Here is a 65,961-nt window from a genome sequence, read left to right on the forward strand (position 1 = left end):
AAAGACAATTATTAAAATATGAAAATGATGTTCCTATGAGATTTGTTGTCTCTAACACTTTATCAGGTCATGTAAAGACACTGTTAAGACAAACCTTAAATGAAACCACATGTAAGGAAAAAATAATTCCACTGAAAATGTAAAGGTGTGTCAGATATTATGTGCCCCACTTTGAGTTACTAATCAAGTATGTATGTCACACCAGTCTTTCTTGAACCTAGCTAATGCCTCTGTAGGTTACTCCACAGTTAATCACAAAACGAAAACTAGTTTTTGACACTCATCTGCTCTTACATCATAACATATTGCCTAAAACTTCTACTGGATTTCACAAGTACACTTCCGGTCAAAACGCCTCAGTTTTTCCAGCTGTTATTTAATTACGTAATTAAATCTCAGTCTCAGTGTTCTGAAATTAAAGTACAGAACAAATTAGCAGTTAGAGATTTCATCAACAAGGATGAAATTATCTTGTTGAGCTACATTTAAATTACACTTGTTTTGAATGTTTTCTACAATTGAAATCAAGTATTTGACAGAAGGTTTGCCCCCACTACTGGCTGCTTTGCTTTTCACTTCATTCCAGTTAATCTGGCTTATAGCATGTGAACTACTGACCAAGCAATCTGTCTTTATTTGTTACTTGCCTTTTTTATCATTATTCTGGCAGCACTACAGCTGTACTTCCTGCACCAGTGACTTAGTGTGGAAAGATTTACACACAGGGTTCGTAAATAACCTACAAAAGTTGGGCCGCCTGTTTTCTCCATAAATCTTATGTCTTTGTATAGTTTGATTCCAGTAGAAAGATGTTGTCTTCATTGCCAAAAAGGGCCTGCTTTCGGTTAAATTTACACAATTTCTCAGTTTTTGTTGACCCCTTTTTTCTTAACCAAGAGTTGATCAGCTTGAATTTTTGACATGTCTACTACAACCATTTTTCTGAAAAACCTGGATATAGCCCAGGGGGGTTGCTGTAAAACCAAGATTCTTCAGGTTAGGTTGCAAGCTTGAACAAATCAGAAGCCCATTTTGTAGTAGTTGGGTGGAAAGGTCAGTGTGTGTGTGTGTGTGTGTGTGTGTGTGTGTGTGTGTGTGTGTGTGTGTGTGTGTGTGTGTGTGTGTGTGTGTGTGTGTGTTTCGCAACCTCAGATTCTGGTTCTCTACTGTTACTTATTAATCAGCTGGTCAGACCACTACTTTGGCCTAAAATGAAATATTTAACTAACAATTGAATGAACTGCTGATGAACGTCTCGTAATGAATACAGCTTTTTTGTTGGCTCCATGTTACTTCCTCGAGAGACACTATAAAAAATGACAATGAGTTTATTCAAAAATGTTGACAGGCTAACACACTAAACTAGCAAATGTTAACATGCTAATCTAAACACTATAGCCTATCTGCTAAACTAAATGTGCTAGTGTAGTGATCCCCGGTCAATTGATGTTTTTTTGCTTTACAAGTATTGAGGCATCATTAGTTTTCAGCTCTTTTAATACGTCGTAACCGTCTATCAACACTCTAAGAGCTGTTCCGTGAACATAACATTACACACAAATTAATAAATGTAGCTATATACAAATTCATAAACACAATAACTATCACAAAAACATCAGAAGACACAACAAACGATACCTTGTTGCCATTTTGACGAGGGGCTCAAGATATTGAAATTTATGTAGCAAAGCACACTCCTTGCTTCATTTTCAGTGTACTCTCTATGACCGTTAACTCTTTTACACTCCCACCAAATTATAAGTGTGTTATATAATATACAAAACATAAAACACCATTAATTTTTACGTGGAATTACTTTGTATAGAATAAATAGTAAATACATTAACCCAACAGCTCTTTTCGTCCTTGTTTAGTCGGGAGAGGGCCAAAACAATCCATCTCGCAGTGAATGGGGGAGAGGATTCTATCCGTTCTGTGGGGAGATCACTCATTTTTTTGCCCTACTACATGTCCTCTTAGTCTCCGACATATTACACAGCGACGAATGTAGGATCTAACTGCTTGACTTAAACCTGGGATCCAATAGCCACTGGCCCAGATTTCATTGATGGTAAAGCCTTTGCCCGGGTGTTTAACTCTTTCATGGCATTGTGCAATCATCAGTTTTGTGATATGGTGCTGCCTGGGAATGACTGTGGGGTGCTTTACTGAGCTAGGAAGGGATGCACAGTGCAGTCTTCCTCCCACCTTGAGCACAGCTGTCCAGGAAGAGATCAAGATGATGTAACTTGTTATTCCCTGGTAATAGATTTCCATTGCTTAATGTCTTTATTTATTCTGCAGTAGTCTTTGTTAATAATGTTTGAACCTTTTTAACTTCTGGATCTCCTTTTGGGTCCTGTTGTCTACATGCCAAGACAGGTCATCAACTATCTGTACTCCAAGAAACTTGACGCCCTCCAATCTCTCCACTACACTGCTGCTGATGTTGAGGGTTGGGTGTTCCAAACGTGACATTCAGAAGTCAATAGTCCTCTCCTTAGTTTTGTTCAGGTTGAGCACTAGGGTGTTGTCCATGCACCAGCTCTCTAGCATTTTGACCTCCTCTCTGTAGCTGTGTTCATCCTTTCCGTGGATGAGTCCCACTACTGTGGTGTCATCCACAAAGCTGACTATCAGGGATTTTAGTCCAGTTGAAGTTTTCCATCAGTCACTGGGGAGTTATTGTATTGAATGCTGAGCTAAAGTCAATGTAAAGGTTCCTGGCGTAGGTGTTTCTCTGTTTCAGGTGAGTGAGCATGTGTGCAGGGTTGTGGATATTGCATCCTTTGGTGCGGTAGGCATAGGCTGGTATGGATCCAATGTTGTAGGGAGGCAGGCCGTGATATGTGGTTTGATTAACCTTTCAAAACACTTCATCACTATTGGGGGTCAGGGCAACGGGGCGATTTAGACAGGTCATTTAGTCATTTAGACAGGGCACAACTGGCTTCTTTGCAGCTGGTATGATGGTGAAAATTTTAAAGCATGTGGGGACAGTGGCTTGACATAGAGAAATCTTGAAATGTCAGTCAGCACATCTGTCAGTTCATCAGCACGGGCCTTCAACACTGAGCCAGCTGCTTTCCTTGGGTTGGCCCTTGCCAGGTTTCTCTGGTGTCACTCTTACTTTAACAGAGAAGGAAGCAACACATCTGCAACTTATCCAAAATGAATGTTGGACTGAAGTGAAACTGATAAACAGCAGCTCACCCCACATCTTTGACACTCTTGTCCCATGTTGTGTTAGCCTATGTCTCTTTAGATGTCTAAGATATCACCCAACATGTTCATCAGTTGTTGTCTACAGTAAGTTAGATGTCTTAAGACCCTGTCGTTCTCTGGCTGTTGCTTTTCTATTTGACTATTTCAAAAATGTCAAATATGCACACATGATATCCAGCAGGAGCCACAGCAGTAGGTGTAACCGAGACAAACATTACCAGAAAGAGTAGAGAATTAGAACTGACTGAAAGTAAATAATGCTGTGTGTATGTTTGTAAAAGAAAAACAGAAGCAATTTAGTGTAATCTTTAAGTTTCCCACGAATGTATACAGTAACGGATCACCTCTACCATATTTCCTCCACTTGTCAAGAAATACGGGGCTACGGGACTTTTTCACATTAATTTATTTGCATGTTGATGTTGTGCAATTGCTCATTATTTGACTACATTATCATGTAGTCAAATTTTTAAGTGTCAAGGCAAAACAGACTGTAATGTGCTACTGTATGTTTGACAAGATGTGCTCAGAGTTATGTGAAATTCCCTTTTGGCTAATATTTGAGTGTCACTTGGACCAAGGAATAAAATGTTTTTGTTCACATGTTTTTAAGGCAAACAGTTCTTGCCCCTTAGGTCAATTTTCTCCAGCTTGAACTTGAAATTCTGAATTTTTCTGGTGGGCTTAAAACCTTTCTACTTGTTGTGGGGACAGACTTGCATTTTAATTTGCTCGGAGAAAGAACAGCAATTAGCCTACACTCTGTACTGCAACTGTTAACATTACTGTACCGAGGCTTCACACAGTGCTTTTTGGGGTATGTTCATTGAAATAAGTTTTTTATTGTGAATATCAATTAAATTGATTCACACACAAGACACATGTATGCATATGATACAAAAATGTACTTCATTATAACAAGGTATCAGATCCATTACAGTGACTGTTCTTGTTTCAGTTGGTCCTCTTTTACATGGGCAGCTTGGCATGATACATGTATTTTTTTTGTCATTCCCACGCCATCAGGAGTTTGTGGAATGGTACAAAGGCGCCATGTCCAGGTTTGCTGCAAAGGATAGAATCAAAAGAATTGAAACTTAATAAACTCTGAAAAATCAAACACAACATTTGCATTCACACTTCATATATGTAAATGTAACCTTTTGATGTGTAGGAAAATTATGTAATTTCACTACTTGGGTTTGTGAAGAAAAGATTCCATCAAAGCACGGTTTCTGCCACAGAAAGTTCTGTAGGCAAATTAGTTCACAATTCAGCTCTGAACATCACACCTCATGCTCAAGTTGAGCGCAGCCTTATTTGCATATCCAGCTCTGTCATTCAAGTACACAAGATTTGCTCAAGTATGTCTAGAGGCGTTGTTTGACTGTTTGACTTAGAACTAGTGTTGTGTCTATACTCACAGCTACCATCGCACATAATTTTATATTTATGTATTTGTTCATTTTTATATTTTACTCATCTTTAGGAATCATTATGTGATAAGAGATGAATTTCACGGACCAAAAGTTAAATGTATTATTTAACTGTATGATTCTGCTTTGATTTACAATAAGACAACAGCAACTTCCCAAGCACATTTGTAACTTTTCTATGCATTTGAATTTAAATTATCTCAGTAAACCACAGTGAGTGGAATCATAGTTGTCAGGTTGCTTAACCTGAGACACACTGAGAAACCACATGTGTGTGATCCTTACAGCGAAGGCATGAAAGGAACTTACCATTCAAAGTAGCTGTATCCCCTGTGGCTTCCGTCATGCAATCCATGATCAGGTGTCTGCAGCTCCACCCCAAGGTGGAGATCTGCCTCCCCCTGCAGGTGGCCCAGGAAACGAATTGTTCCTGTACTGATCCGTCCAGATGGCAGCATGATCCTGACCCGGTGACCTAGCTGCAGGTCCATGGGAGAGTGTGGGACAAAAACCCGATGAGGCCCATGGGATGTCCTCCATGATCTCACACTAAAGGGGCACATGGATCGGTTAGTAGCACAATAAAGACTGAAATGGAAAAGGCAATTCTGGAGAATGTGATGTAATTGGCTTTAGTAACATACAGTATACATATATATATATATATTACATATATATATATATATATTGCCCGTCACACACTCTAATATTACGTTGGACCGCCTTTAGTTTTGAGTATGGCATGCATTCGCTGTGGCATTGTTTCAATAAGATTCTGCAATTCCACAACATTTATTTGCATTATTTTTTTTTTGCCAAGATCTTATATTGATGATGGGAGAGTCGGACCTCTACGCAAAGTCTTCTCCAGCACATCAATGGGGTTAAAGTGTGGACTCTTTGCTGGCCAATCCACTATTCTTCCAGTTTTTAATATTGCATTGGACAGTTCTTAGCCCAATTTTATTAGATTCAGCAATCTCCTTAGGTATTTTATTTGCTTGATGCATAGCAATATTTGACCCTTTTGAAACAGATTAACATCTTTTCCACAACCACAGGATGTGTCCTCCAACATGGTTGTTTAGGAAATGAGAAGCTACTGACTGGTTAAATAACTTCTTCTTCATCTGAAACATAATCATCCATGCAGTAATTATCCAATGGGAGGCTCTCACCTATTAGCTTGTTTATATTATTTTTATATTATTATGTATAGGGATATAGGGATATAGGGAGGGAGATTTTTATTTTAATAAATGTGTAAACCAGTGCATATAGGTTTCTTTTGGACATAGCCAGTCTGGTGTGTGTGTCCCATTTCCTGTCTCTCTGCTAAGTTGTCTTAACCAGCTGCTTGTTGTAGTTTCATGTTTGCTGTATACCTAGTAGTTGAAGATGGAGATGAAGATGAGACAGTTCTTGAGCTCAGTGCTGAAGATGAGGAGAACTGACTGCTTGACAAACTGCTTGCAGAAGTATCATGTCTTGAGGACACCTCAGACCCTCTCTGTTGGAACATCTGTCTTGAGAGACCACCTGTACATTAGAGAATAGCACTCAGTATTATGACTGAATTCAAAGCCTTGCATGAATTAAAAAATCTGAATATTATTGTCCTTTACTTGAGCATTCCTCAAACACATCTCCATTGTCCACTCCTGACTCTCCTTGGTCATAGCAACTGCCCACTCTCACCAAGACCCCAGCTTCAGTGGCCATCTGGGGAGAAGGAAATGATGATTAATGAAGTTATAAACACAACCTCGATTATACACACACACACACACTGCACTCACAAACACACCTGTTGACGTAGCTCTTCCTGTTTTCTTTGGAGCTCTGCAAACCTCCTCTCCCATGACGCTCTCTCACATACAATCCTCGTCTTGAGTGACAGGATCTCTCTCTCAGTTTTGGTCAGTCTTTTATGAAGGGCAGCTGTCCGGTCAGGGCTTCCTGGTATGGCTGCAACCGCTTTACTATCATAAACTAATTAGACAGAGTCATATAAAGTCATCACATCATATCTCTATTTACATGTCTACTGGGGACATGTAAATTAGGTTTACAGTAGGATGTGGACAGACCTTATCAAAGCACTTCACCCATTAGGTAACACTTTACTTGACGCCTATCTCTATAACACATTATAACCATACTTATAATGAGTTATAATGCAGTTATAGCACTGTATAACTATAATTATAAACACTCATAAATTATCATAATGCTTAATACAACACAACAATAAGCATAACACACTATAAAGAATTTTATCATGACTCATAAGGTCAGGTATTATAATAGGTGATAATTGTTAGTAACTCACTGACAATGACCACATCGATAATGCATTAATATAGTTATAATATGTTATAATTGGCTTATACATTTTTATAACTATCATTATAAACACTCATTAATTATCATAAGACTTTATAACAATAAGCATAAGACATCATAGAGCATTTTATAATGGCTTATAAGGTCTTAGTATTATAATAGAGTGCTCTATAATGTGTTATGATTATTGTTATAAAGTCTTATGTGATTTATGAGTGTTTATAATGATAGTTATACATGTTTATAAGACAATTATAACACACATTATAACTATATTTATAATGCATTATAAATGTGGGCATTGTCAGCCAGTTACTAACAATTATAACGTATTATAATATTTGACCTTATAAGTCAAGATAAAATGCTTCAAAGTGTGTTATGATTATTGTTATAAAGCATTATGATCATTTATGAGTGTTTATAACTATACTCATACAGTGTTATAACTACATTACCTATACCTCATTATAAGTATGGTTATAATGTATAGGCATCAAGTAAAGTGTTACCTTCATTTGCAAAATGAAATAGATTAAACCCAGTTGAAATTGAAATTGAAATTGAAAGCAAAGATTTTTTCAGCCAATTTTTAAGACAGATGTTTTTTTCTGATCATTACCTGCAAGTTGTTTCAGCTGTCGGCCTGTCCCTTCTGTAATGTGTTTTTCCCTCGGCAAGAATTTGATTGCATTGTATGGGCATATCTGTAAGGTTAATTAACATGACGTATTCACCATAGGTATCAACCCTTGCCAAAGCTCACTGCAAATGAGATATCCAAATTTCTGAGAACATGTGCTTACCCAGAGGAACCTGCAGGTGCACAGTATCCCCTTGACTGTCCATGTAAACACAGTCCACAAGATGTACGTTGTCATGTTGAATCATGTTCACCCCACATTGTATTCTGACTGTAGAATGAAATACATATAGAAGTTGAAATGGTATTAGATCTCTACATTTGCACTCATGATTGTGTTTTGATTGAACTGTGGTTGAATGAGTCATGAGGATCAGGACTCGGCTTCTACAGTAAATAAGCTATGCCATCCGTGGGCGGATGCAGCCATGCTGTGACCTCATCCACTGAACACACAACAATAATGAAAGATTACCACTTGAAAATGTACCGACCAAGATGGACACTGACCTGTGCCAGAAGCTGAAGTGTAGATTAGGAGGAAACAAATCCATGTGAGGTCATAAGAAAATGATGACTCCCATTTCTGCTTAACAGGCCATGACAAATGCTAGGGTGTTGCACAGAGCACACCAACCTGTTGCTGCTCACGAAGTCTGTGTGAACAGTGCTGCTGACGACTGCTGGGTAGGTAAATCTTCTCTAATCTTCTTACTTATGCAGCGACACAGTGCAGTTGCATCCAGGCTGCTTAATTTGGCCCACTGAGCTGTAACTATAAACAATGTGAATAAGACTCCACATGCAGTGCAAGTGTTAAACTTGGTGCAGGAAGGAGGGTTCAGTGTCAGCAGCCATTTGCTGTGTCTGTCTTTTGACACATTCAGTTGTAAGAGCTCAGATGGTTGTTAAACAGGTGATTTTTGTGTTTATTTTTTAATGGAGAGCAACAAAAACTACATAAACCTTTAACCTTCAGGTTAAGTCACCATTCATGTTAAAAAGTCAAAATGGGGTGATCTGAGTGACTGTGACCTTGGTGTGATTTCTTGGGCCCAGACTGGTTCATCTGGGCATTTCTGAAGCTTTTCACACACAACAGTCCCCAGAATTTCTACTGAGAATGGTGCAAAAGGGGGGGGGTTCAGAGAGCGGCAGTTCTGTGGACAGAAGCACTTTGTTGATTAGAGAGGTCAGAGGAGAATGGCCAGACTGCTTTCATGAGCATGACAGTGAGCCCTGTGTAGTTCAGTGCCCCCCCACCCCGTCACTAGATCTGAATCCAACAGAGAACCTTGGGGATGTGCTTCAACAGGGGATTTGCCGCTGGACTGGGGCAGTTTCCTTTCGCTCATTGGTAATTCTGCTAAGGAGGGTGTGTTTTTGGTTTTTGGGTTGTTGTTGTAATCAGCAGAAAATAAGGGCAACTTTGAGAATCTGACTGTCTGTGAACTGTCTTCTGATGTCAGATACTTTTAACAAATTGACTATTAATTGGCTACAAAGTCCAAAATCAAAGTTAAAAATCTGAGTTTTCTTTAAAATTCTGATTACATTTGCCATCATGCTACATTTTGCAAAAGGAATTAAAATGTGTTCACTGTCAAACCTAAAAAAAAAAAAAATTATGTGTCACTGTCCTATTGGATATGGACTGCACTGTAATAACAAGGGCCCTTATTACCTAATGTTTATCCTTGCTATTTATGGACACTGTGGCTTGTCCTGGAAATGCAAATCATTCCTTCTTTCCATATTATTATTATTTTTTTTTTTACATATCAACAACCTTAGTGTTAGAAAGCTGTAAGGAACTTTTAGAATTGTTTTAATAACAAAAACACCCTTTTGGCTCTGTTTGTCCAATTTCATAATGTTCTTTGGAGGGAGCATGGTCAGAAACAGCATTGAGGAGCTGTTTGTTCCGTTGTTTGTTCATGTCACTTATAGGATATTAAGCGTGAAAAGTGGCAGCATGTTTATCCAGTTGATCATCCTGCTATTTATACAATGCAAGAGTGTTTGGTTTCAGAGTAAAGCTGGGCACTTAAGTGAAACGGGAGCCTATTATTTCTGTGTGAAAAGGGTATAAATTCAGTCCTTACACGGTAAGCCCCTTTGTAGTGTGTTGCGTATGTAGTTTGCAAACACACATACAGTACACAATGTGCATGGACATGCAAACAAACAACCAAATAGTGAAGGACACCAACCTCCTTTAGGCAATAAAAGCACTGCCTTTGTTATCCAATTTTCTTTAAGTCTCATTTGACTATTTCTCGCATTGTGCTTTCAGATAATATTGTCATGTCTGTTTTCCAATGCAAACGATCAGGAGATCCACTGTATGTCGTAGTAAAATTAGGTAAAGAAATAGATGCCATATTCAAAGATGCTGGGCTGGGATCCTATTCCAAACCACAAGCAATTAAAGAAACAAATAATGTGGGAGATTGTGTTATGAGCACATCTCATGTGTAACACTTTTCATGAGAAAAGATATCCATATTTTGAGACAATGTCAAAATGTTTTACATAAGACTTTCCTCAAAGACAGTATTGTATTTTGGATTGATTCGAACAACTCATCAAGAAGTGGCTTGTCTGTAAAATTCTACTGTTGGTCAGAAAAAAAGCAATAATTATACATATGAATAACAAAAAATAAAAATAGCAATGGATGCATGTTGATGTTTTCCAGCTTCCAGTTCATGTCTGCATTGTCCTTCCTCTCTATTCGTAGTTGGCCTATAAACTGTAATGTTCAATGAACAGTCAGAGTTGTGAACTTTAATGAGAGTCGAGTCGGGAACACACAGAGATTCAAAAATTGCCACTGCTTCCGTAAACACTATACTGCACATGCTTACACTGCAGTCCAACTGTACTACAATCTCTGATAACTACGCAGCCTTAACTAGTCCCATTTATTACTGGACATTACATAAACCACTGGGATGATATCACAAAGATAAAAGTCTCTTATCTGGCTGTGGAGAAGCATCACAATTGAAAAAGCTTCATGGATTAAAAATCATAGAAACAGTGAGACTTTCATTACCATGACTGGCCAATAGGAAAAAGAGTTGGAAAGATATACACTCATCAGACTTCTGTAGCCAACTCCTCATTTCTGTTCAACAGCTGAGTGGCAAATCTGTGTAGAAAATCAGGCAACAGGTTTAGCAAGGAAGAAGAATGTGCAGACTAAAAACTCAACAATATCTCTGGTTCTGTGTCACCAGTTGACCTTGCTTCAGTTTCCGCACCCATTGAGGTTTGGAGGTTTGGTTGGTATTTTTGTGGAGATGTATTTTAATTAAGCAGGTCCTCACAGTTAGTGTGGACAACTTCAGCTCTGTATTCAATGTAGCAATACAGATCATATACTGCCTTTAGAAATCCAATAATGATACACATACAATTCAAAGCCAGACTTGATGTTGTGTGAACGCAATCCTTTGAATCACCTTTTCACTGGAAACAAATGTCATCTGTTTAATGCAGCACCATTGAGTACCCAAGAATTCTACGTTCTTTTGGCCACAAAGAGGTAATTGTAGTCTGAGGGCTTTATGGCCAGCAGAGAGCGGGGGTCTGATTTCACATTGTGTTGAACAGAAACCAGGAGGTTTCCTATACAATCAGCCCACAGGGCATTGAAATCTCACCTGTACTCTTATAGGCTAGGCTAAATCCACTGAGTTATTTTAGTGAGTCTTTAACTGCTGGGTATACTTTCAGTTAACCTTCATGAAAGCAACCTAACACTGCAACACGTTGTAATTTAACTTTTTTTTTTTTTTTTTTTTTTTTACATCCAATTGACACACTGAAATAATAAGACATTTTATTTTGATAGCTTGGTGTAGAAAGGGTAATTAAAGTATTTGTTTACCTGTTAATGTAGCACAGTTTTGCTAAATATCACATTCTTCGCATGTTTAAATTCAGCAGATAATTATCCCCTGGGTTAATCAGATTCAGGTCAAAATTCAAAACGAGCCACAATGGGATAATTATTCTGTTTTTATATACATTTCTCCTATCTAGCCTGACCGGTATCAATAAAAGAGAAAGAAATACCCCACTCATTATTACCATTCATTTCCAGGAATCGTAACCTCGTCACTTTAGGGGCATCTTTAGACCCAACAGCCATTAGTCTCCTCCTCTCACACTAGTATAGCTGTGCAGGTGAGAGTTTCCATTTATTACACTGCCGCTACAGCGCTGCCAGCAGGAAGCGAAGGGGGGAGGTCACAGAGAGCCACAGAGAAAGGGAATACCAGAAAGAGAGTGAGAGAAGAGAGCTCATTCACTTCAACCACAGCTGACAACCCTGCAGAGTACTCCACAGGTGAGTGGACTTTCATAGAAACAGCATTTATTTTAAATAATGAATTTTGTGAGCACAATTTAAATTCAGAGCAGCAATGGGCCTCGATATTTGTGTACATGGATTGACAGAGTGATGCAGGCCTACACCTGTATTAGTGCAAATCAATGATACAACAGGGCAATGTTGTGGTGTCTGCTACATTTTGACATTTCTGTTACAAAGGTTATTTTATCTGTGCATTCTTAATATGTTGTTTAATGAACAGGTTATTATATATATATATATATATATATATATATATATATATATATATATATATATATATATATATATATATATATATATATATATATATATATATATATATATATATATGAATGAATTGTCAAAAGTAAAATATTATCTATTTGAGATTCAGCCCAAAAGGATGTTTTTCCCCAAATATAATTTACCCTCATTTTCCTATTCTGACAACTTGTAATTCTTTGTTTTCAATCTCAGAAACAATGAATGAAAAATATTTTATTGATTTTATTTTAAAAATTACATATAAGACATTGTTAGGTTTTCTGTTTGAGCATCTCCTCCTCACACTCAAGTCAGAAAAACATTATCTCTGAAATTGGAATAGTCACAGCTCCGTTTTATTATTTTGAATAGACTCAGGAGTCGATCTTAGATGCTTCTCTCATACAATACCATGAAAATGTAAATTGTGATTGTATATGTCAGGGGAACCACTCAGTGGTGTGCAACATTAGGATCCAGCACCTGAAGACTCACTACACATCACATGTAAGATCGTTGAGAAATCTGAACTTTAACTTTTCCAATTAAAGTCAGTATTTTGGCCTGGAAGCCGAAATGGCTTGTGTTGTCACTCAGTTTCCAGGGCACAGGGCCCTGAGGAGGCTGTGCTGGGATCCAAGGGAGCAGGGAAAAAACAAGCCGTGCCGCTTAGCAGTTGTCCCAAAGGGACTGAGCCAGGAACAAACACATTTTAATTGAGTTCACTGATAGGCCATTGCAAAGAGCGATACTTATGATATAATTGAGTGTCACTACACAAAACTAACCATAGCAGCAGTGACCTCATGTGGGGGTGACATTACTAGAAATTGCTTTTCATGCTTGAATTCAAAATGTTTTCTTCTTGGCGCCACTGATAAGAGTCTGTGTGTAAAATATGGGGGGGGGTGAAGTGCAGCTTTCAATCTCACATTTATCAGTTTCTTGTATTGTGACTCAGCCAAACAATTACGAGATCAGTTTCACCAGAACAAATAAAGGATTGTTAAGAGAGGAGACCACATGATGACTTAGCTCTCACAGATCAAAAGAACTGCCCAGGTGGGTTATAAGGAATGAGCGCAGCTGTAATGCAGAGTCTTATGAACATGGGTAAACAGTTTGAATTGTGCCCACATTACTATTCATCCTAAAGCTCTCTTGTCAGCACACAAATTAAGTTTGCTATTACTCTGCTTTTGCTGTGATTTGTCACTAAGTATGCACAACAAACCTCGTAGAGCTGCAGATGTCGATTCATGTTCGTTGTGTGTTTAACCTTCCCTTTACCAGCAATATGACAAACATGATTCAATTACAGGCTGGACAAAGAGCTCACTCCCTTTCTGCCGATGTGATAATGGCTTCCAAAACTCTATCAAAAGACACAGGTATGAGTGTGTTTGTTTATTCAAAATCACTGACAGTGTTCACATACATGTTCATTGTCAGAGGTACTTTGTAGAAATGTATCTGTCATTTCAACCATCCTTGTCTGTCAATTAAGACTGTTTTATGTAAATGGATCAAAAACGTTTTTTCAAAGGGATTTATAGTCTGTACAGGATATAAGAGCCTGTAACCCTTGATCCAAAATTTGGAGAGGAAAAAATAGAAGAACAAAATTGAAAGTAAGAAATGGAAAAGGACCATCAATAGAGCAACAGTGGAGTTATCCCTTGTTCAAGAAGAACTGACTGTACTTTGCAGAGTACACACTAGAGTAGACAGAATTAACAATAGTAAAATTTGTGGTTATGTGGTTATAACCTGAAACCCCTCCGCCAAGTCACATGTCTTGTCGTGTGTGTTTTCTATCCAAATCATCTTATATTAAGGCAATACAATGTATTGTATTGAAATGTTTTTTGTGTACTATATAATGTAACATAGTCCTTGTTACAAAACAAATTTATGTCAGGAAATACAAGCAGACAAGGCTATGGAAACTCTGGGACTCCAATGCCACTGTCCCCAAAGAAAAGATGTCATACTGTAGCCCTCTAGTGAATAAAAAGACGACAGGAGTACATTGCATGGTGGCTTTGCATGTGGCCATACACCAGTAGAAGTTTGCATGTTGTGGTATTTTAGTTGTTTGAATTTAAAGTAACTCTAACCATAACCTTAACCCATCAGCAGGCTATAATGCTCACAGACTGTAACCTGTTCTAACTTATCACTTTGAAGCAATTTGTACTTTATACGGTAGCCTAGTGTTGCTGAAATTGTGACCTCAACCGACTTCTTTCCAGTCTTCCAGGCCATTTAGCGGTAGTTTAAGTTGCGCTAGAAATTTCTGTTCTGGTGCTAGTGGCATCATATCACCAAAGTCAATGTGATGCATGAATATGTGAGAAAAATATGTGTACAAAATGTCATGGCAACGTTGTTGAGCTAGTTGGACCTAGTTTGGCCTGGACAAAAGTGACAAGCTGATAGACATTCTCATCTTATTTCAAAGGTTTCAATTGACCTTCTACTTGCAACCAACACATGGGGAATATCTTTGTACCAAATTGGTGGGATTGCTTGTTTGTTTTTATTGTTTTCAACTGAGCTAAATAACTGCAAACCATTTCACATACTTGAGTTTCCATACAGTAAAATGTATATTTTCCTACAATATTTCCCCAAATGCCAGGCTTTGCAGCTATCCTGTGCCTCCTCCTATTTGGACTACTTCTGCCAGCAGTATTAGTGTCAGGTGAAAGCACCACAGCCACGACTGCTGGATCCACAACAACCTCTGCCACTACTCAGCCGCCTTCCTCTACACCTACAACCATGGCACCCACTACCAGCCAATCCACACCTACCATGACCACCCAGTCCTCTACAACCCTCACACCAACAACAAGCTCCACTGCTGTCACCTCTACCAACCCTGGAACCACAACAACAACTGCCATCCCAATGACGACCACTGGAAACACAGCATCCACCCAGTCTTCATCGTCTACCACCTCAACAACCTCAGCCACTCAGTCCTCTACGACAACCGCCACCCAGTCCACCACCACTACTGGAGGTACAGGAAGCACCACCACTCAGTCACTCTCCACTACCACCTCTGGGGGATCAGTATCCACTACCACAATGTCCCCCACAACCACAATGTCCCCCACATCCGCAATCACCCCTGGAGGCACAGCAAGCAGCACCACCACAGAGTCACCCTCCACCACCACATCTGGAGGCTCACCATCCACTACCACAATGCCCCCTACAACCACAATCACCTCTGGAGGTACAGATAGCAGCACCACCACCCAGTCATCCTCCACGACCACCTCTGGAGGCTCACCATCCACTACCACAATGCTCCCCATTACCACAATGTCCCCCACAACCACAATGTACCCCACATCAGCAATCACCCCTGGAGGCACAGCTAGCAGCGCGACCACCCAGTCATCCTCTGCTACCACCTCTGGGGGGGCAGTATCCACTACCACAATGTCCCCCACTACTACAATGTCCCCCACAACTACCCCTGGAGGCACAGGTGGTACCACCCAGTCATCCTCCACCACCACCTCTGGAGGCCCAGCATCCACTACCACAATGTCCCCAACAACCATAATCACCTCTGGAGGCACAGCAAGCACCACCACAACCCAGTCTTCCTCCACGACCACCTCTGGAGGCTCACCATCCACTACCACAATGCTCCCTACAACTACAATCACCTCCGGAGGCACATCAAGCACTACCACCCAGTCATCCTCCACTATGACCTCTGGGGGCCCAGTATTCACTACCACAATGTCCCCCACTACTACAATGTCCCCCACACCTGCAATCACCCCTGGAGGCACAGGTACCACCCAGTCATCATCCACTATGACCTCTGGGGGGCCAGTGTCCACTACCACAATGTCCCCCACTACTACAATGTCCCCCACACATGCAATCACCCCTGGAGGCACAGGTACCACCCAGTCATCCTCCACCACCACCTCTGGAGGCTCATCATTTACTACCACAATGTCCCCCACAACCACAATCACCTCTGGAGGCACAGCAAGCACCACCACCCATTCACCCTCCACCACCACCTCTGGAGGCTCATCATCTACTACCACAATGTCTCCCACAACCACATTTACCTCCGGAGGGACAGCAAGCACCACCACCCATTCACCCTCCACCACCACCTCTGGAGGCTCATCATCTATTACCACAATGTCCCCCACAACCACAACCACCTCTGGAGGCACAGCAAGCACCACCACCCATTCACCCTCCACCACCACCTCTGGAGGCTCATCATCTATTACCACAATGTCCCCCACAACCACAACCACCTCTGGAGGCACAGCAAGCACCGCCACCCATTCACCCCCCACCACCACCTCTGGAGGCTCACCATCCACTGCCACAATGTCTCCCACAACCACATTTACCTCCGGAGGGACAGCAAGCACCACCACCCATTCACCCTCCACCACCACCTCTGGAGGCTCATCATCTATTACCACAATGTCCCCCACAACCATAATCACCTCCGGAGGCACAGCAAGCACCACCACAATGTCCCCTTCAACCACGACCATAACTGGAGGCACAGCTAGTGCCACCACCAGTCAGTCACCCTCCACCACCACTTCTGGAGGCTTACCATCCACTACCACAATGTCCCCCACACCCACAATCACCCCCGGAGGCACAGCAAGCACCACCACCGCTACCCAGTCATCCTCCATGCCGACCTCTGCAGGCTCAGCATCCACTACCACCCAGACACCCACAACCATCAGCAATACTGCTTCAACTTCTATGATGTCCTCTAACTCAGTGAGTGCTACTAATTCAGGAACCACCTCTGCCTCCTCTACAGCTGGTGTAACAGCCACAACCCCATCCAGCACCTCAATGATGGCTTCAGGTGGGACCAGTTCATCTTCCTCCATGACTTCTACAAGTTCTGTAACCTCAATGATGGCCACCAACCAGTCATCCAACTCCACTGGTATGTTTTTTTGGAAGATGTTTCCATGAGCTTTTAATTCTGTTTTCCCATGTAAGCAAAATAAGTTTTTGCTAATCCTATGATTTTTCCTTAACCTTAATTTTGACAACCATCTTTTTGTCACAGGTGGCATGTCTGGTATGAATGGAACCACAACATCAAATCAAGCCTCATGGAATATGGCAAGTCCACCTTTAGAGAGAAGTTTATTGCTGTATTTGCATATTTCACTTTAGTCACTTATCTTCATCATGTACCTCTCTTCTCTCTCAAACACAGATATACTGCCCCTCATTCATCTGTAATTACTCAGACTGCTACACAATGTATGCCAATCAGAATGCCACCTTGTGTGCTGCTAGTGCCAATTGTCAGGTAATGAAGCAAATTACATTGCCAAAAAAAAAAAAAATCTTAATAAAACCATTTGATGTGCTAGCTACGACATTGACAAATTCTAATTAAGTGTCTTAAAGGTAGGATATATTAACATTATTATTTAGTCATCTGTAGAAGCAACTGAACATTCAAAATATGGAGTGGTAAGTGTAATTACAGGGTAATAATCCTCTTTTATGTGCTTAGATGTTGTTATGATGGCCAGTGGCATTTGAAATGTAAATCAAATTGAAACCTATCTATTAATGTTTCATTCTATATGGTAACAGCTGATGAGACAGATGGACATGTCATATAGTGCTAGCTGCAGTGCCTCTTGTGCTGATCGCTGTATGAACACCAGTCAGACCAACTGCTCTATGGAGTGCTGCAATTCTACTGGCTGCCTCAATGCCACTTTCACATCCATGATGATGACAACAACCACAGGTTAAACACACTTATCTTTCAAATCATTTAATCTTCCCTTTACATGACTGTATTCATCATCCTCATTGTCCTTACAAATGTTTTATTTATTGTCATGAGTTGTGACTGCATGTTTACAGACTAGCTAATTTAGTCTGATGTTTGCAATTTGTTTAATATTTTCAGTCTTATTTTTTCATGATTTTAGCAAGGACAACCACCACAACAACAACAACAACAACTGCACCAGGGATAACCACAACCCCAGCAGCCAGCACAATGGCTCCCACCACAAACAATGTAAGGATGAGAGGCTGCTTGTGTCAGCATGTACTGCCATGTTGCTGAATATTTATATATAATTTTGACCTATAAGGAATTTCTAGAGTATAAATAGTATATATATATATAGTAGAGTATAAAACAAGATAACTAGTGAGATTGGTAACATCCTCTTTACTATATTGTTTTGTTTTTTTCTTTAATTAAGGGAAACAAATGTCATCAAGGTCAATGCAGTGGTGCAACTTGCTACACTGCATTTACTGCTCCACACCAAATGTGCGCCTCTTCAGAGCCACACTGTCAGGTAAAAACTGCAACAACAAAAAAAAAACAAAAAAACATTGTTTTATTATTGATATGCACAAAATCAAAAGAAAGAAAACTACTACAGTACAATCACCTGTAAATAGAATGTATACAAAGTGGTATTTGTGACATTGTCACTGAAATTCTATAAATGCTGCAGTGTTATAGTGTTATCATAGTATTATTGGTATGACAGACATACAATAGGTGCAAAAGCCCCACCGTATCACTTCCCACTGGATTTCTCATCTTGTAATATATTAAGTAATGTCACTCTAAATAAAAGTTCTCAGTGTTATCACAGATGAATAGGCAGACTATTCAGGGTTTTAAGCACAATTTTAACTGAACTCCACTGTTCTCTGTTACTCAACTGTTCTCTTTGCAGCTTAAAAAAGAGACGGTAGAATCCGCTGTACAGTGGACAGCAGGTTGCACTGGCAACTGTTCGGGCGAAACCTGGTGCAAGGCCAATACAAATCCTCCATGTCATCTGGAGTGCTGCAACGCCACTATGACTTCCTGTCTGATGCTGAACGGTACACTGAATGTCCCCTCTTTTGCCACAAGAGGTCCTCATGTCCACACAGAGTTGATTGCTAGCTTACTGTGCCTGCTTGCCATCGCTTTAATGCTGCCGAGTATGAGCTAGCTCAGCTGCTGTGTGGGTCATTAGGTAACCAGTGCTTCATGGAACTTCCACTCACTCCAAATAACAAATAAAGCTTAGCTGTGCATAGGTTAACACTATGTAATTTACACCCATGTATCTCAGTGATATTCGTATTGTATATATGTATGGAATAATGTAAAGCATCAGCTATTATGTTGATATCATTTCTTGTTTCAGTAAAGCTTCTCAAATGTTTTATCTCTGTTTCAAGACCAATTAAAAGTGGCTTTGAACAGTATTTCTAAATGAAAGAACACATCAGCTCCTCTCTTGTCTTCATAAGCAACAAAATAATCCAAACCAAACTTCCTTCTAAGTGATGTTTTAAGAAATTATATCTGATTTGTTAAACACTTGTTTTAGCCATGACCTCGTCCAGAACTGTGATTGAATTCGGGTGCTGTCATCTTTTTAAAGTCAATGTTTATGCCTTCCCACTTTCAACAGAGTGTAGACTAAAATTTGATTCTGAATGGGCGGGTGAGCCTAAACAACATCTGTTAGTGTAGATAAATGTTTTATGACCAAAAACTCTCTGAGATTATCATCATTTTAAGCCATTGTAAGAGTAACGCAGCTATGACTCTACATGCACTTTATGAAACACAAAGGTTCCATAAACCTTCTGTGATGTGAAGGTTTGCTGAAGCATCTCTTTGAAATGTGTGATTTGGTACTTTTGGCTTCTTTTTTGTCTGATATTTTTGTGAATTGTGAATTGAATGTATGTGGTTTACAAAGTATATTTTTTGGTAAAAAGGTGTCATGTAAATGTTATAATGAAATCAGAGCTGTGTCAGTTTAATCTAGTTTTGTGTCCTGTGAAATGAGATTATAGTGCATAAAGCAACAAATATAATAAAATATGCTTAATGACTCCTAATTTGATTGAGTCTAATCTTTGCTATAGTGTGAGAGGTGGTATTTTGGTCTCACATTCAAAGAGCCTGCAACAATTCCAGTAGGATTATTTTTATTATATTATATTGATGTATATCCCTTTACCTTTTCAGAATGGCACATTTACTAGTTGAACATGAGGTAACCTAAGCAAAGGATATTGTCTTGATGTCCATATGAGCATCAGTCACATGGGGCATGATCTATTAGCTAGTAGCTACTTTTACTTTTTCGTTTAACTTTTGAATACAGGAGTTGTATAGGAGTATGCCTAAATTTAAGGTTATTGTATGAGTAAGCCTACTTATAAACAATCTGAATTTTCCACCACCAGACAGCTAATGTGAACAGATCTCATGCAGATATATTATTCCTTGTCTTAAACAGTTTCAAGAATGCAGAAACATATTTTATGCTTATTTATGGGGTTCGTTTTAGATTTTATTTTATTTTTTAATATGCACACAGTTTTTATGGCTGGTTATCTGGTATATGCTATCAGATTTTTGAAACTCCTACACTGTAAAAAAAAAAGAGCTGCTCCAATGTAAAATCTTTCAGTAACTAATTCCCTAGCTATTGTTAATTTACTCAATTTCTCTGTTCAAGTAATTCTCTCAATTAAAAAATCTTAGTTGGCTCAATTTGATTTGTTTGCTTGCCCAACCATCAGAAGAATTCACTCAATTAAAGTTTATCCATTATCCCAACCATTAAAGAATTCACTCAATTAAAGTTTATCCATTATCTTATCATGCTTTCAATTAGAAATTATTCATTGGACATCCCAATGAAAAATAGCTAGGGAATTAGTTTCTATACAATTGTTCATTAAAGCAATCAACATAAAATTCCTAACTGGATGTAAAACTAGAAATACTGAATCAACAGAATGAAAGCAGCAATGTTTTTTTTAACACAACTTTATTAAAAATGCAAATAGTGCAACTTTGCAGGAACTGGCACCAACTCCAGGATGTCGACCTTAAAGGGATAGTTCAACATTTTGGCAAATTGGCCCATTGCCATAATCCCTATAGTCATAGCAGTAGGTTCGTTACCTTTATTTGTCGGTGTAAGCTATTTTTAGAACGGAGGAGCGGAGCGGCAGGCTGTTCAGAGCTACACTATGGAGGCTAATGGAATTTCTTGGTTTCCCTCATCACACTCATCAAATACAAAATCCCAAAACTCCAAAACCCTTTCGTGGACAAGTTGTGAGCTGCACAATCACCACGCTATGAGATAATAATAGAACGTTACGAGACAGAGTTGTTTTAGAGGTAAATTCATGCAAAACTGCTGATGCGCGTTGCGTTCAGGGACAGTTTTTCAGCAAGCAGACTCTGTATTTACCTCGAAAACGGCTCCGTTTCGTAACGTTCCATTATTATCTCATAGCGTGGTGATTGTGCAGCTCACAACTTGTCCACGAAAGCGTTTTGGAGTTTTGGGATTTTGTATTTGATGAGTTTGATGAGGGAAACCAAGAAATTCCATTAGCCTCCATAGTGTAGCTCTGAACAGCCTGCCGCTCCGCTCCTCCGTTCTAAAAATAGCTTACACCGACAAATAAAGGTAACGAACCTACTGCTATGACTATAGCGATTATGGCAATGGGCCAATTTGCCAAAATGTTGAACTATCCCTTTAACTCCGTCAGTCGCAGTCTCCACATCAGCTGTCTAAATTGAAGTACATAGACAAGACTCGTTAAAATCTTTCAAGATATTTATAGCAGAAGCATTTCCCCCTGATGCCTGAAATGTTGATTTACCTGACATGTCTTCATGATAGTGTAGGTTCTTTGAGAAAGTACTGCAGGCCTTGGATTGCAACCGATCTTCGATTTAATGTTGTGTTCTGTATAGAAAGAACAATTAGGAAATTGCATCACACAGTGTTCAACACTGCATTATTACTTGCACCAATAGGCCACACGTGGGAGATAATATTTACTAACATTAAAATTGTTTCACATTAATAAATCATAAAACAATATACAGTGGGTCCTGCATATATCATATGAAAAAAAATATCGCTTAAGTTACAGCAGGCGAAAACAGTGAAAACACAAGCGCATCACAAAGAATTTCCCTCTGTTGTATGTATTAAATTGAATGTAGACCAATCAGTTAGGCTAATTGTGAAACATGAATTTATTGATATGAATGTGGGCGCGGGCAGCGCAGCTCTTCTGACCTGCAGCCTTACTTTTCATTTAACAAACCATTCAATGAGATCATGAATTAACCAGCTGCTGACTCCTTGACGACCCTCTACTCTCTGTGGCTGCTTCCCAGGCGGAGCTTCACTTCTCCAAAAACGTGGGAGCAAATTTCCAAACAGGCGTCATTTGGATTAACTGTCCGCAGATTGGGACTCTAAACGATTTCTTTCTCGCATGAAAAAATATTAAAACTAAGCGTTAGTTTAGCTGATCTATAAGCAGAATGGCCGGGGCTATCCTCCAGCCAACATTAACATTAGTCAGTCTGTCAGCTAGCTAATGTTAGCTAACTAGCTAGAATATCAAAGGCAAAGAAATATTAAGACGGTTATTTAACTTGTTCGCTAGGAACATGTCGACCATGATGAGTTAAGATACAACTACCAACAAAGTAGAGTTTATTATTTAGCAACTTGATGTGAATCAACTCACCGTGTCTGGTCTCTGAAGATGCTGCTCCTCGAATGGCACATTTGCACTATCCTTGTGAACAAGTTTCGACTTCATTCACTTAATGAATCATTTGTCATTGATTGAACGAGTCACTCATATGAAATGTCACATGACAGCCAGCATCTCTTTGACTGGATTTATGTCTTTTAATTGAGCCAACAGCTAACTGTGGGTGTTCACTGTATTTGAATATGTTAGTTCTTTCAACAATTTCCAAAGAATGATCGTTCCAACATAGATTAACAGGTTCAGTCAATTGATACCACACCAAGAAATTGATTCAGCAATATATTTTTGGTTAGCCCAAAATGTCATTCATTGGGTTTTTTACAGTGTACATCAATGTCAGCCTCAGATATAGATTAAAAACTGATAAATTATCAAATGAAATGAAATAGTACATAGTAATGAAAATAAAAGATAGACTACTAACTGTGAACTACTGAACGACAAAACTAACCTATGGATGCTTATTAGCCTATTAAACGATAATGTTTGGTTTCCTCTGTAACAACAAAACACCGCTTTAGGTCCATTTAGCTAATGGTTCGTCAGAACTTGTGAAAAGCGTTGATATAACTTTGTAAACGTGGGGATTCGGGCCTATTGTGGGACATAATCCTCTTTGGATCATTGACCTGAGGCCTAATCCAAACCAAACGGAGCTGATGACAGCCCAGATGTGACGTCACCCCGGGGGCACGGAGCGATTCTGAATCAGTGCGTGGCAAACCGGGCCGGGCTGGGCCAGCAGCGGAGGACCGCGAGTGAAACATCTGGATCGAAAGGGAATAATGTCTGATTACACGGGGCTCCTGGAGCGTCTCTACTCCTGCTGCACACTTGGCTTTCGCTTGAGAGAGAAATAAATAGGCTGTTCGAAATTCCTGCGGGTGTCCTGGATCGAGAACAGCGTGGGGGCATAAAAGTGTCAAGCAGGAATCTGCCTTCACCATGGATCAGTCCGTCGCAATCCAAGAAACTTTGGAGAGGGGGGAAAACTGCAGCATAGTATCCTTTTACGACTCGCATGGGCTTGTTTTTGATTATCACTGTTGAACGTGTAAGGTCACTACACTCCAACTAAGTTTGACTAACTCCTCTCCGTTGAAGAATCCACATAGAGGCCTGTAAGATTAAAGCTGTGCCACTCGGTCGACATCGCGCTGTGGATAAAAACAACAGTGTTGCTCAGACTGTAGGAAATGGAAACAACGCATTTTAGACGTGTATTTTTCAGCAGTAGAAGCCGAGCAGGTTTTAGTCGGGTGTGACTTCTCAAGGATATGGTCCAAGTTTTGTAGTTAGATCTTTCCACCACAAGATGGCAACTTTGTTTCACCTGCAGCACCAGACAAAAAAAGTCCATGATAAGTGTCCAGTAATTATTATGTTGGTAAAGTCAAAGTTTAGGAAAACCTTCTTTTTTCACGCAGCAGAGTTGCACCCTTTATTTTTTGTTTTATATAATGTTGTATGTTGTAGCCACAAATAGTTGAAATGAGTGTAAGGTGATTTCCAGGTGAAGTCTTCAGGAAATACATGAACATATTCCCATAATGCCCTTAACTAAGGTGTTAACATGCTGTCCAATGTGATGTCCTCTCTAATAATTTCACTGAAAGCAGGCTGCTGGGATTGGTGGAGTCTACTAAAGAACATGCGTAAGTTTGAACACAAAGTTTATTGCTGAATAATAGGCTACTTCAATCTCAATGTGTTTTTTTGTTGTTGTTTTTTAGGGTGTCCATGCATAGACTGATGTATTAACCTATATATAGCAGTAGGCTATTATACAGTAAACATCTAGTCCCCTTATCCTTTGATGAAATATACAGTTGATTTTTAGATGATTAATTTATTAAATGTCACTGTCAATTCTGATCATTAAAACATCTGTTTTGTAGAATCTTTATTTATACTCATCGAAGGATGGCCATTACTGCTGATGATGTGACACTGGAGGATATCATACCCATTTCCATTGACTTTGCAGTTGTGGAGGGTGAGCAGCTTTAATATAGTATGTTTAACATATCGAAAGTAGACCGGCAGCAAGCTGCAGACGGGCTCTCCAAAGTAACTGTTGTTTTATGTGAATAACTGCATGACAGTGACTTGTCTGAATGTCCTGACATGCTTCTCATGCTGCACTCTTTGCAGTTTCCTCACCAGAGGAACTTGCAGTTGTGGGTGAGTTGCCCTTATTTCCTTTGTAGCTCAAATGTAACATGTTTTAAGATCCACCACAGTAAACTGAACATTGCATTTCTTTCTTTCTCCTTTCCTTTCCTTTTTTTTTATTTTTTTTTATTATTTTTTATGTCATAATAACAAATTTATAAAGACATTTCTTAGAGCATGTTAATGTTATAAAAATGTTACCTACCTATCCCAACCATTATATCCATAACTAAATAAATCATACAACATGTAAAATCAATATTAAACACAAGTGCAGAAGACAGAAAGTAAAATAAATAAATAATTTGACTTTTTTTTCTGTGTTCCTCATCTGATTCTAGGAGCTGATACCAGAGTGAGAGTAAGCTACCAGGAAGAAGCATTAGAGCTCAGACTTCCTTTTGGATCTCACTCACGGCTCTTCCTCAGCGAGGTCAACAGGGCCTGGAGTGGTAGGTCAGCCCTCAGAGAGATTGGGCGACATGCTTACATAACAGTGGAGTCATCGCCTTTTACTCAGGGTTCTCACAGTAATCCAACAAAGTTTTAAAAACTTTTAACAGGAGAAAATAAAGCCTTCAACATGAATGGTTAGCATTTCACATGCATGACACTATTGAAATGATAAGTAGCAGAATCAGAATCACTTTATTTATTCCCGAGGGGGAATTCTTTTGTTACAGACCTCCCTATATGAAATGAAAATGTGAAATTTAATAAACATATGAGTTAGGAAAAAAACAAAGACCCCTAAAAATACATCAAATATGAAATAAAATAAAATAAATAATACAATTCCCCTCCCTTCAGAATATGTTTATACCCCAAAACTAACATGAGCTCTCATCTGTTGCTGTTCTAGACCACATATCATTGGGTTTAGTAGCTCACGTCTATAGATTAAATCCTCAAATAAAGGAGCCATCTATCAGGTGTTGCTCTCAGTCTGTTTAGATAAAACCAGCTCAGTCAGTACTCAGACGCCCTGAGGAACAACAACAAAACATTATAATTTCGATATTATACTACTGAAAATTAAAAATAAGAACAAAGATACGTTTATTACATTCTGTTGACTGGTTCACGGCCTATAAATTAGGCTCTTCTTTCGGCTGTCACAATTGTATGATGACGAATGGTAGATAGAGAAAAAGGGAGTGGTACAGAAAGAGAGAGAGCGAGAGAAGGGGTGGAGCTTGGATGGCACACTCTGTGTTTAGTTTGCTTCTTTAGCAGTCAGAAGACGGACAAGATGCAAACAGTTTAAAACGGACATGGTACTTCCTCTTCATTACTTCTTTTGTAGTGCTTTTTTACTTTCTGCCTCTTGCTCTTCTGAATGGAAGAGGCCAGCTGTCGGGCCAACAAAGAGTCTGCTTTGTTAGGGATGTGTCACTTTTGTCACTGGCTCACTATTTTTCACAGTGGAAGCCCCACGTGAGCATGGACGAAGACTTATGTGTTGTTTGTGTAATATTTTTTTTGCGCTACTCGTAAGAGAGGCTTTTAATCTGGTAAGGGTTACCAGTGATGGAAAAATTACATGACCTGGCGCCAGTTCTTGTTAAAAGGAAGAGTGTGACAAAGGGTAAAGGTAAGGAGGTAAAAGTGACACTCTCACATGTAAAGAAGTCTAAGCATGGGGATGGTCTTAAAAAGTAAGAGTAGGCTACAGACAAGACACATGTGTAAGAGCAAGATATTGCATAACATAGCCTATATAGCCCTGTTTCTTCACAAGGGGAGTCGATTCTTTCTTACACCTTGAGTCTTACCTTTGCTGTTCATCGTAACTAACTGTCATTCTCTTGCTCTCCCTATCTCTGTCTTCAGATGTTTGCAAGACTCCCACAGAGCTGCCCAAGTTTGAGTGGATCAGCAAGTACCACAAAACCACTAGAGGCCAGGGAGTTGTCAAACAGGCCCTTGCTCCCCTCAGCACAACACTCACTAAACTCAATCAGCACCGAAAAACAGGTTTGTCATCTCCCTTGTATTTGTAGAAGTTCACAGCTGGCATTTGTGTCCAGTATAGTCTTCATTTATTTGGAACAGGTCGGCCAGCATTCATGCAATGGGTTGATAGGTGACAGGAAGAACAGTGGGTGTTCTCGACTGCGCTTTCTCTCTCTCTCCCTCTTTTTTTTTGTCAGTAGATAACCTCATCTTAGATAAGTCTACATCAGAGGGTTGCATCATAAAACTAGGCAGTTTTGCAAGTGTCACTTCCTTTGAATGCATTTGAGAGAGAAGACACATAGGCCTATCCATTCCACTCAGGTGTCTCACTAGGTCATGACAGAGAGAGCCAGTAACATCTGGGCAACAGGCCCAACAGATCTCCAGGAAATACAGTTGACTTCATTAGTCACACCTGTAATTGTAGATGCACCTTGTAAGGCGTTGAATAGGCGCATAGAAGATGCATTAAAGTTTAAACACATAACATTTTAAAAGGATGGTCCAGTGCATGTTATAAAATGCAGAATTTGTATGCTTATTAGGTAAACTCAAATGTTTGTGTAATTTGTCCTAGGCTAGCCTACTACATGATCTACATTTCATACAGCCTATAGGCTAGGCTACATGATGTGGTACATTTCACACAGGCTACTACATGATGTGGTAGGCTACATTTCATACAGGCTAATGATGTGGTACATTTCATACAGGCTACTACATGATGTGGTACATTTCATACAGATTTCACGCATTTCATGAACATGATCCTGAACAGAGTGATTTCAAGAGGATTTTCCCTTTAGTGCCAGAGTTATTCCATGATTTATGTATCCTATTGATGTGCACGAGCTTGAATTCCTAATGCAATAGGCTACCAATGTGGTGTGTGTGCCCTTTAGTAATATCCATGGCAGTTTGCAGTGTGCTGGTTGTTGTGTTGTCAGCCTCCTGTCTCTGCGGCAGGGGAAGGTAAACTCCTCCTACTATAACGCTAGCATGGGCAGGTCTGACACAGTCTGGACATTGCTCTTCTACACAGAATGCGTGGGAGCGGTGCGGGGAGATGTCTAAGGTGATGAGGGACTCTGGTATGCAAAAACTATTTCTTACATTTGTCGATTGTTTTTATTATTTTTTTTAATAGAAAAACTACACCGCATCAATCCGTGGCTTTCACTCTGCCCCAGTCTAGCAGGCTAGCTTCGCTGCTCATGCTAACCCGTAGTAATAATAGGAGTCCTTATCCCAAAGAGGCTAACTTTAGCCCGGACTAGCTCGAGGGCCAGATTTGTCGTTAAGGGGAATTATAACTGGAGTATTTGTGGTAGTTTCATAATGATATTATCGAGCTGTCCTCTGTGTAAGCTCATGGTGTCGTGGGGTTGAAACGCAGTTAAAGGCTGACGTCGGTCTGTGGCTGTAATTATCTCTGTAAGTGTTCATTATGTGCCAGAAAACCACCATCCTGTTGGAGGTTGCTGTCATGTTTTTACTGGCACGGGATTGTATCAGACATTGAGACACCGTTTGTGTTGTAGCTACCGTACTAACTTACTTTGGCTATTGCCTGTTTCCACATAGACCGTCAGCCAGTTGCGGCTCATCCTCTTGGCTAACTAACTTTAGCTTCAAATCAGTTGTGTGTAAACTTTCACAGAGGTGAAGGTGCTGACTGGATGTTTTGCCCTCACCTGTGAGAAAGGCATTTGCCTTTTCTCCAGTGCCAGCGCGATACAAATGTTGTCTGTAACAAAAAGATTTGTTTCATTTAATTTGCAACTGTAAATAATATACAGTGGGCTAGTAGACAATCCAGAGAAATCACACAATCGTCCCCTACTGAGCTGTCCGTTGCTTATAGATCATGGAGGGAAGTTGTGCAACTTTTGAACTTTGTGCAGTTGCGGTTAAAAGGCTTTGACTGTTTTAATACGGAAGACTGTGAGACCTTGGCATTGTTGCAGAATTATGATCAAGAGCAGATAAAGACTTTATGCAACTCCCTTCCTGATGAAGGTTTTAGTTAAACTCATTAACTGGGTACAATCACAAAAGGAATTTAAAATATGTCTTGCAATAGCTGAGCTACTGATACACAGCACCCTCATGGAGTAAGGACCACACCAAGATGCCATGATGATACCAACATTACAACTTTTCTGTCTTATTATTTTAATCAGTTCAGCACTGTCATCAGTTTATCAAGAGGTCCCTTAAGTCCACCAGGTGTTCAAAACATTTCATTGTGTGATCGATCACATCTTTGTGCTGGAATTAGAGAATGACTTAGCCTATGTTTTGCGTAAATGTTATCTTCACCGATCAGTAGAGTTACAGAATATGTTTTGTTTATTAGGATTTTTGTGATGATAACTACCATTGGTCTTTAAATCAAACTTTAAGATTCTTGTTTTGTAAGTTCACTTTATTTTTGTGACAAGGATCTCGGTATTATACACTTTTCATTCTGTTAGGTTTCTGCATGTTTACAGACACTTAGGCACTTAGGCTCATTGAAGAAATTAAGAACTCATATGATCTTTTGCTTTATATCACTTTTGATCCTCTTGGTATCTTAATTTTAGGACCAACACCATAGGTAGAGTAGTCTAAGGTTAAAATGCAACAATCTATTAAATGGCACAGAACATCAATAGGCAATGGTCTGTCTTTTGAGCCCTTGCAATCAATGGGTTAAGGCGATGAATACGATTACTTTTTTTCACATGCTAACTCTTGAGTCAATTTACCGGTGACATGTTTTTGTCTTTGTGTGCACAGGGAGATTTTCCCCTCCTTAAATGTAGCATTTCTAAAGTGCTAAAGTAATTTCACACTTAGCTGGAAGTTTCCTCAGTCACACAAAGAGCCATCTTTGTTTCTTTTTCACACAAACATCAACAGGACTGGTTTTGAAATAAAACTTCAAGATCTGGATGGGGACTGTTTGACTGATGCTCATAGTTGAACTTGTCTAGCCTAAACTTTTTGTGGCTTTTGTTTCATTCAAATAGCTGAGCATTGTCTCTTCTCAGAATTAAGTATATAGGTCATAGTGAAGTCAAGGGTGTCGAGAACATTTCCTTTGTTTAAAAAAAAAAAAAAAGGTGCAAATGTTGACTGTCAACTGTGGTAACAGAGATAAAAGCTACTTCACTAACAGTTTTCTGCTGCGTTAGACAGCTGAGAAAAATCTTACCCTATGAAAGTGCTGCAGTTGGCCAAGCTTTGTCAGAGTTGTTTTGACTTTAATTCGAGGTTATATTACCTCTCTGGTTTATTCCCCTACTCCACTGACCCTGTTTGGGAAGGGGTTGTATAGTGTTAAAGTTGTTTAGCACCAGTAGTAAAGTTTAGTCAGTAGTGTTATTGTTTTTTCATTTGTTATAGCCTAGAAGTTTTTTTTAACTATAGTGTGGTGTTCATGTGCCCTTCTTTTTTAACTTGCATGTCAGAAGTATCTCTCTTAATTTCATTGTACTTTTAATACAATTAAAATGACGTCTTTCTTTTCTATTTTCATTCTATTATAGTAGCTGTTCATATCCCTGCCTAGAAAGGATATGTCAGCCATGAGGTATTTGCATTGAATTCAGAGCACAAAACAGACCAGTAAACAAATCAATTACAGATGCTGCATGTGTTGCCACCTAAAGGGATGAGACTGTATTGTTTCCTGTTGACACTTAAGTAGCGCTGGTGATCAGGTGCACTCTTCATGCAGCCTGCCATAACTTTTGTAGAGTAGAGTTTAATTTCCTGCTCAAAGAACCTGACTTTCCCATTCAGAGGAGCCAGCTGTGTTCTCTGCCAAGCTGCGGAGGACAGGGGCCATGCTGTCTCATACTTCACACCCGCCTATTAAAGCCAGCTACTTGTGATGCAGTAACTGTAACCAACTGCAAAAGACAGCCTCAGTGAACAGAGCAGCAGAATAACTGAGCCCTGACTTGGCACATTTATGATTGACTCGTGTGTTACAGTGCATTTTTGTTTAAAAGATATTTCGTTTATCCATAATAAGCTTAACTTTATTCACCATATCAATTATTAAAATGTTGAAATGTGGGGTTGCTGAGGGCGAAGTAATTTCTCATTAGAGTTGGGCTGAACTGTCAATACCAAGGGCAAATTTTAGGATAATGTAGAATGGAAGAACTCTGTTGTAGCTGGCGAGACACAGGGCTTTGACTGACAACCTGCAAACAAGAGATTGTCATTAAAACTGCAGGTGGTTTGTTGGCATCACGGATAGCTGTGATATAATGTCATTATTTCCCTTCTTGCTCTGTGCCATATCATTGTGAACAATTTAACAGACTTTTTCTTTATTAATCCTCCTTTTCTCCCCTGCTCTTTCCAAACAGAGAAATCAGCAGACATAAAGGGAAATTTAGAAAGGGAGAAAGGTTCCAACACTGGGCCACAGAAGTCCAAATCGTCTTTAAACCCGGAGAGGTAAGGCCTTAATAATTAAAGATCAAACCAAAACGCTATCCAAAAATACTTTGTATTCATGTTTGCTTGCTAGCAGTTGTCTTCGGCTGTCTTTACACTACAGGCCTTGATGCCCAATTCCGATTTGTTGCCTATCCGATTTTTTGGACTGTCTATTTACATGTTCTTTTAGAATTAACCCATATCTGATATCTGCATTTACACCTGCTTTGCTTGAAACCACCCGCTGAAGAGGAAATAAGCTAGTGAGACGGGAGATTTATTAGGTCATGTTATAATTCCATATAATTATAAACGAAGGTGAGTCTGGTGCTCAGAGTTTCTATTATCCAACATGTCACAAGTGAACATCTAGTCTGTCCTTACAAAATAAAGTTAGTGAAGTGGCTGTGTGGAGTGGACCTGTTGTGGGATATGCAGTGACAGTGATGGTTGTGCCACCATCCGATCCTCCGTCGCTCACGTGAGGACGGGACAAAGTCTCTTGGACACATGTGTTCATTGTTTGTTTTTCCTCTCTTGATTTCTAATTGGCCTGTTTCAGTTTTTGCTGGTACGTCAACATGTTATCTGGCATGTTTCTGGCGCGCATCTCTTTTTTCACACTCCCTTGCTTAACATCGGTCCACGTATAAAGGAATATTACTGTATATGAAAACAAGAACTAGTGCAGACACCACGAAAATGAAACGTGTCATAATTCCTGTAACAGTGACCACAGCTGGCCACAGCTGGACATGGTCGTCCAGGTCAGTCCCACGTGTCAGTCACAGGCTACAGAGGTTAATTAATAGACAAACAGATAATAGATAAATGTTTAGACGACAGACGTATTGGCAGATATCCGATTTGTATCTGATTTATTTCCACATATGACGGTGGGCTGAATCTGATCTGACAATAACCGATTCCATGCGTATTTGTCCCGTTTACACATTCATGTTACAGATCCGATCTGTGCCACTTGAGAGGAAAAAAAATCGGAATTGGGCCACTTGAACCTTGCAAGACAGCCTTCTTTTCTGCCTATTGGTGGTGCAGTCCTGCAGCGTTGATGCATTAGACCACTGGAAAGTGGGAAAACACTGGCAGGAACACGTGCCACATCACACGTGTCTATGAACAAACACAACACAGGGACTTGCTCATAAATATGTTGCTAACACTTAATGCTACCAAAACTCTACAAGGCTATCCTTGGATATATCCCAAGCATTAAGTATTAAAGTATTCATTTTCAGGACTACCCTACTACTAAGTAAAACCTAAAGCATTCAGTACCTGGCTGCTGCACTGTGAACACAGCGGGAGTAAAAGATTTATCAAACAAGGCAGCCATGAAAACAGCACCCCTGCACCGAGTTAAGAAATTCACTTAAAGGGATAGTTCACCCTAGAATGATATTTCGCTCATTATCTACTCACCCTCATGTTGACTAAGGGCTGGAAGAATTTTCAGAGTCCACCGTCCCTTCTCTGAGTTACAGGGGGTCTTGGCGTAGCAGTGCATTTCAATGCAACGGTTGCAAAGGGACACCAGAGCTCTTCGTAAAAAAACACACACAAAAAAACATCCAAATACCTCCATGATGCTCGTATGTAATGTCCGTCTTGTGCTGAAGCCCCAAATTGCGTAATTGTCCCGAAAAAAATTAAATAAGTCTATATTTTAAGCTTGTTTGTAGCGGAAGCTTCTCGAAGCTCCTCTTCCTGGTCCGTCCAAATCTCGCGTGATTCGCAGTAACCGCACTGACGCCGGCGCAAATCACATTACATACGAGCATCATGGAGGTATTTGGATGTTTTTTTGTGTGTGTGTTTTTTTACGAAGAGCTCTGGTGTCCCTTTGCAACCGTTGCATTGAAATGCACTGCTACGCCGAGACCCCCTGTAACTAAGAGAAGGGACGGTGGACTCTGCAAATTCTTCCAGCCCTTAGTCAACATGAGGGTGAGTAGATAATGAGCGAAATATCATTCTAGGGTGAACTATCCCTTTAACAGAATTGCAAATGAAAGAAAGTGTAAGATCAAATTTGCTTCGCTTAAATGGCCTGTTTTTGTAAGCTGTAACTCAACAGCTGTGATGACCGACATGTCATCCTGACCATAGCCAATTCATGTGTTAACTGTGTTCTACCAACATATTCTCCTTCCTTCTTGGTGATTCTTTACAGTATAAACCATGTTTAACTCATCCATAAACTATAAATCACTGCATCCTGAAAAATAGTTTTGAAGGCGGCAGAAACATACGTTTCCTCATGACTGAGTAGGAAAGGTTAAATGAATGACTGTCATTGATGTACATCCCTCCACTGGTTTTACAGCAGGTACGTGCCTGGTAGCAGGTTGATGACGAGTGTTTAATTTATTTAAAGTTGTTATGGTCTGAATGAAATGCAAATTTTGTGCTGTTAAGGTGTTTAACCTGAAAGCCACTGCTGCCACTCGTGGGATGAATGTCTCCTTGTCTATTCCAAGGTGGAGTTTAGTTACACAGTGTATTTCTGGCCCAAGCATATTACATTTCTCCCTCTCCTCTCTGCCTCGTTCCATATCGACAACATGGAAATGGAGCTTAACCGCATAGCCTGGGTTCCTGATCTTCTGTAAATTATGCTGTAAGTCGGGAGCAAGTGGAACGTCTCTGCTATGCCGTAATTTTATTTCTAGTTTTTAGGAGAGGTATTATTAGACGCAGTTAGGTCAGAGAGTACCGTGGATGCAAACTATGGCAACTAGGCACTGGTAGCTGAAGAGAGAAAACAAACCCGCAGTTTATGATCATCCTGATACTGGTCCCCTATGAAACCACACCAGCATGACAAAATGATCTTGTTCCTATCTTGGTCTGTCTCCACTCACCCCACGCCTAACTGTTATGTTCTCTCTCTTCTCTCTTCTCTCTCTCTCTCTCTCTCTCTCCTCCGTTGTGCAGTCAGGGCATCTCCAGTCGAGAGGACCGGGATGACCTGGTGCGTTTGTCCAGCCACACCCCGTCTAACAAAGCCCAGATACTAGCCATGCCACAGTTCAACCTGCGTGACAACCTTATCAAGTGCGAGCTGCTGAAGAATGAGGACGTTTACACTTACCTGGAGAACTTCAGGTTTGTTACTTTCAACGTCTTATTGTGACAATATTGCTGTGCAAATGTTTGTCAATGTACATTATGTAGCATGCCCGAGCAATGGAGGCAGATGGAGTGATCTTAATATATATGAAACATTAACATCATTGTAGTACATTAATGCTTGATTGGTATCCATATTTAATCTCCCCTGATATTTTATTTGGGGTGTAGGTGCTCTCATTCACTATTTAATCTAGGATTGTGGTATGGTCTTTTGCTGAAACCTCGTGATGAACCTGACACATATTTTTAAGCCATGAATTTAGGAGATATGTCAAGGTTTTTGTATTATTTATTTATTCATTTATTTATGTAGATGTTGTTTTTTTTTGTCTAGTTCAGTCTTTCTTTTTAGCATTTTTGTAGAGTGGTACTGAAATAGCTCAAGATTTGTTGTAACGATGATTAGTGCCAAAACAGTGTGAGCACACATTGTAACTGTGTGTGCAGTTTGGATCCTAGAGGTGTTATGTAAAAAGAATGAGTCAACATCTGTGGGTTTGTATTTTTCTGTGCTTTGCTGTTTGCTAAAAAAAAAAAAAAAGCACTACTGTCTGTTTCAGGGGGTGTCGAGAAATGCACCAACCTAGTGGCTTAACATACCGTTGCTTCAATTTTGATTTGCAATTCTGAATCACCAGTTTTAGTGTAACCCTTCTTTGCGATGATTGGGGTGAGGGCATTCGCTCAATTCAGCATCGTAGATTAGTTATTATCCAGACGCTCTCTCTTGATATAAATCAAATAGTTTCTAATATTACAAGCGTAATATTACAAGTGCTGCTCTCATCTCTGTGGAGTGTGTATGTTGCTACTGGCTTCCCCCCTGGGAGCTGTGCTTGTCTCCTGCACACCAGCCGTGGAGCTCAGGTTAATTGGGGACTCTGAATTGTCTGTGAGGTGTTAGACTGAACATGTTTGTGTTAGTCACATGACTGACTCACAGCCTCCTCAAGGTGTTCCCTTACCTTTTGCTCCAAGCATGCTGGGTAGGCTCCAGTCCTCGTATAACCCTGAGAAGAAATGAAGGGATAGTAACAAAGCTTGCACAGAATTTTCAAGTCTAAACCCTAATGAATTATTTAACTTCTGCATTTGCAAATGACCTATACGCTGATTAGTCTACAAGTTTAAAATTGTTGCAGCAGATGCACAGAAAAGGTCAAATAGTGCTGGCACACATGAGTTGTCTGCTTTCGTATCATATTACACCACAGACTGAGAATGTATTGAATAGCCATGCTGATGTGTCTGAAAAAAGCTTAGGAAAGTAACAGTCTGAGTTTTTTTCTTTTTTCTTTTTAGTATTAAGGCAGCTTCAGCATCTTTCCCTGCAGCTGAGATCGGGGCCATTAGGCCAGTGAGTGCTATACATTGTGATGCACAAAGTAAAGAACTCTCTGCTGTTCCTGAGCACGAGCAGCTGGCTGGAGGTCAGAGGGCAGGGCCTGGCTATTGGATGGGCAGAATCTGGTTTTAGATCCGCACCTGCAGAATAAATTAAACTCGGTGGGGATATAAATCATCAGGGATGGGACCTCGCTGCTCTCACCATCTCTCACAATCTAGGTGCCCTCAGCAAGGCACTTCAGTTCCTCTGGGTCTGCTACCTGCCTTGTATTGAGTGTAGTGTGAGAGAATGAATGAATACATTGGTTAAAAAGAGCACTTGTCCTCTTTCAACCAACATTAATTGAAATAATGGTGCAGTGAATCAGGAAGGCCTCATCTTAGATATGGTGTCACTACCGGTATTTTAGTGTCTCGGTAAAGTGTAAATAATAAAACACAGATTTCTGCTGGTCAGCACTTGTTCAGACTCATGGTGACTTCCTATTCCCCTTCTCATCTCTCCTCTATTCTGTCTCAGCGTCTTCCTCGGCACGTACAATGTGAACGGACAGACACCAAAGGAAAGCCTCAGTCCTTGGCTGAGCTGCACTCCCGACCCTCCTGACATGTACTGCGTGGGGTAAGTCAGATTCACCCCGCTGGAGAATAGCTGCACGCCACGGTTCTCCATTTAATCCCATTACACAGACGGACACGTACCGCTCAAGACTCTGACAGATGTATGCAGCCATTGATCCTGTTTTAAGTAGGAGAAACATGCCCACCCACAGATTCAGCACTGTGTGTCCACTAATCCTGCCTACGTTTCACTTTACTACTTTGCCGTTAAAGAGTGGGAACCAAACAAGTTTTTTTTTTTTTTACCAGAAGTTTGTCTTTCCTCATAGTTTCCAGGAGCTCGACCTCAGCAAAGAGGCTTTCTTCTTCAATGACACCCCCAAAGAGCTGGAGTGGACAAAGGCTGTGTCCAAGGCTTTGCATCCAGATGCCAAGTATGCCTTAGTAAGGAAACCCTTTTTTTTCCTTCTCTTATCTTGTTTCCTGGACCTGTGAGTTTTATCATCAAGTCCACTGTTTATGTCTACATCCACTGTACTAACACTCATCATGTTACACGGATTATGTCACTGGATGTTTGATGCTCTTAGTCAGACCTATATTTTGACTTATTTTTTTTGTATTTTCTCTTCCCCTTATTCACTTTCACCTTCTTGTCTTTTCCCAGAGTGCTGACTTTAGATTATGGGGGTTCCTTTTTTCATGGCTCCACTGCTTTCTTTCAGTCATCCTAAGACTTACAGGATGTCACGGGGCCACTATAATGACGTGTCATTTCCTCATCTAATGTTGGTGCCCAGACTAAACCAAACTTGGCTGCTCTGAAAGTGGCACTGTACAGCTCAAATACACGTTTAAGCGTTAATATCTGAACGTTATTTCTTGTAGGGCTGACAGGGAGGCTTATCAAACTATTCTGCTCCCTCCCACACACATTATAATTCTGGGATGTTCTTTCCTCCCTCTGTTCTCCCTGCGATAAGACAGTGGGTGTAACTCAACATATTTAACTGTACATATTGTTGATTTTCCAAGCACTCACAGTGGAAAAACAGTTACGATGCTGATATAAGCAGCTAAAATCTGCATTAAAGTGTCCAAGTGTGCAGTTTCAGGAATTATAATATATTTTGACATGGGAGTGATCAGTCGTTATAATTTGATCAAAATAGTCATGTTAGGAATGCAGGTGAAAAGAGATAAAATGGGAATGTTCAAACTTTAAATTGAATACTAATTTTGTTCGTGACATGTGTTGTGGCTTTATTAGTGAAATAAATGATTAGCTGAATGAAGCCAAATCCTTCTTTAGCTTCAGTTGTACAGTACAGTAGTTGACAGCATTGTGGTTCTTTCTCCATTTCACCCCTGACAAAATATCCAGGACATGGTTATGTTACATTACTGTGCTGTGTATTTTCTCTTCTGCTATATGAACTGATGTGTTTTGTGTATTTGTCCTCCACTACAGGTGAAGTTGGTTCGGCTTGTGGGCATCATGCTGCTCTTCTATGTGAAAAAGGAACATGCAGAGTTCATCTCTGATGTGGAGGCTGAGACTGTGGGCACTGGCATCATGGGAAGAATGGTAAGGACCGATTCTGCAGGACTAAATTCTTTCATACACAGGTTTATCACATAGGTTTAACAGTATCGTGTTAAGATTTTACATCACAAACAGGAACCAAGTAGCAAAGATTTAAAAAAACAAACAAGTGGACTCATGCAATGACTGTTGTTTGATTGACACAAAATAGCAGGCAAATAGCAATAACTAAGTAGATAACTAAAATAACTGCTGCAGTGTTGAAAATTCAGGATTGGTGCCAGTAAATGAATTTTAAACAAACTGGAATACTTACACAGAAAATGCAAAACCAGCACTGTAACTCTCACCCTTCCTGGTTCCTACTTTGGACTGTTGACTATTAGGGATGGGTATTGTTGAGATTTTAATGGTACTACTTCTTTTATTGATAGAACTTATTGATCCTGCCTTTTAACAATACTCTTATTGGGTTTTTTGTGATTTAGCAAGACCAAACATAAATAATATGAGAGAGGAGAGCCAGCAATGGAAATTCAGTTATAATTTAAGTACCAAGACCGGAACTGCTTATTGATACTCCATCAGTCTTTAAAAAATGTAGCCCTGGAGCCTGCTTAGTACTGGGTTTTGGTACCCAACCCTATTAACTACTGAGCGTATGCATCCATTACTGTAAGTGCTATATTCAGCATATCCAATCTTATTCCTCACTATTGCAGAACAAGTTATTCTTGTCTCATATCCAGCTACACTTCCCAGCAGCCTCTGAAGTGTAGAGCAGATGGCTGGCTGGTGACCACTGAGGACCCCGTCCTTTGCTTTTCTGTAATGAGAGACTGGTTAATGTTCTGCACCAAAAACCAGCTGAGATTCCAAGTGTCAAAGTCTTTGCATAATATTGGATCACTGTCAAGCAGAGGAGCACGTATAACCACATATAATCTAAATCTACTTTTTTTCTCCTTTTGAATCTTTTTGCCGGTACGATGTTCTTACCAAACTTTTCTCTCCTCTTTCAACCTCTCACTCATTCACAGGGAAACAAGGGGGCTGTTTCAATCCGTTTTCGCTTCCACAACTCTGATATATGTGTGGTCAACTCTCACCTAGCTGCCCACATTGAAGAATATGAGAGACGTAATCAAGACTTCAAGGATATTTGCAGCCGTCTACAGTTTCGGCAGCTTGATCCTACCCAACCTCCACTCACTATCTTGAAGCACAAGTACGAACCATTAATATTTTTTCAATACGATGGATACACCAATCCCACAGAGCACAAAGACCTTACTTACTTACTTACATATATGATGCTTGTAGTTGCTCCGCTTTGCACATTCTCATTCATTCTGTGCTTTCTTCATTAGTGTGGTTTTATGGATTGGAGATCTCAACTACAGAATCAGTGACCTTGATGTCGACAACGTGAAGGAGCTAATCAGCAAGAAGGACTTTGAAACACTGCACAGTTATGATCAGGTAATATCAGGAATGGTCCTCTTGTCTCGCTTTTTAAATTGTCCTTATTTATGGTTTGTGTTTACAAATGCTGATGTGATGTCTACGCTGCATACGGCCCTCAGCTCAAGAGGCAGATCGATGAGGAGGCTGTGTTTCTTGGCTTTGTGGAGGGGGAGATTGATTTCCAGCCCACCTACAAATATGACACTGGCTCTGACAATTGGGATACAAGGTAATCTCACATATTAAATCCTAACTGTGAAAAGCAGAAAGGAGCATATTTAGTCAGGAGATGATTCTTCAGTGATTCAGCTACGCTCATGATTGAAATAAGCATAATTGGAAAAAGAGGAGTGAGTTAGTGCAATAATGAAACTCCGTCCCACATTGTTTCACATTTACTTAGCTCTTCCCAGAAATATTTCACAATTTTGATTGGATGCTTTCAAGAATTCAGATAAACATTTACAGGTATTTGACCAGAAAACATCTTTGTACATGATCTACTAAGTTAAAACCACTTTGCTAAACAGATGTTTCATTGGAGTATTCACAAAACTAAAACAAAAATACTATACTGAGTGTAGTACAGCAACAGCATTATGAGAGGAATACAGGACAGAGAGAGTCCAGGGAGGAAAACTGATGTTGATATAATGCAAATAAAATGCAAAAGGAAATGTTGATTCATCATTTGGACTCTGCTCTGTAGTGTTTAAACAGCTTGCCTAACATGTTTTACCAGATAAACGGGAATGAGTTTCTAAATTTCAATTTGAACAGTACTATTAAGTCTTAATTTGTGCTGACGGAGTAAAGCTACCCATGTTTTTAGCCTGTTATTGAACATAACACAACTCACAGCTACTGACGCCCTAGTTTGCTGTTGTGTTGTGGGTTGTGTGTTTCTGATAAGAGGATTTCCCCTCAGAGATCATATCAATAACTTTGAAAAGTATGTACGGTATATATGCAGTGAATTGAGATATCATTTGGTTTTTCATAAAACAAGAGACGTAACTAACATACATGAGAATTCAATATTTGTTATTATTTCTTCATTCAGCGAAAAATGTCGGGTGCCTGCGTGGTGTGACCGTATCCTGTGGAGAGGGAAAAACGTTGTGCAAGAACATTATCACAGTCACATGGCTCTGAAGACGAGTGACCACAAACCAGTCAGTTCCCTGCTTGTCGTCGGGGTAAGAGAATCAGCGTCCTTAAGCATCTTCGTGTTTTCTTTTGGTTTCTCTTTTAACTCTTTCGCGACCATTGACGAGTTAACTCGTCACAGCCTGCCGAACGTTCACGACCATTGACGAGCAAACTCGTCAAAACCGTTTTTTTACAGATTACTATAATAGACACTCTGAGGTACCCTGTGTGTGAATATGGTAGTCCTCTGATATGTAAAACTGTTTTAAACTAAAATCAAAACATAATGTTTTTTATAAACTGTGTGATCTTGGTTTTGTTTGAGTAATCGTTCTCCTTGAATGCTGCTCTGGGGACAGCGTGCAGCGCTGTGCGGCTGTCGGCTACAGTGTTGCGACTTTCTCGCTGAATCTGGCGACTTTCCAAACCCTCTTTTGACAAAAGCGACCGACGACAAATGTGGCGACTTTTACCGGTGCTGTTACTAACGTTTCTAGTTTGGAGACTCGGATCTGAAAGCCCGTTATCACGGCTGTTTTCACGGTGCAGCGGAGCGGGCGCTGAGCAGCGGGGGCTGTGACCGGCCGTCCCCGCCCCAGAGCACTCATCGCCGGCCAGTCACACAGCAGTGTCCCGGAGCTGCTGCGCTGCAGCCAGAGACCCACACCGCTGCACCGCTGCTCTCCAGGCTGCCACACCCCCCAGATATGCCTACAAATATATTTATTTAGCCGTAGAAATGATTTGGGAGACATGCCACACTGCAGAGTAGCGGTAAAATGAGCAGATTGCCACTTGACACAAAAGTGCGTTTTTCTCTGAAACTAGAGCGGGAGCTCCGTTTTTGGAGAAACCCAGCTCTCTTCTTCTACTTCGTCCTCACGAACGAAACGGCGGAAAAACTCGCCGTTTTTTCGTGGAGCACGTTGTAAAGTCACTCTTCAATCACGTGAAGACCGTTTGTTTCTAGGTGACGTACAGAGTTCGGTTCGACGTGAGATAAAAGGTAAACAAATAGCCAAAAACATGTGGTCCTGAGCGGATGTGCTGAGGAATTAGTGTGGTCGCGAAAGAGTTAAGAAGCCTGCACATTGGATTGAAAATGAAAGAAACTATATGAAAATTCAATAAAGATTGGAGTGTATCTGCTCATGTTATGTTATTGCAGTAGTAATTTACTGATTCACAGATAACAGATGTGCACGCTTCATTGCTTGCCTCTGACTTCCTCCTATATCTTCCTACAGATCAAGAGACTAAATGCTGAGGCCTATAAAAAGACCTTTGAAGAGATCGTACGCAATATTGACAAAATGGAGAATGAGTGTATTCCATCTGTATCCTTGTCGGAGCGCGAGGTAAAATTGCCCGTCACTGTCAGTTCTGTTATAGTGTCATGGGAGCTGTTATACCTCTCTTATACATATACATTACATTGCCTTTTCATTATGTTACATTGATGAGTTCAGCATGTTAACCACCACAATTGAAGATATGTATTGATCTTAGGCCAAATGCAGATATTAAAAATATATTGTTTTTAAATATATATAAAAGATGCAATTACATGATACAGAGATTCTTTATTATTATTATTTCGATCTTCTCATGAATCCTCCCTTCTTCTTCCAGTTCCACTTTAAGGATGTGAAGTTCATGCAGCACCAGGGAGAGACACTGAGCCTCTTTAATGATGGACAGGTCCCATGTCAGTTTGAGTTTATCCAGAAGCCAAATGAGCCCACATATTGCAAGCCCTGGCTCACAGCCAACCCCCCCAAAGGCTTCATCGCTCAGGGTGAGTAGCACAGTCAGGTCCATCCAGGAGCCACAGATTTCATCGTAATAAAGCATTAAGTACCCTGCTTCGAATGAGAGGTTTTGATTGACATTGACATTCATCTTTATTTTACAATATTACATTTTATTGCAGATTATGAAAGACTTATAAATCAAATACAAATTGCATCCAACAGTTGAGTTGTCCCTTTATATTTATGCATGTGTCTCCCCCAACATCTAGGTGCTTCTGTGGATATTGAGCTTGAGGTTTTTGTAAACCGCTCGACAGCACCTGAACTGAACTCTGGCAAGCAACAGATCGAAGACATCCTGGTGCTCCACCTGGAGCGCGGCAAGGACTACTTCATCTCTGTGACAGGAAACTACCTGCCCAGCTGCTATGGCACCTCCATCTATTCATTATGTCACTTGAAGGAGCCAATCCAGGACATGCCACAAGAGACACTTCATAAACTGGTTAGTGCTCCCAAATACAGAACAGGGAACAGTGTCCTTAAAATACCTCTTCTTGATTCAGGGGTGTTATAGCGGCAGTATATTTATTTTACGACTTTGCAGATTTGTAATTAAACCCAGTCTTCTTGTCCATTTTAACTTTAGCCTCTTCTCTTTGTCACCTTGACATTAGGCGGAGATGTCTAGAGATGAGAACGCGGCAAACACTGAAAAACCTCTAGACATTCCCAAAGAGCTCTGGATGATGGTGGATCACTTGTTCCGCAATGCAATCAAACAGGTCAGAAAACCTGATGGTGATGCTTCTGTTTTGGTGCTGTAATAAAAAAAAAACACTATACTCCTATTAAGTTCACATTTTGCAGTTTTCTTGTTGGCAGGTTCATTTTCTTAAAGTGAATTATGCAGCTTGGCCAACTCCCAGGTTTTTTTGTCTTCCCTTAAAAGAAAGTTTTCTAGTTTTTCTTGAGGCTTCAAAGACACTAGTATGACTCAGTAGTTATGCCTGCCAGCCAAGTAGCTTATTAGACCCTCTGCAGTGATTTGGTGATGGAACTTTATCCTGATTTTATATAAAGGCCTTAATTCACGTAGTTTGAGCATGGGAATTTTAATTACCGTACATCAAAAGTTCATTAAAGCTCCACTTAAACTCAAACCATGACAACATTTTCTTCTACCCAAGTGAACTTATTCATAGATGAGCTACTTCAATTTATTGTTCTTTTTGACGATATGTGTTCTCTTTTTGCAGGAAGATATATTTCAGCAACCTGGGCTCCGGAGTGAATTTGCAGAAATAAGGGATTGCCTCGACACTGGCATGCCAGATTCACTTCGTATCCTTCAAAACAATTCCCATCATAACCTTATAGTCGAAAAATATTTGATGTCATAATGTATTTGGAAAAGGTAACATGAATGTTGAACAAAGATTTCTGTTGTTCACTGAGTTTACAGTCAAACAATGATGGTGGTCAAAGTGTTGACTTTAAACTTAGTGGCTTTTAGTGGATGCACGCTATAGGAATCATCACGCCCAGCCCCCCCTGCCCAATCTTAGTGCAGCAGGATAAAGGGACCCCACCACTTTTCATTATATCCATCTGACACTCTACTTGCTATTTGAGTTATTGCTGGGATGTAACAGTATATTTAATTCTTATTTTGCATCCATTACATGTCAGAACATGCTGAGTCTGCTGCAGGATTATGTCCTTAACTCTCTATTGACCCACAGCTGGCAGTAACCACTCAGTGGCAGAGGCTTTGCTTCTCTTCCTCGATGCCCTCCCAGAGCCTGTGGTTCCCTTCTCCTTTTACCAGCAGTGCCTAGAAAGTTGCTCCAATGCCAGTCAGTGTGAGAAAGTGAGTGAGACGGTCAGCAGTTAGTCATTTATCAGTGAGTCTATACCAAGATTTGTTAAATTGACATAACATGACTTGTTTTGTCTGCAGGTTATCTCTATGCTACCTCAGTGCCATCGAAATGTGTTCAACTATTTAGCTGCCTTTCTCCGTGAGCTGTTGAAGAATTCTGCTAGCAATCGATTAGATGTCAACATCTTGGGTAAGAGAAGGAAGCCAGCCGTTCTTAAGTTTCTTTCATTTGTTATTATTAGCTGGTGCTTTGTGCTTTACTCAGCAGGTTGAGTAACTGGAGAGTGATATTTTTTTATTACTTAATGCAGGCTGGTTCTGTAACAAAGAATAGATGCCCACTCAACCCACTGTTTGCATATGAAGTTAGACTTATTTGCAACATCTAGAATCTCCTGTTCATTATATTAAATAGCTCATCTTGTCTCTCACTGAGACATACAAAAACTGAAACTGCTAATAAAGATTAAGGAGATGAATCCTTTGTCATACAATGCAACATGAATAATTTATTTTGTTTTCTGTAGCCACCATTTTTGCCTCCTTGCTCCTGAGATCACCTACGAAGCAGGATCTTGCAGAGAAGAGGAAGACTCAGGAGTTCTTTCAGCACTTCCTCATCCAAGGCTCCTCCTAGATGGAGGACTTCTCCCTCTTGTCCTTCATGCTGAAGCTGAACACTAAAAAAATGTACAGTCCAGTATTTGAACTGAAATTACTTCTTATATTCATAGGATGCTCTTTGTATCGATATAGTATAATTGCCTAAAGTGACAGTTCTTATCTGATATTAGTTTGTTTAAAAGCAACGTTTGTGATCTGTTGATGGACAGAGTTTATTCTATTCATTCCTGAGTATCTGTAGAGACCTAATAATTTTTAATGTATGTATATTTTATTTAAAGATAATTTGTATTTTAATGTTTCTGAGCTCAACCACATTTTGTTTTATATATAAAATTGTTGCAAACAAGTTGTGTGTCAGTGTTTTCTTTGTTTGTTTTTCTTTTTAAATTATTCTAAGTCCAAATCTCAAGCAAAGAAATGAACACTACATAAATGTTCAGGTTTCTCATGATGGGTCTATAAGAATGCACTTCTTATTGAATAAGAAATGTCACATACGAAGTTTAAGTAATAGTATATGTTTAGGAAGATTAATGCTTTCATGTATTGCTTTATTTATGTTTTGCTTTATTAATATTTAATTTCCCATAATTCATCACGAATGGCTGCGAGTCTGTGACGTTGTAGGGTATCCTACATCCTAGGGAGGGGAAAGGAAGAAAGTGCCAAACATCTAAAGCACAGAGATAAGGCTTAAATTTCAACACAGGTAAATATATTTTAATGTCATTTTCTCCTAATAAGCCGTTGTATGCTTTGATAACACTGAGCTTGTTGGTTCCTGTTGGTTCAGAGAAGATGGTTAATATCAGCTGTCGACAACTGGCTAACGTTTCTAGCCAGCTAGCTCCCTAGCTTAGCCACCGAGCTAAAGTGTTGCTAGTTGACTAGCCTGCTACCTAACGTTCATTTTGCTAACTTAGCTCGGGCTTTGGCTAAAGACAAAAAAACTGACTGGTGTGGTGGTTCTGCTTTCAACCCGCACAACTTAAACAAATACTTAAGTGAATGTCTGTGCTATTTACAATACACGAACTATGAACACAAGGTTTGGTATATTAGCTTGCTAGCGATGGATGTCTGAGCCGAGGCTAGTAACGATGTGACAAAGCTGAGCTCTGTGGATATGTACACCCTCAGGTTAGTAGTCATCAACCAGCGTATCGTTACAGAGCCTGCTAACGGTGTTGTTTGGTAAAATCAGGTAAGCGTATTCTCTGTGAAACTGGTTATAGTTGGCAATTGGTGCGTTTTTTATTATTATTATCAGGCCACTCTGTTTATGAACCGCGCAGTATTGTGAACGTTAGCCACCAGTCGTGTCATGTGAAGAAAAAGTTAGCTGACATGGTCGTGTGAACGTGACATCTTTCATAAGTTATTCATAACGTGTGATGAAAGTCACCATGGGCAGTTTTAATCTGCTGGAGATCACTCAACATGTCAGTTTGGTAGCTGAGTTTACAGTAGCTGCTGCTGTCTCGTGACTTCTGTCATTGCAATCAGAAACTTCTAGATCTCCATGTTTCCTCTAAACAGCACTGACACGCATATTTACGAGGCTGCATTGTGTTTTAAAATACTGAAAGTAAATAACTTTATATTGGTTGTCGCGTGGATGTTTGGTTTAGAGATAGACCAATGATTTTCATAGGCATTTAGTGCTGCCAGAGCCCCGTTTACAGACATGGCTCACGTTGTTGAGGCCAGTTGTTGGTGCGATGCAAGAGACCTGTGCTCTATGGAAATGCTCTTACATTATGATGATTTAAGGCAACCAGCAGGTATGATTGGAGATGTTTAAAAGTCCTGTTCAATATTAATGGAGTCTAAAACGCTTCCATTTTCTTAAAAACCTTAATATCCTGGATTAAAAAAAAAAAGTAGGCTATACATAACATATGCCTCCATCAATGAAATATCCACAATCTATGGCTACATTTTTTTTTTTTAATGAACTGCTGGATACAAGATGTCCTCTATATTCCTGAGAGTTAATTCTCGATGCTCTTGCACTGGGGGCTTCTGTGCTCAATGATACACTATTATGAGTTGTGTATAGGACCAAGATCGGCTTCTAACCTTGTTGTAATGACACAAGTCACGCCTTCAACACAGCTTTTAGGTGAGCACTGAGAAACATTCCACTTGCAGTGACCACAACTGAAACCAGTCCTGCAGTTTCAAACTCAGAATGTAACTTACATCATTCTGTGTCAAAAGTCAAACATTCAAGAGAAGTAAGAATGATCCAAATAAATTTTGAAGGCAGAGTGGAGTGTAAATTTTCCAACTTGGTGTTGCATTTTCAATAGACTGTCACTCCTCTGATGTGCTGCTACGTTAAGGAAAGTCCAGTTCTCTCAGATTCTTTAGAACAGGGTGTCCTACTGCTCTAATTGTCAAACTAAACATGGATATTTGTTTTGGTACATTATCTGAAACATCTTCCCAAGGCATGACGTTCTTCATGCTCAGTGCAACACTTAGGTTTCATTGGTATGTCACACCTTCTATTTCTATTATTTTCTTTCCTCAGTTAAGTCACAGTATGTTTTTCATTTATTTTTCAGGCTGTAATTTTAACATTGAGAGTGTGCATTCCTCCTTGCCAAGGAAGGAGAGGCACCAGGGACCATGAGTGAGAATGGCCCTCATACGGAGGCGTCAATGTTCTTTGAGGTGGAGGTGGATCACCTGGAGCGGGATGACGAAGAAGAAGAAGATAAGATCCCCTTTGACAAAGACGATGACCTGATCGCTAAGCCTTCATCATCCTCCGGTCGGGTGTACGATCGCACCACAGTACTCATCGAGAGGGACCCCATCCGGCTGGACGAGGAAGGCGAAGAGGAGGGTCACTGTGGAGGGGACGAAGATGGAGTCACTTTCTTAACTGAGGGAGAAGGTGACGGAGATGAGGAAGACGGCTCTTTGGCCTTTATGGCGGACCCTGATGCCATGTCACAAGGTTATGTGCACCACACCATTTCTGCAGACCAGATCCAGTTCACAATAAATCCAGGCTCCACTCCCATGCCACGCAACATAGAGGGGGCCACGCTCACCCTGCACTCTGAGTGCCCAGAAACCAAGCAGAGAGAGGTAAGCCTAAATCCTCCTCAAATGTAAAAGATATGTAGCTGCCGAACAGATGAAAAGATACCTTATTCTTTGAATGCTTGTTTTGAACACAGGTGGTGCACACTGAGTTCAATGAACTGCCTCCTTGATTATTCAGTAGCAGTGCATATTGCATAAATTTGTTTTCACACACCAGTTACAGCATACAGATGGGTAGCATTTCAGTAGGATGTGGTCAAGTAATACTGCTGAAGTAATGCCTTGTTTATTATTTATTTTGGTTATTGTTGAAGTGACTGCATGGCTTGATTTGTAAAAGCTCATCTAGTCATTCCAACTCATTGCTGAATAGCACAGTAACTGGTTTTAAGATTTTTCTGCCATATCTGATGGTCCTACAACCAGAGACACATAATGTAAACACAAAGATGCATAATGTTTATGTATAGCGTGTGTGAGTGTGTGCACAGGCACATGCATGCGTTTTCTTTTGCTTTTGCTTTCTTTGTACATGCCCTTTCCTTCCTTTCTTTTTTTGCGAGTTTGTGTTATGACCACAGTAGTGGGTTTATCATGCTTGAGTCCACAGCGTTTGCATCCAGTGTTAGATCTTTGGCCACTTATAACCCAGTCTGCCTCCTGTCTATCTTCTGGTGGTACACTAGCCACACTTTGACACCTCTGCCAGTCTAATTAGTGGTGAGCAATAAAACCATCTGACACCAAGTGTGCTCTGGTGAAGCAGCTGGTCTTTGCTAAATGCAAGGCAGTGTGCTGAAGGAATGCAGGGAACAGTCAACTAATTTCTTGAGCATGAAGAGATTTCTCTCTTTCTCTTTTTATTGAGGATTTATGAAGACTTTGTGGAGCGTAATCTCTTCTGTCAGTGATCGAACACGACACAAATAGTTAACAACTCCAAAAAGATTGCAACAGCAGCAAAATGGTGCAACACTGAACTATAGGTTCTGAGTCATAAAGAAAGGACAATTTCTCGTCAGAGATCACATCCCCTTTTTAGTGAGAATGATTTTAACATGAGATGGAGAGTGCTGTCTTTGTAGAGTAGGTCTGTAGGTATTTTTAACCCACCACCACCAGCAATATCATATCTAAAGAAATGAAATGTGCAATGTGATACTTGTGTGGAGGTTGGTTTCCAGTGCTACAGTTTAACACCAAGCACTGTATTTGTATAATCTCTATATAAATGTTGGATTGTCTTGTTGTACTTGCATTGTTAGTTGGTAATGTTCAAAGTGTCTGCATTGACGTCTGTGTTATTTGTTTTGATGCTATGACATAATGTGTTGTGACAGTTACCTCAGGCATAGAATGAATTTCCATGGGTGCCTTAAACTAAACCCTACTTCCCTATCCCTCAACAGAAGTGCACTCACATGTTATTTCTAATGCAGTCGTGCTGCCGAATATAAGCGTACTGCAATGCAATGCAAATAATGTTGTTGCTTGCATCTAGTGTGTACCACAAAGAAAAAAACAACTTGGCAACCCTCCCTTTGAAAACATGAAAAGAGTGTAGAACACCACAGGTGCCCACATCCTCTAACAACAAATGGACAGATCTATTCTTCTGATCAACAGGTAGAAATACTCTCATGTAACCATTTAATTTATAATGAAGTGGTATTTTCCACTATCTGTGTGGGGGCCGGAAGCATATAGTGCTCACACACAGTGATCAAACTGGTGGTGGAGAAGAATCACGAAGGTGTGGGAGATAAATACAGGACTGAGCTACAAGCTTAAGTAGGCTTCGCACAGTGGCTTTGCATGGATGTTTGCTTAACAAATGATCACTCCCACAGCCTGAAAATCAAAGTGAATGGCTTTAGACTACCCTTCGTTCAGATAAGTGTTTGTCAGTAAGGCTGAAAGGAAGTTTAATCAGCTTTATGTCACAGCACATGCAACAGCTATGCATGTTTCTTTTTCTTTTTACAGCCAATGTTACTTAATGTGTCTGAACATGCGTTGTGAAATGAAGCATCAAGACTGCTGGGATGCATGGACAATGTGGGGTTTTCACTGATGCATCAATTAATTTCCCTGCTGATAGAGGCATCACTCCATGCCCCATGAGGAATGTGGTGTTTTGAAACTGTGAAAATACTGTGTCTAGATGATTTTCTGCTAATAATTGTGTCTTTCTGAACAACAATGGGTGTTTTGCTGTTTGAATTTACGTAGCATTGGGCCTGTTTTAAAAATTCTTCTTTCAGTTGTCTTTAATTTCAGTAAATGTTGCCACAACAAGCTGAACAAAACTACTGTAAAACAATCCTGAAGGTTTCATAAACAGATATTAGGGGGCTGTGTATTACTTGTCACAATGACAGTCCAATTAAAATCAATTCTCAGCATAGTGAACAACTAACAAGACAAGATATCCCATGCAGTGTGTGTAGAGCAGTCTTGACATTTTAGGAAAATAGTTGGAAGCATTATCATTGTGATTATTATCACTATTTTATCTCTAAGAGGATCAGTAAGTTAGAGATGTAAGGAGAAAGGAGATTCTCCTGTGGAGTTGGTCAGCCACAAGCTTTCTCCATCTTGCTTTGTGTTCAGTATAGGGTAGCATTTTTCAAAGAACAGAATAGACTGCTTTTATCCACATTGCCCCAGGGCTTTGTGTGAGGAAAGAGCAGGAGACTGTCACATTGCAATGGAGATTGGTGCTGTAAAACAGAAATGTACGGGATGAATTGCATTGCATTGGGGGGTTAGGCAATAGGCACCATCACTGTCCTTTGTATTCACTTTCATGTGCTGACGGGTGGCTGAGTCATTAGGTTGAAGTCGCCTCTGAAAGGTCGCACCAACTCAGACTGTCACTTCATGACAAGGCTGTTTTTTGCTGAGCTGAATTAACAAATGGTTTTTCCTGGCTTTAAACTCCAGAATAAAAATGATTTAGTTTGTTTATTATGGTGTGTTTTTTCCGAGCTTCAGTTCTATATCAAACAGAATAGCTGAATTCAGCGTACACAGTTAAAGTAATGATCTTGTCTTCCTCTCCTTCCTCTATCAGGTGAAGCGTTACCAGTGCATGTTTGAGGGCTGCACAAGGACGTACAGTACGGCAGGAAACCTGCGGACGCACCAGAAGACTCACCGGGGCGAGTACACGTTTGTGTGTAATCAGCAGGGCTGTGGAAAGGCCTTCCTCACTTCTTACAGTCTCAAGATCCATGTCCGTGTTCATACCAAGGAGAAGCCGTTTGAGTGCGATGTGCAAGGCTGTGAGAAAGCCTTTAACACGTTATACAGGTGAGCCTACATGCAGATTTGGTGTGTGTTTGTGTCCTCATGAAACTCTTTTTATGGTGTTGTGGGTATCATAAAGTAAGTTCAGATCATTATTACTGCAGGAGCTTTTAGTTTTATATCATAATTGTCAGGTTGAATCATGATCAACCATCGGGGCAGGTCCTGCCATAAAGCGAATGCTGCGAATTGCCCAACAAGTGTTGTCACAATACAAAAATATCTATGAATGATTTTCTTTAGAATTATATGTGAGAGCAGCAAATTTTCCTCTGATCACCGCTAATATTTTTAGTGTGTACCCTTTGGCCTGCATATCTGAAATTTAACTTTAATATCAAAAAGAGGAAATAAGTAGGTCAGAGCAACTAAAAGTAAAACAACTGAAAGGGTCTGTAAAAGGAACAGGGCCAAGAAAAAACAGAACATTGTCATCTCAGGCTGCTGTGTCCTTTTCAGTTTTCTCCCTCAAACTGCTACCTGTCGCCTAATTACAGATTAAATAGAAAGAAATACCCAATAATCCACACACAGAACCAGAGAACATTGCAATTTGCGGCACCTTTGGGCTAATTCAAAACTTTGGTAAATGGATGAGTTTGGTAATTAGAGATATAGTGTGTGCGTGCATGGAAATGAATGTGAGTTAAACTGCAGATAACAAGCATCTTAATTGCTAAGTATCAAAAGAGCTCATTTTCTGACTAAATTAGGCCCAATCCCAGTCAAGTGGTAAAACGATGGATGTCTCGACCCCTTGATGAAGTGTGGCTTGTTGACAAATAAGCAGAGAGTGATGACTTCTATAACTAAAATACACTTAAGATCAAACTGCAGTAATGGTGATTCTATTGGGTCGCTGCTTTGACAAGTGCCAGACATGTTCTTTGATCAAAGCATTTTCATTATTTAAATTTTGCTGTGATCTCAACCAGTTCACACCAGAGCCCTGTGGTCTGTGTTGGTTCAGTTTCTATGGCAACATGTCTGGGGCTTGGTGGAGCTGTGCCACTGGCAACAACTGCAAGAAACCAATGCCACACATGGGCAGGTTGTCTTTTTAATAATACTTTACTCTTGCCTCTTCCACCCAGATTCTCTGATACAATCATATATATTTACATGTTTATATGTTTTTGATTAGATTCTGTTTCCACCTGAATGTGGAATCAATTGTATTTTTCTTTGTACACATTAAAAGCAGCAGCAATCAGCACATGCTGTTCTAAGCAGCTGTGCTTGGTTTCTTTCCCCTGTGTGTCTCCCATTGTGGTTTAATGAAACAAATTTTATTGTCTCTGCAGACTAAAAGCACACCAGAGACTTCACACAGGCAAGACATTCAACTGTGAATCGGAGGGATGCACAAAGTACTTTACCACACTCAGCGACCTGAGGAAGCACATTCGCACACACACTGGGGAGAAGCCATTCCGGTGAGAATACAGTTATTTTGTCATATTAAATCATTCTTTCTTGCAGTGTCTTCAACTGTGGGAGCCTGACTTTGGTTAGACATCAGCCCAAAGTAGTGCTGAGATTCCCTTCCCATCCGCTGAACAAATATGTAGTTAACTATGTCTATATGATGAGTCAAGGGTGCTTACTGTTCAAGCAGGGATATGGCTTTGTTATATATCAAATCACCTATCTTGTTTATATGCACCTGGTCTTAAATTATCATGTTTGTTCTCTTCAGGTGTGACCATGATGGCTGTGGAAAAGCTTTCGCTGCAAGTCATCATCTAAAAACACATGTACGGACTCACACAGGTACACGTTAGCAGTTTGTTTTATGTAACCTTTATTCATCCAGGGTAGTTTGAACAAGCATATGTTTGTTTTTCAGCTATGTTTGATTTGCATCTGCATTGTTTCCCACACACAGTTATTTGAGTACTCTAATCGAAATTTTCCAGCAACCAAAAGCATCTTTGTGTTTTGTATTTATCCTGTCCTCCAATACAAAGTGTAGACATTTAGATAAAAGAGCACCAATTATAAAGTGTGTGTTGATGTGCACTAACTTCCCCAATAGGAAGTTCCCAGTTCGACAACTGAGACCAAGTTCTTTGCTCAAATGCTGGTGTGCTGGTTCAGGGAGGGGAAGTGTACCAAAGTGCCAGCTACTCAATCCTGTTCACGTGGTTACTAAAATATCATGCCTTTTTAGATGTTGTTTTGTTTATGGGTGATTTGCCCAAACTGCAGATGAAATAAAGTAATAAAGGATTAGATCAACCTATGTCCCCACCTGTCCAATAAAACCTTTATTTCAGATGACAACAGAGGTAAAACATTAGACCGTGTGCTTCAGCTGTTTGACTTAGTTCCAGTTCTGTGCAAGCTGTAAACAGAAGAAAATTTGAATAAATAAACATTTAAATCAACAGTTAATTAGCGTTGTCTTCCTGACATGGAGACAGTAACTGGTTGTGAATCTTTATCAGTTTCCTCCAAAGTAGAAACTTTTATCTTAGCTGAGTTGTTTCTGTCCGACAATAAAGATTAGCTCTCACCCTAAAGTGTCCATCTGTATTGTTCTCTCTCTTTCTCTGTAGGGGAGAAGCCATTCAACTGTCCCAGCGACGGCTGTGAGAAGACTTTTAGCAGCCAGTACAGTCTGAAGAGTCACATCCGGGGCCACGACAAAGGACAGACCTTCAGCGTCACCCTCACCCATCCGCTCTCTGAAGTGAGTCACTGCACTGCTGTTTCCCAGTCTTCTCCATCTACAGCCCAAACAACATGACACTGTCATCATAAAATGTATTTTGTTAAAAACTTCAGATTCTTTTTACTTGTGCTATGATCTCACACATAATAGGAAGATCATGGTAGCCAAAGTAAAAGCTGCACCCATGCATGATGTGAACATTTTAGTGAGAGAGGTTCACACTGCACTGAATTAACAATGGTAAATGTTAATAATTTATTATGCAAAAGAAGTAGCCATCAGATCAAATAACTCCACATCTTAGGCACATCTCCAAAAGAACAGTCATCATCGTTATTTACTACTTTAATATTTGTGCCTAACTGTTCATTATAAAACCTTTTTTACACCAACATACCACTTGATCCCAGAGCAGTGTCAAGTTTAATTAACCTATTCATCTCTTAATTACAGGATGCAAATCACTCGCTGTGCCTCAGTGACTTGAGCCTCATCTCTACAGACTCTGATCTACGAGAGAACATCCATAATGTAAGTCTGGCCTTTGCTTCAGCTTTGTCAAACAGATGTTGGATTGGAGATGAAGAGGAGCTGTCATTGTTGATCAAGTTTCTTTTTGGCATTTTAGCTCAGTTATTACTCTGTATCCACTGTAATAAGAATTGAGAAGAGTTTCTAGCTGGTAACTTCAAGTACTGTAGTCATTAAACCTTTTATTAATTTCACTGTTATTACAGGCTCAAAATCTAGACCTCAACAATGTGACCCCAGTGAAAATCTTTGAGCTCATGTTCCAGAGTCCTGAAAACAGTGTCAGCCAAGATGATCACCATCACAATGGTGAGAATATTTCAAAGCCTGTCGTTAAATTTAAATTAAATCAAAGGTGCTTGTTCTGAAGGAGTTTTCCCTTCCTTCCTCAGAGAGCCTTGCTGAACCCTTCTGCCTAGAGGCCTCTGTCCAACAAGGAGTGACTGATGCCTCACCTATCATCTCTTTCTCTATCAACCCTACCTCCTCATCTTCCTGTTCCCACACAACTGCAGTCATGGAGGCTTCTTCCCAGCTCAGAGAGAGCTCTTCCTCTCAGGCCTGCACCTCTGTCTCTGTCACTGCTACTCTCACCTCTGCCCAGCCGCCCCCTTTCATGCAACTAACCAGGCCTCAGCAGATCTCCGACGTGCCTGCTCAGGCTTCTGTCCCAGCACCGAACCATGCCCCCTCCCAGCACTATGTGGCACTGCCACCCACATTCCTGCAGCCTGAAGGTACCACCCAGACCACTCCTCTACCACCACCGCTCGCTACTCCTCTTCCAGTGGCTCCAGCACTCACCGCCACAGACACAGGCACTGCTTCTGTGTCTTTGGTTGCAGCCACGACAACAGATGCTCTGGCAGCTGTGGCTCAACCTGTGCCTTTGGCCAACAACCCTGTCCCCAACGCTGGCCCTGCTCTGGCTCCCACTCCCGCCACAATCACCATAGCACCCACCCAGAATCTGCTGCAGCCCAGCTTGGTCATGGCTGACCAGAACCTCCAGTGGATCCTCAGCAGTGCTGCCAGCAGCCAGCAGAACCCCGAGCAGGTACTGAGTAATGCCCTCACACACAGTTTGTCCCAAAAAATTGTGACTTAGTTTGTGCTAGTCTTGATATTTGAAAATATCCGTTTTTAAGAATTATATTTTAAAACACACATTCCCTAAGACATTGGTAGAGCAAATTGGGGATTTCTGTCCTAATAAATATTTGTTGATAGAGGGAGAGGATTGGCAAAAGAAATGTGCTAAGCATGTCAGTAACGATACATAAGCTGTTAACTCATCATTAAACATAATAATCAAATAAATTAGAATGGTATGGAAATCTGTGGCTTTTGAGATGGCACAGTAAGTGTAGCAATGTAATAGCTTTTACTTGTATCACTTTTGTTTTTTACACATCGATCAAAGTGATTTCTTTTATTCAGTAAGGGATTTTGATGAGGTAACTTCATAAACGCTCTCCTGTTGAGCATCCTGTTTCAAATGTGGTGACCACTGTTTGTTTACAGTCACATCAAGGAGCTCCAAAAGTGGAAAAGGTTTTCTTCACCACAGCCATACCAGTGGGAGGAAATGCTGGTAAGTCAGTGTGCAGTAAAAAGTTTTTTTTTTTTTTTTTTCCATTTTATGGACATTGACCGTCCTCTTGTTTCAGCTTTGCTATTCTCCTTATCAAGCCCCCTCCTCCAATCACATTCTGTACCATACAGTTTTTTGTGAGATCATACACCCTTAACTTTTTTTTCCCAACAACTGATGAATTCCTCCTTATACTAAGCAGGCAGTAATTTCCTACCCCCTGTATTTTACACTAACTTTTTAATTGTTTTGCATTAAATGTATTTCTTCGGCTTGTTTCAGGTAACTCAGTCCAACAGATCGGCCTCAGCCTGCCAGTCATCATCATCAAACAGGAGGAATCCTGCCAGTGCCACTGTGCCTGCAGGGACTCTGCTAAAGAAAAGAGTGTAAAGAGTGCCTCCTCAACCGTTTCTGCCCCGGCAAAGCAGCAACCGCCAGAGCCCCCTCCTCCCCCACCACCACCACCACCATCGCAGCCCGCAGAGCCTCCCCACCATCCAACCACCTCCTCTTCCTCGAGCTGTCTCCCTGAGTCTTCCTCCAAGGTGGGTGAGGCGAGCCTGGAGGCCCCCTCCTCTTCCTCTTCCTCCTCCTCCTCAGCTCAGACTTTCTCCACTATAGTGAGCAGCACTGCCTCTACCAACCCTCCCTCATCCGACGGGTTAGCCAATATGGATGTCTCGGACCTCTTCTCCCTGCAGAGCCCTGAGACAGCTGCCAACATTGAGGCTTTGCTGCTGGTTGCAGATGACTTCAACATGGCCACTGATGGCAATCCTTAGAAGAGCTGCCTTCTCAGTCTAGCACCATGTGTTTGTCTGTTGCACCCACTCATCCACAGGCATTGATTCCACCTACATCTCAAGTCACTCTCCTCGGTGACGCCTCGTCGTTCTCCCTATATAGTGTGTGCTTTGAACCCCTGTATCTGCAGTGCATTCTGTTCTGTATGGCATTGTGCAACATATATACACGGTCTATGAATACTATCTCTGTTGAGACTCATTGCAGTAGCTGAGTTGTTAGAAACAGGATTAGTTTGCTTATTGAGATTTAGCAATGTTAATGCTAATTTACACAGGGAAAAGGCAGTAGGTCCTTTGTTAAAAAGCATAATCAAACTGTATATAATAACCTTTGATATCCACTCTGACCTGAATGAAATAAGTGAGTGTCCAAGCACTGATAAAGTTAAGAGTTCCATTTTCCTGGCTTGAAGGTCTCACACCTGAGCAGGAAAACCAAACTTGTCTGTATATCCTTGTACTGTACCACAGGTCCTAATAACAAACACTTAAAGCTGATATGCAGCTGATCAGAATGCACTGTATATTCGAGGAATTTGCTATAATTTTACCAAGAGTTGCTCCCAGCAGGAATTTTGAGGGGTCACATGGCTGTCACACAAGATGAAGTGACTTCCTGAGTATTTTTGTTTTCGAGGAAGACTAGTGTAGTCGAGAAAATGTGATTCTTTTCTACTTTTTTTTTTTGACAGTTATGTACTAATTGAGAGAAGAACCTGTGATCAGATTTGCCTATCTCTAAGTGAAATTAAGTCAATACATCGATGAGTTGCCTAACTTAAACTAATTTAAAATTGTACATGTTAATTTATTTAAATACTTGATTCTTTCATTATACTGGTAATACTATTATCTTCAAGATAGCAGAAAAAAATCTATTAATTTATTCCAATCACTTGTATTTTTAAGTTGAGTTGTTTTTGTTACTGAATTGCTTTCCTTTTAAGAACGTAATGGGTTTGCTAAAAGCAAGTTGGAGAAAAGAGGCACCTGTAGTAGACTGCACAGTGAATTAGTCTCTAGGATCTGCTTGTTTGCAAAAATTGTCCACAATGAAACAGTAATGAACTACTGTCAACATCCCACGTTTTATAGGGTTGTGGCCCTCTCAGGGATGCATCAAGTCATAACTGATCCTGATTCCCCTAATTTGTTACTCAGACATGTGTTTTCCTAACCCGACGCCCCACACTTGCAGTAGCCCTACGTTTTGCTGCACTCTCCCCTGTTTATTGCACACTAACTTGTAAAGTGAGTAATCTGCTTGTTAGCCGAGGTGCAGCACCACTACAGACTTTTTTTGTATACAACTGCTGTAAAGTAGCATTTAAAAGATGGTGTCCTGGCGACAGTGTGTATATAGTACATTTTAGTGTAAACATCTTTGAGAAACTTGTAGATTATTCTTGGATTTGTATTTTTGTATAGACTTTTGAATTACTAACTCTCAGAGTTTGGAGCTGATGTATACCCTCTATCCTTGCATTATTCCCCTCAGTCACATTCATGCAGAATAGTTTGAGTTTTGCTGTGTTAAAAACGAGTGGTACTATAAGCAGCTGGGCTTCTGTACAGTCCCTATAGTAACAAAATATATGTAACACATAGCCCCTTGCTCAGAGTGTAAAGTAACAGTATTGTTTCACATGGGACAAAATGCAATGATGATAAAGCGAAGGCATTATGCCCCATATACTAGAGTGTAGAGCTACTTGGCCTTACAACGTTAACTGTTATGAGCCTTCCTTGCCTTGACAGTCTCTGCTACAGACTTGCCATTGACATGTTGACATATTCATTGAGTCTCAAGCAATTACTTCCAGCAGGGGATCACACAGAGGCAAAATCACTGAGACAGAGAAGCTAGATCTGCATTATTTTCCAGCCGTAATGTTTGTAAAGTCAGAAATGGATATGCAGCATTTTGAAAAATATATATCTATAATCAGCTACATAACAGATGCAGGTGATGCGATTCTATATTTTAGTTTCAGGTCGTAGGATCAAAACTGGTATCATTTGTTTTGTTTTGTTCTTTGGCTGTATAATTTGGAGAAGTGGAGCTTTCCCACCATCCACAGGTGCCAAGAAGGCAGATGTGTTGTTCAACGCTCCAGTCACATCTTGTGCTCAAAACCATTCCACTTATGCAGTGTTTGATATTAGGAGTGTCTAAATCTGAAATTTTCTCCATTGGATTGTAAAATTCACGTCACCATTTCCCTGTCAAAGCGCTCGGTGAAATTACTGCCAGGAGTCAAGGTCATGCCATCAATATACATTCTTCTACATGCATACTGTCAATGAACACAACTATGCAATTTTAAGTGGCATTCACAAGTTTAAATACTGACTCCAAGACAGAAACGTGTTATTTATTCCTCCCTCTGTGACATGATAGTCTGCTACAACCTTATATGCACAAGTCCAGTGGCAAAAGTTGCCTTTCCAATGCATACATATAGAGCATGCTTCTTGAACTCCGGTATATTGTATTTCATATTTCACATTTGGAGTGGTGTGAATCTGGTCCTTGTAGTGTGTCCAAGTACTGTTCCAATGAATGTTGCACCACAGCTTTCCCTTTCTACATGCTATTTTGCCTCTGAGGTAACTGGTTAAAAACCAACTGGATTTGTTTGAAGGAGTACTTAGTGAATGAATGATTCTGTTTTAAGAATTATTTTTGGTCAAATGTAAGCAGCTTTTCCTTTCTTTTTAACTTTTACACTTTATGGGTACATGTTTCATTTGGGCTTACCCCATCTATGTAGTCATCTCAGCCTCTCACATTTAAATTTGACGTGTGGATAATTTGTCGGCTCATTTCACCACTGAAAGTCGAACTTGCAACCGAGGTTCACCTGAAAAAGGTCAACGTTAGCACGTCACTGATGGTGGCATATGTTTGGAAGCAGATCGTTTTGTTCACAAGTGTTTAGCCAGAGTGCTTTTTTGGAAATAGAGATCCAGAATTTCTGCCATCTCCAACATTTTTCCAAATGGCCAATATTTAGAAAAAAAAAACAAAAAGAAAAAAAAGAAAGAGAAAAAGAGCGAGAGAGAGGAAACTATATGCTTCCAAAGTAATGTCTTGACACCCAAAGAGTGAGGAATTGTTAAGGATTTGTATTTTTTAAAAGAATGTATAATGTGAAAATGTTTGCTTATGCTTTTTTCGTATAAAGTAATATGATAAATAACTCTGAATTGAGAGCAATATAATACTAATAAAACCTTATCCTTGTCACTGATTTTTTTTGTTCTCCCCATTCAATAAAAAAAAAAAAACTGAGTTCATTATGATGAAATGCATTTAATAGGAGAAAGGGGGAAAAAAAGAAGCAAGCATGTTTTCCAGAGCACGTTGATCACTTCTGCAATGGTAAGGACACATCCTGGAGAGATTTTCTCTGTGAAACATCATCAAAATTAACTTTCAAATCTGCAGGAAGTCACAAGGGCCAACAGAAAAATGGTAAATAAAAACTCACCTTGAGAGCTTCGTTCAGCGCTTTGAGGTCATCCATCATTCCGCTACACAGGGTAACCCTCTCAGACAGGAACGCCAGTCTGTCATTGAGCTCGGCCAGTTGCTTTGGACGAAAAAACACATTGTTCACCACTTGATCTGGACAATAGGCTCAAGCCTCACATTCACACTGACCTGTTGGGCCGATGAAGCGCCATCATCACCCTCCCCAGCCACCGGATCTTCTCTACAGTCTGCAATTGTTTAACAAATAGGCTACATTAAAAAAAAAACACACACACACACTGATAATGCAACAACCTAAATTTAAATGCTATGTTTTGTTACCTGTGTCAGAGGACATGGCGTCCGACGTATTTATCCTGTAAACGCTGAATTTCCACACCCTGTGCCTTCGTTAATTAAATACAGGTCACACAGGTGTCATCAATTTGACATCAGTGATGATGGTGGTGGCAGAACGAAACGAGGAGCATGCAAATACATTCAATCAGCCATATGCAAAAGAAAATAGGCCTACAGAATTTAAAGAGTGATGGGTGACGTGCTAATTTTATTATAGCCATACGTGTCAGTCGTTTGTTAATACTTGGGTTTTAAAAACGCGAGTACTTCCTGGAACATGACATTTCGGCAAGTTGATGGATTAAGTGAAATGTGTTTGCAGTGAATTTCAAAACAACAGAATGATATATATTGGCTAAATTAAATAAAATAAATGAAAAGATGTTGCCTAATTGGTTTGTCTGTAGCCTACCGAAGTTTCATATCTAAGGTAGGACTACAAATGGTTTTACAGCTCGGGAGTTAGGCCTAATAGCAAAAAATATCCCGTCCTGGCCATTGATGAACTTACATGTTCTTATAATAGCTCCATTGTCCTGGCCCTTTAAGAAACGAGTCGTCATTGTTTGGAGGCGTAACCCGGAAGACTTGTGTGATGCCATTCGGCGACAACACGCTCTTCGGCTCGTAAACCAACTCCTCAACGGTTGTAGCTCTGATTTTATGAAGTCACTTAAAGTTTGTACTGTCGCCGTTGATTTACTGAGACCGAGAGCAGCTCACGGTTCAGCCGCGGTTCGTCGAGTCAGAGCAGACATGTGCAAGGAGCTGAAGACCAAAGTGCTGCGTTTACTGCCGCCGACCTCCAACGGGCCGACCATCCATCAGGAGGGCCACACAGGTGAGCTCAACAAGTGCACGTGGGTGTCCGTGGACTGTTTGTTTTCCAAACAGGTGAAAGTCAAATGTGTTGATGAGGAGTTCCAGCTGCTGTAGAGAGATGGACACGGGCTGTTTGGCTGTAAACGTTGCAATGTGTTGCATCATATTCCCGATTTTCCTGTTCTGAATGACATGGACCTGCTGCCCCAGATTGTTTTTGAGAATTTGAACCCTCCCTGTAACTATGGGAGCATCAGTCCACAAAGCTTAATTAAAAGCCTTTACTTTCATCCCTTTAATGTTTCCATCATCATGGGTGCATGCTGTGTTGCTGATCCCCCCATTGACCCTCCCTCTCTTTGAACTGCAGATGGTGCTGAAATCCTGCATTGCACGGTGAAGGCCCTGAAGGAGGGCAATGTCGTTGCCTTGCCCACAGACACCATATACGGTTTGGCCTGTCTGGCCCAGAACTCTACAGCCATTAAGAAAATCTATGACATCAAAGGTCGAAATGGTCACAAACCCCTAGCGATCTGTGTTGGAGAAATTCAGAATATCTACAAGTAAGTTTCTGCTGTTCTGCCACCAGTACTTAGTGGATGGTGAACAGCGGTATTTATTTCCAATGGAGATGCAGTTTGATCAGCCTGCGCAGTTTTAAACAGTGATGACTGTCAGTCCAACAGAGGTGTGATGGCTGCTTTCTTGGCTTGCTATTTTGCATTAAACATCAGTCATACACAGAGATAACACATCCACACCAATTCAAGCAAGAAGTGCACCTGCTCTCCCAGAAACACCATATATGCATGATGAATTAATCTGCCTGGAGACTGATGGATGATGGGCAGATAAATGGCAGGAAATAGTGAAAATGCATGCAGCTCAAATCGAAAATGGCTCATGTGTCACCAGGTACTGCAAGGTGAAGGTGAAAGAGGAGATGCTGAGTGACCTGCTGCCTGGTCCTGTCACGCTGGTGTTTGAAAGGTCTGAAACACTAAACGCAGATCTCAACCCCTTCACCTCAGTAAGTCCGCTCTTAGAGAGAGAAGTCACTGAAAAATGAAATGCCAAATGATTCCAAGTGAATTGTTAGTAAACGTCACTCATCTGCTGCATCCCTCAGCTCGTAGGTGTCCGTATCCCAGACCACAACTTTCTGCGGCGCCTTTGCCAGATGTGTGGGGAGCCACTGGCTCTAACTAGCGCCAACATCAGTTCACATACCAGCACTGTGGAAGTAGACGTAAGTGAAGAAATCTTTCCCAGCATCTTAAATGATGTTTGAAGGATGTTTCTCTGTTTTTTTTGTTTTTTTAATTGCTTCTTTCTCTTTTGTCTTCTGAAGGAGTTTCAAGACCTGTGGCCCAGCCTAGCAGTGGTGGTGGATGGTGGGCCAATAAGAGACCAGAGCCGTGCCGGATCAACAGTAGTCGACTTGTCAGCGCTTGGCAAATACAGCATCATTAGACCAGGCTGGTGAGTTCATGTTGTAACTGGGACCCAGTTAGCCATCGACTCCTGTAGTAGCTTATCTAAGAATAACTTCAAACCACCTGGTGATACCGACAGAATAATTGAAATGATAATTGAGTGATAGACCTCTGGGTGTAATCTCGTGATGGAGCAGACTGTTCACAACTCATGGAGTAAGTGGATGGACCAAATGGAGAACAGGCTTATTTCCTAGAAAGCTCCACGTGCATTGTGCACCTGCCAGTGTTTTTGGTTTACTGCTGTGCTTTGTACTGAGGCAACAGTGTCATGACAACATTGTCCACCGCTGGGAGGCTGTGCCAGCTGCAGCACCTGCTGTCATTGTGAATCTCCTCCTGGAAGCTAGTAAACAAAATGTGGGCAAACCTGTGCAGACAGAATGTATTTAAACAGTGACCACAGAACGTGATCAGGGGTGTTAGGCATTAATTAGTGGACTAAAACACGGCTGCAGTTTACTACACAAACGTGGATTTGTGATGCCCCTCTCCACATTGTCACCATGAGGTTCGCCAGTGATGAAATACCACATTGTGTCACGTTACTGTGTTGTGTTTGAACTCTCTCTGACACAACTTCACCTGCTTCGACCCCTCCCACCCTTAATCTGGATAAGAGTTTATGCTTTCAATGAGAAATGACTGTAATTCTCTTTTTCAGTGCCCTTTCACATACGATTGATGTGCTGGAACACAAATATGGCCTGTCAGAGGACTCAGGAGAATGACCATGGAGCTATCCATACTCCACAAACAGACACTAAAACGCACAAATAGCTTTGACCTTGGGGCTTGGTCAGAAACAGAGGACTCCTTTCTCATATTCTCTCAGAAGAATTGATTGTTGCTCAGGAAAGACGAAACATCAGGAACAGCTCGAGTTTTCAACCACTTGTGTCGTTCTGGCTCCTGCTTTGAGGTCTGATGTTACTTTTTCTTTTGGACATATTTTCTGCCTTACCCTGCGTCGACTATTCTCAGATTATGTTGGATTTTAAACTAAGTGTCACAGTTGTCTGACATTTGCACACAAAACAGAGAAAGCAATAGTATGGGATTTTTATTTTTTGCATTTATCAACGTAAAATTTTATCTTAGACAGTTTATATTATCACTCTTTTGATAAGGGTTAGACGTCATAGACCCTAAGTGAATCTTCCTGACAACAAAACATAAGTGATATGAGTTCTCTGTGAATTGCATCAAATATTTTTTATTAAATTATGAATCCCCTGTATTTATTTTGTCAGATAAACTGTATTAGCATATTACTGCAATTGGTCAGAGTTACAAGAACTGTTATATTACATACTGCATGGACACGTTGGAAAGTACTGTAATGCATAGATTCACACATGAACCAAGTGGCAATGTGAAACTCATCTGTCCACATAGATGTTAAACCCAAATCCTCTTATGTAAACTCATTTTGATGGCATCTACAATGATGATTAAAGTTTTGGGGATTTTTTCTTCATAATAAATATGAGGCCATTTGATTCATACATCAGTTTTTATTTTTTATGTGTCTGGATTTTACTCACTGTTGATACTAATTGGCATAATGTGAAATAAAGACTTAAGATTGTGGTTCAAAAATAAATCAAGTCAAGCAAAGACAAATTATTCTCAGAGAAGCCTGAAATGTCTGAAAGTACATTTTTACTAGCATTGGACAGCAGGCTTTCATCAGCTCCACATCACACACATCCACACAGCAGAGCGTCCCAGTCAGTGGTAGGTTTTTATCCAAAACATCGAGCCCCAGCATTGAAACTTTTACTAAAGTGAAAGAGAGTAATGTGTACCCACAATAAACATGGCTTCTTTCCATATATGTAACTATGTGAATATAATGCAGTGATAATATTATAGCAGTACTACCTTAAGGCAAAGTTTAGTGTGACTGGCCTGTCTGATTGGCTTTGTTATTTGCCACATGAAATGATTATGTGAATACTGAACCTTTGTTGGTTAGCACAGTGGAGAGTAGCAGTGCTTATCTTCATGCTACAAATGAATACTCAAAGGGTTTTGATTTGACTCAACACCAACAGATTTACATTTCTTGGATTTTCTTCAAGTTAATTGGACATGAAATTATATGAAACCTTGTTAAAATGATTAAAATAATTATTTTAAGCAATAGTTTGATAAAAATGGGAAATAAATGTAAACGATAACATGTTGAGGGTGGGGTCAGCTGTTAGCTTTAAGCTATAGGCAGATGTCCATAGCATCACATTTAATCAATTTTCTCAACTTTCCCAAAAAATCCTGAACTATTCCTCTGTTTTTCTGGGACTCGTGTTGAAGATTTTCATATGACATCTGAAATGAAACCACTCTTCACTTACATATTTAAGCCACGCACACTGCTTTTAAAAACACCATGTCCTCACCATATTAATGAGCTATCCGAACCTGAGCGAAAGAAACATCAACATTTAGTGTCTCAGTCTGTTTCAATGAAAAACCATAAAAGTGTCACTATTGCTATTATGACCAGTTCTATTCATCTTCAGAGAAGGAAATGAGGATTCACATGGTGACACGTATTTATGAATATGTCAGGCAGTAGTTGTTCTGATAGTAGGAGTGTTGGAGCTTGTCAGTGATGAGCGACAGACCTATAGCATTTCAGAGTGTCAGTAAAAGTTGGAAGGAATAGCAGACTGACTCTTTAATGCTGCTTTATGAGGAAATCCCAGCACAGTTCTGTTGAGGTGAGCATGTGAGCAGGAATGTGCACACACACTTGCAGGAACTCTCACATTTGGTTTAGTTGAAAGGTATAAGGATGTCCTTAAGCGCTCAAATCTA

The 65,961-nt window shown here is 40.3% G+C and overlaps 4 protein-coding genes across 5 annotated transcripts in view; all 4 read left to right on the top strand.

Moving 5' to 3' along the window:
• zc3h12aa (zinc finger CCCH-type containing 12Aa) overlaps nt 1-29 on the top strand; it is a 5,261-nt gene extending 5,232 nt beyond the window's left edge. The window contains exon 5 of the mRNA XM_083989250.1: nt 1-29. This exon is cut by the window's left edge and continues 1,676 nt beyond it. The gene's annotated coding sequence lies outside the window, so the exon portion shown is untranslated.
• Nucleotides 30-23,636: 23,607 nt separating this feature from the next.
• On the top strand, nt 23,637-45,294 carry inpp5b (inositol polyphosphate-5-phosphatase B). 2 transcript variants are annotated; one of them, XM_083990192.1, is made up of 23 exons: nt 23,637-23,920; nt 24,494-24,573; nt 24,817-24,914; nt 25,073-25,102; nt 25,435-25,545; nt 26,927-27,070; nt 31,423-31,513; nt 34,454-34,624; nt 36,519-36,620; nt 36,889-37,003; nt 38,031-38,147; nt 39,146-39,333; nt 39,476-39,587; nt 39,692-39,801; nt 40,636-40,771; nt 41,972-42,082; nt 42,357-42,522; nt 42,748-42,983; nt 43,156-43,263; nt 43,738-43,822; nt 44,224-44,351; nt 44,442-44,553; nt 44,891-45,294. In XM_083990192.1, the coding sequence occupies exons 1-23, from the start codon at nt 23,864-23,866 to the stop codon at nt 44,998-45,000; spliced, it is 2,718 nt and encodes a 905-aa protein (XP_083846318.1). In that variant the 5' UTR covers nt 23,637-23,863; the 3' UTR covers nt 45,001-45,294. The 2 variants fall into 2 exon arrangements, with proteins under 2 accessions (XP_083846318.1, XP_083846317.1); XM_083990191.1 differs by lacking the exons at nt 23,637-23,920; nt 24,494-24,573; nt 24,817-24,914; ... (1 more) ...; nt 25,435-25,545; nt 26,927-27,070 and adding an exon at nt 28,060-28,143.
• A 306-nt stretch (nt 45,295-45,600) lies between these two features.
• mtf1 (metal-regulatory transcription factor 1) lies at nt 45,601-60,113 on the top strand. Its single transcript, XM_083989698.1, has 11 exons — nt 45,601-45,699; nt 47,564-48,095; nt 51,130-51,368; nt 52,670-52,801; nt 53,065-53,138; nt 53,927-54,060; nt 54,496-54,573; nt 54,780-54,882; nt 54,966-55,630; nt 56,098-56,167; nt 56,450-60,113. Exons 2-11 carry the CDS (start codon nt 47,628-47,630, stop codon nt 56,950-56,952), a joined length of 2,466 nt encoding a protein of 821 aa, XP_083845824.1. The 5' UTR covers nt 45,601-45,699; nt 47,564-47,627; the 3' UTR covers nt 56,953-60,113.
• A 1,288-nt stretch (nt 60,114-61,401) lies between these two features.
• Nucleotides 61,402-64,536, top strand: yrdc (yrdC N(6)-threonylcarbamoyltransferase domain containing). The gene is made up of 6 exons (XM_083989026.1): nt 61,402-61,655; nt 62,007-62,202; nt 62,555-62,669; nt 62,769-62,888; nt 62,991-63,121; nt 63,800-64,536. The coding sequence occupies exons 1-6, from the start codon at nt 61,478-61,480 to the stop codon at nt 63,864-63,866; spliced, it is 807 nt and encodes a 268-aa protein (XP_083845152.1). The 5' UTR covers nt 61,402-61,477; the 3' UTR covers nt 63,867-64,536.
• The last annotated feature ends 1,425 nt before the right edge of the window (nt 64,537-65,961 follow it).

The sequence above is a fragment of the Trachurus trachurus genome (genome assembly GCF_905171665.1).
Source record: "Trachurus trachurus genome assembly, chromosome: 16".
NCBI classification, from domain to species: domain Eukaryota; kingdom Metazoa; phylum Chordata; class Actinopteri; order Carangiformes; family Carangidae; genus Trachurus; species Trachurus trachurus.

Bases quoted from the DNA above. Each gene is read 5' to 3' on its own strand.
- inpp5b (XM_083990192.1), top strand. From the start codon at position 23,864: ATGGATCAGTCCGTCGCAATCCAAGAAACTTTGGAGAGGGGGGAAAAC. The intron at 24,574-24,816 runs GTAAGTTTGAAC...TCTGTTTTGTAG, and splicing joins GAGTCTACTAAAGAACATGC to AATCTTTATTTATACTCATC. The intron at 44,352-44,441 runs GTGAGTGAGACG...TTTTGTCTGCAG, and splicing joins ATGCCAGTCAGTGTGAGAAA to GTTATCTCTATGCTACCTCA.
- mtf1 (XM_083989698.1), top strand. From the start codon at position 47,628: ATGAGTGAGAATGGCCCTCATACGGAGGCGTCAATGTTCTTTGAGGTG. The intron at 54,061-54,495 runs GTGAGTCACTGC...TCTTAATTACAG, and splicing joins TCACCCATCCGCTCTCTGAA to GATGCAAATCACTCGCTGTG. The intron at 54,574-54,779 runs GTAAGTCTGGCC...CTGTTATTACAG, and splicing joins TACGAGAGAACATCCATAAT to GCTCAAAATCTAGACCTCAA.
- yrdc (XM_083989026.1), top strand. From the start codon at position 61,478: ATGAAGTCACTTAAAGTTTGTACTGTCGCCGTTGATTTACTGAGACCG. The intron at 62,203-62,554 runs GTAAGTTTCTGC...ATGTGTCACCAG, and splicing joins GAAATTCAGAATATCTACAA to GTACTGCAAGGTGAAGGTGA. The intron at 63,122-63,799 runs GTGAGTTCATGT...TCTCTTTTTCAG, and splicing joins AGCATCATTAGACCAGGCTG to TGCCCTTTCACATACGATTG.